At 36.7% G+C, this 63457-nt stretch overlaps 3 pseudogenes; all 3 read left to right on the plus strand.

Moving 5' to 3' along the window:
• The first annotated feature begins 28122 nt into the window (after window positions 1-28122).
• LOC128589611 (ubiquitin-like protein 5) lies at window positions 28123-28342 on the plus strand (annotated as a pseudogene).
• A 98-nt stretch (window positions 28343-28440) lies between these two features.
• LOC128590797 (U1 small nuclear ribonucleoprotein C-like) lies at window positions 28441-28908 on the plus strand (annotated as a pseudogene).
• A 5692-nt stretch (window positions 28909-34600) lies between these two features.
• On the plus strand, window positions 34601-36054 carry LOC128589730 (transcription initiation factor TFIID subunit 13-like; annotated as a pseudogene).
• Window positions 36055-63457: the final 27403 nt, after the last annotated feature.

Here is a 63457-nt window from a genome sequence, read left to right on the forward strand (position 1 = left end):
GAAGGTCAAGTTAATCTATATATGTTAAAAATCAATCAAATATGTTTTAATAATTTATATATGAACTTCAACTTTGGTACACCCATTTCATGGAAGCAAGAAGCTTTAATGAAAACTTAGAAAATCTAAGATTCTAGGCCTGCACTGTCCAATGTGGTAGCCACTAGCCATATGCGGATACTTATACTTAAGATTCAATTACTTAACATTAATTTAGTTTAAAATTTAGTCCTTCTATTACACTAGCCACTTTTCTAGTATTCAAAATCCTCATTTTGCTGTGGTCTATTGAATTTTACAGTGTGGATACAGAATATACCTGTCCAATTCTATTGAACAGCCCTATTCTGGACTTCTGAAGCATTGACCCTGCTCCTTTCTCTTTTAAAAAGTTAAAGATAAATTTGACCTTGTCTCAAGCATCAGCAGTATGAAATTGGACAGATATTATATAAGACATCAAGTTAGACATTCTTAATTTACTGAGCTGGGAATTTCAGTCTGCTTCACATTTATCTGTAAGTATCTAGACTATTCTCTACACATTCTTCATATTAAAATGCATGGAATGTGCTTCATTCATTCTTAGTATTTCTTAAAATCGTTATGATCTTGAGTAAGAATCATTTCTAATATATTTACATAATACATTAATATAACAATCAATATATAATAAAAATTTGGACTAAGAGACATGCACAGAAAATAAATGTGAGATTGTCGATTCAAAATTCACACTTGTGGGCCAGGCACAATAGCTCACGCCTACAATCTTAGCACGCCAGGAGGCCAAGGTAGGTGGATTGCTTTAGCTCAGGAGTTCCACACTAGCCTGACTAAGAGTAAGACCCATCTCTACTAAAAATAGAAAAACTAGGTGGGCATGGTGCTGGGTACCTATAGCTACTCTGGAGGCTGAAGCATGAGGATCGCTTGAGCCCAAGAGTTTGAGGTTGCTGTGGACTATAAGGCCATGGCACTCTACTGAGAGTGACAAAGTAAGACTGTCTCAAAAAAAAAAAAAAAAACAGGCCTGGGAATGGTGGCTCACACCTGTAATCCTAGCATTCCAGGAGGCCAAGGTGGGTGAATTGCCTGAGCTCATGAGTTCAAGTCCAGCCTGAGTAAGAGCAAGACCCATCTCTAAAACAGGCCAGGCATTATGGTGGGTTCCTGTAGTCCAGGTACTCAGCAGGCTGAGGCAAGAGGATTACTTGAGCCCAAGAGCTTGAGGTTGCTCTGAGCTGCAATGACACAGCCTTCTACCAAGGGTGACAAAGTGAAGTTCTATCAAAAAAAAAGCAAAAAAATAAAAGAAAAAGTTCACAATTGTCACCAAAGCCCAATAAAAATCAGAATATAGGTAACTATTTTATGATGCATTTTTTTCCAGGATGCAAAAATTCTTTAATATATCTATAATTTCTATTTCTTGAACCAAATTCAGTAGTTCTTATTCATGTAATGATTAAACATACCATCCCTGAGAATCTAACTCGGCAAGAATGAAATTTTAAATCAGTAACTGTTCCACTCATAGACAGGTGGGTCATACTGATAGTGAAAAAAAAATTGGCTTTAAAATAATTTAAATAACTCCTGATTTAAAGTAAAAGTAAAATAGGATATCTGTTATTTCCTACCTAGAGATTTTATGTGATTATTTTATTTTATTTTATTTTATTTTATGTAATGTTTTTATTCAACTTAATGGAAAGAATGTGGAAACTCTGCAGAATTCCTGAAGAAAACTTCCTGTGGTATAAATTTATACACTTCTTATCTAGAGTTTTAATAATAGGGATTTGCATTAAGTCAATATAATTTGATAAACTCTGGGAAACTATTTGTTTTTAGTTTTCAAGCAGTCAAGGAAAAACCTCAGTGCCATTTGAGAAAAACATGGAAAGAAAGTCTACCCTTCCCAGGAAATAGGTCACTCAACATTATATTGGAAGATGGGGTCTTGGTGTGCCATGCACCTTTGGGGGGAAAGACATAATTGTAGAGGGACTTTGTCTAACAAATGCAATCAGTGTAACCTGGTTTCTTGTACCCTCAATAAATCCCCAACAATAAAAAAAAAATCACTATATTGAACATTATATTAAACATTAATTTGAGCTAGAGATTCTGATTATTTATATGTTATTTCAGGAAATAAGACACATGGCAAAATAACAATAAATCACATTTAAATATTTCATAAAATATCTCAGATATATGTGTGCTTAATGTAATGTCTTAGATAAACAAGCCTAAATGAATAATTTGAAAGTCAAGTATTAGCAATAAGGAGCAAATTAATCTAAACCAAAATTAATATATATGTTTTTATTAAATTATGTTGATTTTTTTTAAACTGCTTTGCATTCCAATTACTAATGTAATAGTGAAAGTTTCATAATCTTATCTAATTATATCAATCAAATAGTGAAGTTCTAAGTTGAGAAAATGATTATATCTCTTGTAGAATACCTCAAATGCATATATCAAGTTAAAAACACTCTCATTTTTAACTGTATGTTTAAAATGAAATAAAGCAAAATACATAAACTGAAAACGTTTAATGCTAGCATAAAAGAATGGTTAACTATTAGAAGATTTATAGAAGTAATGCCAACAGTAACAAACTGAGGGAGAAAAATCATGTTATCATTTCATAAGATATAGAAAAAGCATTTGACGGGTGGTGCCTGTGGCTCAAAGGAGTAGGGCGCTGGCCCCACATACAGGAGGTGGTGGGTTCAAACCCAGCCCCAACCAAAAACTGCAAAAAAAAAAAGGAAAGAAAGAAAAAGCATTTGACATTATAGATACTCAACTATGGTCTTAAAAATAAAATCTTAATAAACAAGGAATAGAAGCATGTTGCTATAAACTTATAGAGCATATTTAGCAAAAAACCTACAGTAAATATCATAGTAAATGATGAAATTTTAGAAGCTATGCTGTCTATCAAGAGAAGGATAATTATGACTGTTCAGTCCCAGTACAATTCAATGTTGTACTAAAAGTCTCTGCAATAAGACAAAACAAGGTAAATGTGTCAGAGTCAGAATAAAAGAGGTAAAATTTGTTTTCCTGCAATTGTGACTAGATTTAGGGAAAAATAAAAAGAAGTTAATCAATAAGTTTTAATTAATAACAGTAAGTTTCTACAAGGAAGACTTTTCAAGTGTTTCGCATCCCTTCAATAAATCTCACTTGGTTATAGTGTATAATTCAAAAGAATTATAAGGTGGCTCTGAAACCCATTTGCTAATATCTTGTTAAGGGTTTTTTCATCTATATTCATGAGGGATATTAGCCTACAGTTGTTTTTTGTTTGTTTTTGTACTCTGTTCTTAGTATCAGAGTAAAACCAGCTTCATAAAATGAAGCAGGAAATTTTTTTTTCTTCTATTTTCTGAAAGAGATTGTGTAGAATTGGTGCTCTTTTTAAAAAAAGTACCCAATGTACACAGCCCTACTATGAAACTAATTTGGGACTCTCACATGAAAGCTATAACCCAGCTACAACTTAACAATAAGGGGAAGTGGGAAGGGGGGGTGGGTAGAGGGAGGGGGATCGGTGGGATCACACCTGTGGTGCATCTTACAGGGGTATTTGCAAAACTTGGTAAATGTAGAATGTAAATGTTTTGGCACAGTAACTGAGATAACGCCAGAAAGGCTATGTTAACCACTGTGATAAAAATGTGTCAAATGGTTTATGAAGCGAGTGTATGATGCCCCATGATCATATCAATGTATACAGTTATGATTTAATAAAAAAAAAAGAAAAAAAAAGAGATCATGTAGCATTGATGTTCTTTTTTTAAACAAAATCTCTTAGAAATAAAAAAAAGAATTAAATTCACAGATTTAATTATAACAAGGTAAATAAAAAGTATAAAAACTGAAATAAATAACTATCATAAAAAACACCTCTTAGAAAAACTCTCTCAGCTTGCTAAACAATATCTGTAAAAATATGTTTTTATTGTTTTATAATATAACAATTATAAATACATAAAATTAACAAAAATATTAAAAGAGTAAAAATAAGACTATATTTAATAGTAAAATACTCATGCTTCCCCTTAATGTCAGGAATAAGGTAAGTATTCCATTCTCACTACTCATATTCAACATACTTTTGAAATTTCAAGCCAATGCATTGTGACAAGGAAAAGAAATAAAAAGCATATGGATCAGAAGGGAAGAAATAAAACTGTTTATATTTGCAGACACATTGATTATTTACATAGAAAATTTTAAAGAATTTGTAAAAACTCTGCACACTAATAAATGAGTTCATCAAGGTTGCAGAGTACAAGATAAACGTACAAAACGGCATGAAGCTTTTGGACTTATATAAGAAAAAAAGAATAGTCTCAACCTAATTCTCATACCTTGTACAAAACTAAATTGAAAATGGATCTCAGACTTATTTGTAAACTTAAAATTATAAAACATTTAGGAAATAAAAGGAGAGATCCTGATTCTTCAGGATCTAAGACCAAGTAAAGTGTGCTTACACTTAACACCAAAAGTACCATCCATGAAAAGAAAAATGGATGCATTAGACGCCATAGAAGTTTCAAACTTCCACTCTGCAAAATGCCTTATGATGATGATGAAAAGACAAGCTACACACTGGGAGAAAACATTTCTAGACCACATATCTGAGAAAGGACTAGAATGTATAAATAAATCTCACTACTGAACAGTAAGAAAGAAAAATCCAATTAGAACATGAGCAAAAAGACATAAATAAACATTTATTAAAGACCATATTCAAATATGAAAAATATCCAACATGATTAGCCACCAATGACATACAAATCAAAGCCCCAATGAGCTATCCCTATAAATCTAACAGAATGACTGAAATAAAATATGATGAAAACACCAAATGCTGATTAAAATGCAGAATAACCAGGTAACACATAAATAGAAGCAGGAATGTGAAATGGTACTGCCATTCGAGAAAACAGTTGAACAATCTCTTAAAAATCTACTCATTCAATTACCACACAGACTGGCAATTGTAATCCTGGGCATTTATTTCAGAGAAATATTTATGTTCACACAAAAACCTATACACAAATGTTTATAACACTGCATTCACAATAGTCTAACTAGAAATTACCTGGATGCCCTTAAGTGGGTAAATTGTTGAACACATCATGGTACATTTATACCATGGATCACCACTCAGCAAGACATTATTCTTAGTAAAGCATCACAAGAATGGAGAAGCATGAATCCTATGTACTCAATTTTGATATGAGGACAATTAATGACAATTAAGATTATGGGGGGGGAAGCAGAAAGAGGGACGGAGGGAGGGGGGGTGGGGCCTTGGTGTGTGTCACACTTTATGGGGGCAAGACATGATTGCAAGAGGGACTTTACCTAACAATTGCAATCAGTGTAACCTGGCTTATTGTACCCTCAATGAATCCCCAACAATAAAAAAAAATTATAATAATGAAAAAAAAAGAAAAAAAAAAAAAAAAAAGGAACAAGCTACTGATATATGCACCAACATAGGAGAATCCCTAGAGAATTGTAATGAGTGAAAAACGTCAATCCCCAAAGTTTACATATTATATGAATCCATTTATATAATACTTTTGAAATGACAGAACTGTAGAAATGGAGGACAGATTAGTACTTGCCACAGGTTAAGCAAGAGGTTGGGTGTTGGAGAGGAAAGGTTATTTCTGTAATAAACCAACGTGAGGGCTCCTTGTGGTGACAGAGATGTTCTGTGGCTGAGCTGTATCCAGGTTGGCATACTGCTGGTGATGGTGCAGTATAGTTTGGCAAGATGTAACCACGAGGAGAACATAGGAAGCTACGATTATCTCAGACTAAAAAGTTAAACTGAAAACAAAAAAATTCTTATCCATGGAAAGAGTTAAAATAACGTTCACAAGTTGTGTGACATATAGCAAGTAAGACAGTAAAGTCTACAGCTGAAAATATAGCCCACTTACAAATCCAGCCATCTTTTGCCTTATATACCTAGTTTTAATCAATTGTTTTCACTACATGAAAGTTTATTGGAAGAACTTAAATGATCATTAAGGAGGCAAGTGCTGACTATCATAGCTAAATTGATATATATTATTCCCAGGAGTCATAATGTTTTTATCATTGAGCAAGGTAATGAATAAGAAAATACTAAAGGCGAGTGACATAGACCCTTCCTTACCTTATATGGTTCACATAGTATTTCCCTCCACTCACCCCACTCACCAATCAGCAAACTGAAGTATCTCTTCCTTTGGACACTGGTAAATCATAGTGCCATCGAATTTCAGAGATGAAGACTAAGAAATCATCTAAGCATCTTCTTCTTATTTAACATGCAAGGAAACTAATCTCAGAAGAATTAACTGACAGTCTGTTCAAATTAGCAAACGGCAGAGCTTCATTTTTCATCTATTGAACTTTCAAAAAATGTTAACTAAACTAAATATCTGTGTATTTATTTATACTATGGTCACCTTTTGTTTCAAATATCCCCAGAAGGACTAGTTGAGGAGGGAGGGATTTGACAAATAGTTAAGAAATTAACATGATAATATTCATATCTATGTGTATTACCAAATGCAACGAGTGGTTTCTGTCCTCACTATACAAGCGCTCTCAGTAGAGTTTGGAACTTCTGGAGAACACTCCTTCAGAAACTGTCTTTTGCCTTTTGGTGATGCTAAAACCTCTTCCCACTTTAATAGCCTTCTTTATATCGTCCACTAGGCCCTTCTTAAGTTCTGTTGTTGGTTGGGGTATGCTTTTGTCTTGACATAGATTCTGTACTACTGACTCACTCAAATCCATGGCTTCATTGGCCATTCAATAACTTTAAACCTGATTCTCAGCTTTGGAACGTTCTGCTGAGCTCCAGGGGCACAAGGCCAACCCCCAAACATTTTAAGCTCATCTGTCTAACACTGAACTTATCACCTTCTCATCTCCTCTGTCTCCTACATCTTCAAACGACAACAATCATTCCATTTTCTGGGGAGAAAAGTAAATTACCCTAGCCCACTTCGCTCTTTCTCGCTACCTACTCTATAATTCCTTCTTCTTTCTGGCCCCATCTACTTCTTATTTCCGAGGGACAGCACAGCTGATCTCCCCGTCCTCTTACCCACCACCTGTGCTGGCCCCCTTCCCACATGCACCGAGCTCTGGCTTGCCTTCAGTGGACTCCCCCACACTGGGCCAGAATCATCTTTCTGAAATGCCAATCAAATCACGTGACTCCCTGGCTTGAGTAATTTAACAGTCTCACAAGCCTTTCATGGCAGAATTCATGCTCCTTAGCTAAACATACAGAGCCCTTGTGAACTGATCCCTACCCATCCCTCAAGCCTCAACTCCTGATACTATTTTTAATGTTTTCTTTGCCATAGAATATTGATGGTTTCCAGCCCTCCTAGTGCTGTTCAAACCCTGTTGACATGACACATGCTCTTTGCTCATCTGCCTTCTCACTTGCTCAGATTCCAGCCAAGCAAGCCTCTGTGCTGCTCCCTGGAATTGCCAACTAGGATCCTGTTCCAGAAGGCAGGGAGTTTCCAGACTAGACTGTCTCTTGCTTTTTCAGATTGCTTTAATTGTTCACGGTTTTGCCCTTGTATATGATATCTCTCTATTTAGCCTAATTCTGGCTATTTTAATCTATATGTCACAAGTCTGTTCCAAATTACTTTCTGAAGCTCTTGGTGGTCACCTCCTCCGACCCAAGAATAATGTAGCTTCCCCCTGCATAGTGTTCCCAGACATTGTATCAGTGATAGTTTACGAGCAGGTAACCAGCCCTTATAGCTACTAAAGACACAAGAACAATAAATGGTGAATTCTGTGGAGAGGGGATTTTGTTTTCAGTATTATTTAAGTAAATATTAATAAACCCTAGAATGCATTAGTGAAAGGAATTATGGTCTCTGCTATTTTGTCCATTTTTTTTTTTTTATTGTTGGGGATTCATTGAGGGTACAATAAGTCAGTTACACTGATTGCAATTGTTAGGTAAAGTCCCTCTTGCAATCATGTCTTGCCCCCATAAAGTGTGACACACACTAAGGCCCCACCCTCCTCCCTCCATCCCTCTTTCTGCTTCCCCCCCCATAAACTTAATTGTCATTAATTGTCCTCATATCAAGATTGAGTACATAGGATTCATGCTTCTCCATTCTTGTGATGCTTTACTAAGAATAATGTCTTCCACTTCCATCCAGGTTAATACGAAGGATGTAAAGTCTCCATTTTTTTTAATAGCTGAATAGTATTCCATGGTATACATATACCGCAGCTTGTTAATCCATTCCTGGGTTGGTGGGCATTTAGGCTGTTTCCACATTTTGGCAATGGTAAATTGAGCTGCCATAAAGTTTTGTCCATCAAGCTGACTACAGAATATATTAGACTCTTAATTCTCCTCATCTCTTTCTTGTCTTTTTTTCTTAATTTTCTTTTTTAATTTTGGAGACAGAGTCTCACTATGTCCCCCTCAGCAGAGGGCCATGGCATCACAGCTCACAGCAACCTCAAACTTTTGGGCTCAAGTGATTCTCTTGCCTCAGCCTCCCAAGTAGCTGGGACTACAGGTGCCTGCTACGATGTGCAGCTATTTTTTTTTTTCTATTGTAATCGTCATTGTTGTTTAGTAGGCCCAGGCCAGCCCCAGTATATGAGCTATGGGCAACGAGCCTTTTCTTAATTTTCTACTCTGTCTCTTTTTATCACCTTACCTTTTATTTTACTTTTCACATCTTCCTTCTTTTTCCATTTATTTTTTCTCCATCTTTCCCTTCTTTCTTTTTTTTTTTGTCTTGAATCTTCATTGATTTCTTGAGTGCCTACCTAGGTGCCCTATTATCATCATTAATAAAATATTAATTGACACAAAATCACATTCAAATGTAGAGAGCTTAGAAAAATGGGAAAAGAGAGTATCTTTTTGTTAGGATATATTAAGTTAAAACTAATAGAAAAGTCATTCTCAAACTAGCTAGAGAAATAAAATGATTATCTCAGATACAAGAGGTCTAGAGGTAGGGTGGCTCTAAGTTTGGTTAATTCAACAGCATTATTAAGAAACTAGGTTCTTTCCTTTTTTCCCCATTTCTGTCCTTGGTGTGCCTGCTTTGTCTCAGACTAGTTCCCATCTTAGATACAGAATGTCACAGCACTTGTATAATTTATGTCCAGACAGAATCATTCAGGCCCTGAGTGTCTCTTCTTGAGTATGCTCCACACAATCTAGAAAAATGATTTGAGAAGCACCCCCAGCCAAATGTCTGCCACTTCTCATTAATCAGTATTGAATCAAAACCTCTTATTGAGGCACTCAGTAAATTATTATTAAATATATTCATGGAAATTCTAATAGTGCTAAAATTGAGGTTTAAAAAATGATCTGCTGGATCCCAGGAATAATATTCTATTACCAAAATGTGTTTGAACTAAGAGCAGGTCAAGAAAAGTAAATAATAAGAAGAGATTTCCATTGTTCTCACTGCACATGGAGACTTAGCTGTGCAGGAACTTGTAAGCCATTTTTATCACCATATTGTCTCCTTTCCCCACTTAGTATCTCTTTTTTCTAAATCCTATTAAGTACTAATTACACATCTAAGTATGCAATATGATTTCAGGAAAACCAGAAAATTGGCAGAGGAGAGGAATAGAATAAAAGCAAGTTAAATTTGTCCTCCTTATGGTGTGGATTAGAAATATTTTTTTTAATTATTAAAGTTAAAACTATATATTTGAATATATTTTTAAAATCAAAATAGTAATTATAATAGGGAAACTAAAGATAACAACACTTTGGAAAACATTAGAGAACAAAAAATAAATAAATAAATAAGAAAAAAGGAAAGAAAGAAAATGTAACATAGGTAGCAAATGATCAAAAAATTAACAGAAACCATTTTAAAAGAAAACAGATAATAAAACTAGAAAACAGTAGTCAGAAGTAAAACCAAATAGATGAACTAGACAAAAAAATAAATGTAAATGGCTAAACATTATTAATGGACAGACTCTCAGATTAGAAAAGAAAAGTCAACTCTGTGTGCCTTATGAGTAGGGTGATCATATTGTTTATTTCAAAACAAGGATGCTTTGAAAATAAAAGATGGTCACTATCAATAGTGGTGCCTGGAGGAGAGATATAAACCAGACACCAGACTTCCCCAAGTGGGGATATTTCATTACCCTATTTTAATTAAACATGAAAAAGTTGAACATTAAGTAATTGTTAAATATTTATCAGAGATATGTCAAAACAAACTAATACATTAAAATTAAACAAAGTAAGGTTTTGAGGCAAAAGCCTTGATATCATTCAAGTGACAAATATTTATCAAGCTCCCTTTATGTGCTAGGCAAGATATATATATTCTAGGAACCAGAATAATATCAATAAATAAGGCAAACAGTCACTATCCTCAAAGAGTTTATGTTTCAGGGGGAGGAGACAAGATGGCTGACTGAAGCCGGCTTTCCACAGAGGCTCCCATCCAGTAGGAGAGTTAAGGGACAAAAATTCGGCAAGTAACCTGGTAGATTTGAGCTGCACTAAGAGAGAAGGTTGAAGAACACACGTCAACCCCGCTGAGGTGAGCTGCGACCACAAGGATACAAACAAAAGGTACAAAATCAATCACCAAGTGGACAGGAGTCCCCTCCCCCATGAGAACGGCTCAGAGTGCCCCACAAATCATCAGGCAGAGTTCAAAGGTCCTCCCACTACACTCCACGGGACAGACCCTCTAAAAACTGAACCTATCTCCCCTACTAGGGTGCCACGGCATCCTCCTGCCAGGCATAAAACTGTATAAACTGTATATAGTCTCTATCTGGAATTCTGAGCTCCCAGTGCTCCCCTTTACACACACTGAGGTCTGGAGGCCAGTCCCGGTCGGCAGAGAGGGGACCGCACCAGAGTGGCAGTTCCCTAAGGCACAGTGTGACAGCCATCTTTTGATGACAATATGGCCAGGCATGAAACTGTGTAAAGCTGTGTGTGTTCTCTGCCCGCAACCCCAGGCACCCAGCACTCCCTGCGCTCCCCTCTGCTCTCGCTCCAAGGTCTGGAGGCCTGTCCCCCAGGGGTCCAGACTCTTGGGCGATTGCTCGAGGGGTGTAGACAGTGCTGGGCTGCAGCTGGTTGGTGCAGACTCTGGGGTACGGGACCGGAGAGAGGACAGTTAGCCGGAGGGGAGCTACACCTGAGCAGCTGTTGCCTGAGCCATAAAACAGCAGCCTTCTTTTGCTAGCAATATGGCTTACTGCCGAATATTCTGAAGCCACACCCCCTATCTCCCTGGGCAACCAGAGTCTCTGAGTATAGGATTTGCCTGAGGCTATAACAACTTGCAAACCGGGGAAACTCCCAGGGCAGGGGTGACCCAAAGGTCTGCTTTACTAAACCTAGACACACTTGGCCCTCAGGGGATCGTCAGCCTATAGACAATACAAGAGCAAAGACAAGCTGATTTGGAATTCAATTCAGCTTCTCCTCTGCAGGGGAACTGCAGAGTTGTTCTGTTCTGTTCTGTTAGTAACATTAATCAGGGGCGAGACTGGACCTGAGTGAAAACTCCCCAACGTTCATCAAGCACCCAAGGTTGTCAGGTCTCAACTCCTCCTGCTGGAGAGAGGCAGAGCGCAGTGGCCTGGCAGACTTCCTTGTGATTCAGGCAGGTGCAAACTCCTGGAGTACCGATTCATTACAGGCAATTGGGTCAGCCAACTGCAGGGCTATAAGTGACTGTGTGTGACAGAGGTGCAAGGTGGGGAAGGAGGTCTCTCAACCTTCCCAGACTAATCTATTGGCTGGGTGGCTCCTCCTTACTCCACACAGCACTGGAGCAAGACACACCAGAGTAGTCACCAGACCTGTGATCCAGTTCCCAGAGACCTCTTAAACTCTCTCACCCAAGACAGGTGCAGACTGAGACACTTGATTTGGACTTTTTGCATGGAACCAATCGCCTGAGGACAAATCGGGTGGTGCCCTGGGTGCACGGTGGTAGGAAGGTTTGATTTTTCTTTTCCAATTGTTTGCTGGTGGGGGGTGGGGTGACTTAACTGCTGATATTTCTCCACAACTGAGACTTCAATCCAGAGTATCTGTTTCACTAGGGTGGAACAGAAACCAGCTGAAAAAAAGACAAAACCACTTAGCCCCACCACACCAGACAGGGTCCCAGTTTCTCAGGCCACAACACTGTACAGGCCCTTGACAAAGCCCCAGGGGAAAAATTCAGAGGGAATAAAACAACCATGGAGCAGAATCAGTGGAAAAACTCTGGTAACATGAATAACCAGAATAGATCAACCCTCCCCCCCAAGGAAAGATATGGCAGATGCAATTGAAGATCCCATTCATAAACAACTGGCTGAGATGTCAGAAATCGAATTCAGAATTTGGATTGCAGACAAGATTAACAAAGTGGAATTAGGAATTCGAGGAGAAATTCAAAAGTTGTCTCAAGAATTTAACAAATTTAAAGACAAAACCACCAAAGACTTAGACACACTGAAGCGAGAATTTGCAGCCCTCAAAGATATGAAAAATACAGTAGAATCCCTCAGTAACAGAATGCAGCAAGCAGAAGAAAGGATTTCTGACATCGAAGATAAAGCCTTTGAACGCTCCCAAACTCTCAAAGAGGAAGGGAAATGGAGAGCAAAAACAGATCATTCTCTCAGAGAGCTCTGGGATAATTCGAAGAAGGCAAATATCCGAATCATAGGAGTTCCAGAAAAAGATGAAGTGGCCTCGCTAGGCACAGAGGCCTTTCCGCATGAAATTATGAAAGAGAATTTTCCAGACATGCCTAGAGATTCTGAAATTCAGATAGAAGACAGCTTCAGAACCCCAGCACGACTCAATCCCAATAAGACATCCCCCAGGCATATCATAATTAACTTCACTAAAGTTAATACGAAAGAGAAAATCCTCAAAGCTGCCAGGAGAAAGAAAACCATTACCTTCAAAGGGAAGAATATTAGAATGACTGCAGATCTCTCTGCTGAAACTTTTCAAGCCAGAAGAGAGTGGTCACCGACTTTTAATCTCCTAAAACAAATAACTTTCAACCCCGGATCTTGTATTCAGCTAAACTTAGTTTCATTGATGATGGAGAAATTAAATACTTTAATGACATTCATATGTTGAAGAAATTTGCCATAACAAAACCAGCTCTTCAGGATATTCTCAGACCTGTACTCCATATGGACCAACCCAATCCTATACCACAGAAGTAAACTCACTCAGAAACTTCGGATCAAACTCCAATTTCCACACTGGAGAAAGGATTAAAAATACCCACTGGACTTTTGAAAAACTCGATACCCAGAACTTCACCAGACTTATCAATATTCTCCATTAATGTGAATAGCTTAAACTGTCCTCTAAAGAGGCGTAGGTTAGCTGACTGGATACAAAAACTCAGGCCAGATATCTACTGCATACAAGAGTCACATCTTAACTTAAAAGACAAATACAGACTCAGGGTGAAAGGATGGTCATCCATATTTCAGACAAATGGTAATCAGAAAAAAGCAGGTGTTGCAATTTTATTTGCAGATACAATAGGCTTTAAACCAACAAAAGTAAGGAAGGACAAGAATGGTCACTTCATATTTGTTAAGGGTAATACTCAATATGATGAGATCTCAATTATGAATATCTATGCACCCAACCAGAATGCACCTCAATTTATAAGAGAAACTCTAACAGACATGAGCAACTTGATTTCCTCCAGCTCCATAATAGTCGGAGATTTCAACACTCCTTTGGCAGTGTTGGATCGATCCTCCAACAAGAAGCTGAGCAAAGAAATCTTAGATTTAAACCAAACCATCAACATTTGGATTTAACAGACATTTACAGAACATTTCATCCCAACAAAACTGAATACACATACTTCTCATCAGCCCATGGAACTTACTCCAAAATCGATCACATCTTAGGTCACAAGTCTAACCTCAGTAAATTTAAAGGAATAGAAATTATTCCATGCATCTTCTCGGACCACCATGGAATAAAACATGAGCTGAGTAACAACAGGAATCTGCATACTTATACAAAAACATGGAAGTTAAATAACCTTATGCTGAATGATAGCTGGGTCAGAGATGAGATTAAGAAAGAAATCACCAACTTTTTGGAACAAAACAATGAAGACACGAACTATCAGAACCTATGGGACACCACAAAGGCAGTTCTAAGAGGGAAATTTATAGCACTGCAAGCCTTCCTCAAGAGAATGGAAAGAGAGGAAGTTAACAACTTAATGGGACATCTCAAGCAACTGGAAAATGAAGCACTTTCCAACCCCAAACCCAGTAGAAGAAAAGAAATAACCAAACTTAGAGCAGAATTAAATGAAATTGAAAACAAAAGAATAATACAACAGATCAATAAATCAAAAAGCTAGTTTTTCGAAAAGGTCAATAAAATAGATAAACCTTTGGCCAACCTAATCAGGAAAAAAAGAGTAAAATCTCTAATCTCATCAATCAGAAACAACAAAGATGAAATAACAACAGACTCCTCAGAAATCAAAAAAATCCTTAACGAATATTACAAGAAACTTTATTCTCAGAAATATGAAAATCTGAAGGAAATTGACCAATACTTGGAAGCACGTCACCTTCCAAGACTTAGCCAGAATCAAGTGGAAATGTTGAACAGGCCCATATCAAGTTCGGAAATAACATCAACCATACAGAACCTCTCTAAAAAGAAGAGCCCAAGACCAGATGGTTTCAAGTCAGAATTAAACCAAACTTTTAAAAAGGAATTAGTACCTATATTACTCAACCTGTTCCAAAAGGTAGAAAAAGAAGGAAGACTACCTAACACGTTCTATGAAGCAAACATCACCCTGATCCCCAAACCAGGAAAAGACCCAACAAGAAAAGAAAATTATAGACCAATATCACTAATGAATATAGATGCAAAAATATTCAACAAGATCCTAACAAACAGAATCCAGCAACACATCAAACAAATTATACATCATGACCAAGTCGGTTTTATCCCAGGGTCTCAAGGCTGGTTCAATATACGTAAATCCATAAATGTAATCCAGCACATAAACAAATTAAAAAACAAAGACCATATGATTCTCTCAATCGATGCAGAAAAAGCTTTTGATAATATCCAGCATCCCTTCATGATCAGAACACTTAAGAAAATCGGTATACAAGGGACATTTCTTAAACTGATAGAGACCGTCGACAGCAAACCCACAACCAATATCATATTGAATGGAGTTAAATTGGAATCATTTCCACTCAGATCAGGAACCAGACATGGCTGCCCATTGTCTCCATTGATTTTTAACATTGTAATGGAAGTTTTAGCCACCACAATTAGGGAAGTAAAGGCGATCAAGGGTATCCATATAGGGTCAGAAGAGATCAAACTTTCGCTCTTCGCAGATGATATGATTGTATATCTGGAAAATACTAGGGACTCTACTACAAAACTCTTAGAAGTGATCAAGGAATACAGCAGTGTCTCAGGTTACAAAATCAACATTCATAAATCAGTAGCCTTTATATACACCAACAATATTCAAGTTGAAAAAACAGTTAAGGACTCTATCCCATTCACAGTAGTGCCAAAGAAGATGAAATATTTGGGAATTTATCTAACAAAGGATGTGAAAGATCTCTATAAAGAGAACTATGAAACTCTAAGAAAAGAAATAGCTGAAAATATTAACAAATGGAAAAATATACCATGCTCATGGCTGGGAAGAATCAACATTCTTAAAATGTCCATACTACACAAAGCAATATATAATTTCAATGCAATCCCTATTAAAGCTCCACTGTCATACTTTAAAGATCTTGAAAAAACAATATTTTGTTTTATATGGAATTAGAAAAAACCTCGAATAGCCAAGACATTACTCAGAAATAAAAACAAAGCAGGAGGAATTATGCTACCAGACCTCAGACTATACTACAAATCGATAGTGATCAAAACAGCATGGTAGTGGCACAAAAACAGAGAAGTAGATGTCTGGAACAGAATAGAGAACCAAGAGATGAACCCAGCTACTTACTGTTATTTAATCTTTGACAAGCCAATTAAAAACATTCAGTGAGGAAAAGATTCCCTATTTAACAAATGGTGCTGGGTGAACTGGCTGGCAACCTGTAGAAGACTGAAACTGGACCCACAACTTTCACCATTAACTAAGATAGACTCTTACTGGATCAAAGATTTAAACTTAAGACATAAAGATACCAGAGGAGAGTGCAGGGAAAACCCTTGAAGAAATAGGGCTGGGCGAGTATTTTATGAGGAGGACCCCCCGGGGCAATTGAAGCAGCTTCAAAAATACATTACTGGGACTTGATCAAACTAAAAAGAACTGTTCTGCACAGCCAAGAACACAGTAAGTAAAGCAAGCAAACAGCCCTCAGAATGGGAGAAAATATTTGCAGGTTACATCTCTGACCAAGGTTTAATAACCAGCATTCACAGAGAACTCAAATGTATTAGCAAGAATAGAACAAGGGATCCCATCGCAGGCTGAGCAAGGGATTTGAAGAGAAATTTCTCTGAAGAAGACAGCGCGCGGCCTTCAGACATATGAAAAAATGCTCATCATCTTTAATCATCAGAGAAATGCAAATCAAAACTACTTTGAGATAACATCTGACTCCAGTGAGACTAGCCTATATCACAAAATCCCAAGACCAGAGATGTTGGTGCAGATGTGGAGAAAAGGGAACACTTTTGCACTGCTGGTGGGAATGCAAATTAATACATTCCTTTTGGAAAGAGATATGGAGAACACTTAGAGATCTAAAAATAGACCTGCCATTCAATCCTGTAATCCCTATACTGGGCATATACCCAGAAGACCAAAAAGCACATCATAACAAAGATATTTGTACCAGAATGTTTATTGCAGCCCACTTCATAATTGCTAAGTCACGGAAGAAGCCCAAGTGCCCATCGATCCACGAATGGATTAATAAATTGTAGTATATGTACACCATGGAATATTATGCAGCCTTAAAGAAATATAGAGACCTTACCTCTTTCATGTTTACATGGATGGAGCTGGAACATCTTCTTCTTAGTAAAGTATCTCAAGAATGGAAGAAAAAGTACCCAATGTACTCAGCCCTACTATGAAACTAATTTAGGGTTTTCACATGAAAGCTATAACCCAGTTACAACCTAATAATAGGGGGAAGGGGGAAAGGGAGGGGAGCAGAGAGAAGGGGATTGGTGGGATTACACCAGTGGTGCATCTTACAAAGATATATGTGAAACTTGGTAAACGGTCTGTGAAGCTAGTGAATGATGCCCCATGAATATATCAATGTACACAGCTATGATTTAATAAAAAAAAAAAAGAGTTCATATTTCAACACTTAATCATTCGATGGCGATGAAAGAAATTTAGAGTTCTGTCTTCTGTGTTCTTTTGTTCATAATTCATTTTTACTTTTTTTTTGGTCACCCTCAGTAGAGTACAATGGCATCTTAGCTCACAGCAATCTCAAACTCTTGGGCTCAAGCCATCCTCTTGCCTCAGCCTCCCAACCAGCTGGGACTACAGGTGCCTACCACAACCCCAGGCTATTTTTGGAGACAGAGTATCACCCTACTCAGGCTGGTCTCAAATTTGTGAGCTCAGATGATCCAATCACCTCAGCCTCCCATGGGATTACAAGTACATTTTTACAATACTACCCTGTTTCCCCGAAAATAAGACAGTGTCTTATTTTAAGGTGTGCTTCCAAAGATGCGCTAGGTCTTATTTTCAGGGGACATCTTATCTTTCCTGTAAGTAGGTTTTTTTTTTGGAGGATGTCTGATTTTCGGGGAAACAGGGTAACAAAAGGTTTAGGCTGAAAGCAGATAAAGCAAACAAGCAAACTAACAAAAAGGAACCCCAGGATAAAAGGAGTAGGACACAAGAGAAGGGAGAATAAATTCCAAGGCTTCTAAATAAAATACTATTACATTAAATAGAGCTGAAAATTTAAAAATAATATGTCATGGTTCAGTATGATTTATGCTAGTAGTATCAAGATGGTTCAATATCAAGAAATCTGTTTTGTGCATTAACACCATTTCACAATAGTTGCTGAAAACAATGTTGATCAAACAAGATTGAGAAACAGAACTGTTCTAGCACATTTGTTGGACATCTAAATTGGTTAAGTCCACAATCATTTATTTGAAGTTCTAAGTATTATTTTTCGTTTTCCGTTTGCTTTTGTTTTTCGGTACTTTATTCGGTGACAAAACTGTGCTGACTTAAACCCATAAACAAACAGCAGAATGAAGAAAGGAAGTTAAAAACTAACATGAATAATATCACATCTTTATAAAATGTTGTATGTGTGTTTTTGTCAGGAGTGAGGGAGTTGGTGGACATCTAAAATTCAACTCTAAATGGAAAATTAATAACAATTTTGCTTTATTTGTCTTGAATGCTTTAACTTTCTTTCTTTTTAAAAACTGATCAATGCCTCACTGTGAAATAGGGAAAATTAGCTCACTTACAGTTGCCTCTTCTTCAGCTCCCTTCACCTTCCAATATTTCTAAGTTGTATTGTTTTGACACTAATAATATATATATATATATATATATATATATATATATATATAAAACAAGTGACTGTGTAGATAGATCCTCAACTCTACTGAAGTCTTCCCTCTTTACCCAAGGCCATGTCACTGCACAATTGTCCCACAGAAGCATCAGGTTGGAGTGATTTTGACCCCTACCCTATACCTGGACCATAATTTCTGGGCTTGGGGCTATGATATGACCAAACTCCAGAAATAATAAGTGCAAAATAATAACACTTTAAGGATCAATCTCCTCAAATGTTTTCCATGAACATTAGTGTGAGGACCACGGATCTATAGTTTGGATTCAAAAATAAAAAAACCTAACAAAGAACAACTCAAAATGATGGTGGGTGACTATAACTTACTCTAAAATTAAGTAATATATCCAAACTGATTGATAGACTCATTCTTACTCTTTATCTTGGGAGTAAAAGTATTTCAGTGATTTATAGCACCTATTTTCCTTGACAATTTCTATTCTTTATGGAGTTGATTCTGAATTTAAAGTTTCCTCCAAAGCTCACTGGAAAACAACTAGGCTTAAAAGTTGAACTATTGTTTCTTTTCTGCTCTTGGCTGTCCATTGGATTAATCTCTGAGTTATATTTCCCCATAATTCCTGGTGACATTTCTCTTGGATTTTAATGAATTCTATTATTTTAAGAAAGTAGATATTTCCTGTCACTAAGTGGGAATTAGGAGAAAGTTAAACATATATTTAGGAGCCATTGAGCTGAAACTTTCTGTATCTAAATGCATTATCATTGTGAACATAATTTTTAAAAAACCTTTTAACTTTGACTATAACATATCTGATGCATTTGTGATTTAAAATAAGTATGAAAAGCCTGGGAGTAGTATGATATTAAAGTAATAAAGAATATCAACCTTAAATCAACAAAAGTATAACTCTTAATACTGAAACACTGCAGGCTCAATATCAATCAAAGTCAGAAAAACAATAAATATAACTTTTATCATCACTATGATTTCATGAAGTCTCAGAAGTTCTATCCAAATCAATGAAAAGAAAAAAGAGCAAATAAGAACATTATTATTTTCAGATATTAACCAGCCAACAAGTCCTGGAAAATCAACTGAAATGACATTATAATTAAAAAGAGAAAATAATAAGTTAAACAGGTAAAAATAAATGTGGAAAGCCTTTTTATATAGCAGCAATAATCAGGAAAATGGTAAAACTCCTATTCACAATAGCAAAATGATAAAATCCTTTGATTCCAAACTTATCAAGAAGTAGATAACACCCATTAAGTCTCTCGGTATGACCACGCATATCCATTGCTTAGCTCCTGCTTACGCGTGAGAACACACAGTATTTGGTTTTTGTTTCTGGGTTACTTCACTTAGGATAATGGCCTCCAGTTCCATTGAAGGTGCTGCAAAAGACCTTTCTTTTTAATGGCTGATTAACATTTCTTGGTATATATATGCCATAATTTCTTTATGCACCCGTCAGTTGGTGGGCACTTAGTTGTTTCCTCATCTTTGCAATTGCGCATTGTACTATGGTACTGTGATAGATACACAGGTGCAGGTGTCTTTTTTGTAGAATGACTTTCCTCCCTTTGAGTGGATCCCCAACAGCAGGATTGCTGGATCAAATGGTAGCTCTATTTTTTGCCCTTTGAGGAATTTTCAGACTGTTCTCCATAGAGGTTGTACTAGTTTGCAGTCCTACCTACAGTGTATAAACCTATCATTCTCTCTGCATTTACATCACATTTACTGGGTTTTTGTTTTTTGTTTTTACTTTTTAGTAATGACCACTCTAACAGGAGTAAGATGGCATCCCATTATAGTTTAATTTTCATTTCCCTGATGATTAATGATGGTGAGCATTTTTTAATACATTTGTTGGTCATTTGTATATCTTCTTTTGAAAAAAATCTGCTCCTGTCCTTTGTTCACTTTTTAATGGGATTATTGTCTTTTTTTTTATTTTTTTTTGAGACAGAGTCTCACTCTGACACCCTGGGTAGAGTATCATGGTGTCATAGCTCACAGCAACCTCAAACTCCTTGCTTCAAGCAATCTTCTTGCCTCAGCCTCCCAAGTAGCTGGGACTACAGGCCCCTGCCACAATACCCAGCTCATTTTTCTATTTTTAGTAGAGATGGGGTCTCACTCTTGCTCAGGCTGGTCACAAACTCCTGAGCTCAGGTGATCCTATCCACCTCAGTCTTCCAGAGTGCTAGGATTACAAAAGTGAGCCATTACACCTGGTCCTTATTTGTATTTTTCTTGCTGATTTGTTTGAATTCTATGTGAATTCTGGATATTATCTTTTGTCAGATGTATAGTTTGCGAATATTTTCTCTCATTCAGTAGGATGACTATATATACTCAGTTGATTATTTCTTTTACTATACAGAAACTTTTTAGTTTAATTAAGTTCCATGTATTTATTTTTGTTTTTATTGTATTTGCATTTAGGGTCTTAGTCATAAATTCTTTGCCTAGGCCAATGTCAACAAGAGTTTTTCCCTCGTCTTCTTCTAGAATTATTATAGTCTGAGATCTTACATTGAAGTCTTTAATCCACCTTGAGTTAATTTTTGTGTGTAGTGACAGGCATCCAGTTTCATTGTTCTGTATGGGGCTTTCCAATTTCCCAAAGCAGTTATTGAATCCTTCCTGCAGTGTATGTTTTTGTCTGTCTTGTTGAAGGTCAGTGGGTTAGAAGTATATAATTTTATTTGTGGGTTCTCCATCGTGTTCCATTGATCTATCTATTTCCACACAGTGCCATGCTGTTTTGGTTATTTTTTTCTTGTATAATTTGGAGTCAGGTAATGTGATGCCTCCAAAGTTTTTTCTTTTTGCTTAGCTTGCTTTTGCTATGTAGGCCTTTTTTTATTTCATAGGAAATTAGAATTGTTTTTCCTAATTCAGTGAAAAATGACATGGTATTTTGATGGGCTTGCATTGAATCTGTAAATCACTTTAGGCAGTAGGATAACTACTGCTACTTTTCAACTTTCTTCTCGTACTTATCTACGGTTCCCAAATTTCTACAATATTCACTTTGGTAAGCTTAAATAATAATAATTATTATTATAAAGAAAAATAAATAAATATGGCATTCAATTTAAAATACCCAGATTCATTCATTATAATATCCATTTTTTACACATCAACCATTATCATTAATCTTTTATCTAAGTGTTAATCCTCTCGTTTATTACCTACAGAAGATATATTAAAGAAACTCCTGATTACAAAAATATATTGAATATCATGTAGTGATCATTTTGAAAAAGGACTAATATGTTAACTTCATTTGTTTTCATTTGTACTCACTATGAATGGTGTGTCTACAGGATATAAAATGTTATATGAGAGACACAAATTTTCAAAATGACAAATCAGTCACAACAGTTTCAATCAAAATTTTACATTAAAATGTACTAAAATATTTAAGCATAAAATAAACATTCAAGTATATATTAAAGTACATTGAATTCAAGTATATATTGAAGCATAGCACCTGTTCCTTGCTTACTGTACAAATGCATACACTTCAAGCTGGTCATGAAACCTGCCTTAGCTCCCACCACATTACAAAGCATATAGCCTTTAGGATCTAGTCCAGCTGCACTACTGAGGACCTCACAGTTCCTGCCTCTATGCTTTTCCCAGTGGAAATTCCTCCACATCCTGCTTTCCCCACCTGTCAAATCTTGTTCTCTCTTCAGTGGCTCACTCATCTACTCTTTTCTCCCTGATATATATTTCTCTTCTTATAATTACCTCTTTCTCTGAATATGCTTCTCTGTAACTAGACCTCTAAAGTGAAACCAAGACATAAGACACTCCATCATATATGTGTGTGTGGGCGGGGGTGCGTGTGGGTATGGGTGTCCTGAGTATGTAGCTGAATTTTGCCTATTTTTCATACCATAGCAGATTTCCTAGCATAATGTGAATATACAATATATATTTATTTAATTAAATAGCAATTTTAAAACGCTGTTTAAGGCATGACATTTTTTCTGAATCATAGCTTCCTACACAGCAGCAACGATTTTTCGGACTTTTTAAGGGGACTTACATTGCATTACAAATAGTATGGAAATACTGCAGTATAAAAATAGTAGCCCATTCATTATGACAGCAATGAACAGAGTGAAAGAAGGTTGCACAGATTTATCATTGTTTGTCAAATGATATATTTTCATAAAATTAAAAAAATTAAGAAATTCTTTTTTAGAATATTTATGCTAAGCAATGTTAGATATAACTTTTCTTGTGTAGTATACAAGAAACTACAAATAAAATAGTTTGCTGTGACTACTAACAAAGAATGATTTCATGCATTATGTAAAATGGAGCAAAATCGGCATATCTGCTCTCTGCCTTATCTCTGTGCAGCTGTCATCATTCATATGGTTCTTTGCATTGTTTATTTTGCTTTCTGTAAAGTAGATCGGTTAAGTCTTTGTCATTCTGTTGGAACAAGGTATTGTGCGATTGGTGCTTTATGCATAAAATAGCACAGGGTTAATTTGTATTTTCTCCTAATGTGTTATAGCAATATTTAGGTATAATTTAATAGAATGTTGTTGATAAGAAGATAATTAATACTTTCAGTAATAACATGCTTCCATCTGACTATAAGTCTATAAGAAAGGTTATAGTCTTATTAAGTTTCTCATTAGTACTTAACTTGGTATAAATATTATAATAGTGTGGACTTCTTTGGCCAGGAATATTACAATACTCTATTTTAGGAGCAGAGTTCTTCCGGCTATATGGAAGGGTCCAGAAGTGTAACCATTTGTACTGTTGCTAAAAATACATCCTCATCTCCACAAGTTAAATGCTTACCAAACACAATATGCCCTTAGTTGCTGAGATAATTGGCTTCCCTTTAGTGTGTCCTACATGTCTTAGTTATTTTCAGTGGTCTAACTTAAATCCTTGTTAATTTTTTAAAAAACTGACACTGAATACAGCCAACATAACTTGAAGTTCTTCTGCCTTATTAACTTCAGCAATATGTTTCTCAGAATAATACTACCACTGAACAACCTAACTTACTTGGCTTGACTCTTTCTTCTATCCAAATGCTTTCATTCATTTATTCTTTCATCCATATAACAGGTATTTATTCGTGTCTACTGTTTTCTATGCACTATGCTAAAAAAGAACAGAAATGTCCTGATCATCAAGAAATTAAATCTAGTGGGGGGAAATACATTAACAGAAAGTTATAATAATAATGTGGTATGTGTAATTCATTAAACCATTCAAAAAATTATATTGAACATTAGGTGTACCTGGTATTGTAATACAAACTAGAACTAAGATTGTAAACAAACAGGCACTTCTGGAGTTTATGGTCTAAAGAACTATTTAAGAAATAAGCAGATGATAAAATTGGTAGTCACTGGTAGTTATCAATAGCTGGGTGATACCAGGGGTGGTTTGGAAGTTCAAGAACACACAAGCAATTGTGTTCAAGGTTCTAGCATGAGTTTGATTATATGCTTCTATATTTAACAGACACATAGAACTTACTATGTACTAGGCTTTGTTCTAAGCAGTTTTAAATTCATCTAATTTCCTATAACAACCCATAACAACCTTACTCTTGCTTATCCTTGTCATGCTAATGAAAGACCAAGTAACCTTCCCAAGGTCACATAACTGTTAAGTGGTAGCTCTGAAGCTCCAACCTAGGCAATATGGCTCAAGAATTGTATTTCTAAACATTACTCTAGGTTGCCTCTCACATGTGACTTGGAGGGCCTATTGCTCCTATATTTATTGAAAATGTAAAGAAATTGATAATTCTGGTAAGGAAGATGTCATTCTGAAATACGCAATATCCTTTTGGTAGATCTTCTGTTGGATATGAGTTTTAAGAAAGAGTGCTGGGCTAAAGATGGAAATTTAGGAGTTTTTTAACAAGTAGATGAGGTCACTTAGTGGGTCCCAAACACTATTCCACAGACCACTACAGATCCATGTTCAAGCTTATAGTAGGTTTTTGCAAAAGAGAACAATAAAGATTGTCTGGAGGTTACTGTGCCAATTCAATCTTTCCCCTTACTTAATTATAGTGCATGGAGAATACACACAAAGAACAGTCATTCAAACCTAGCTAGCTAAAACCAAAAGTCAAATGGACCGTATTGTTCACTCTACACATATGAAACTTGGGATCTGCTAGAGGAAATAACTGCCTACATGGGAAAACCTCTCCTACCTACTAAGTTATAAGCTAAGAACCTGGGGAAAATGGCCACCCAAATTGTTTAACACACGAGAAAAGAAATGCAGCAGCCTAAGGAATAGTCTATTCAGAAAAGGCTTAAGATGATAATATTAATAAAGTATCTAATATGTAAATATACTGAGTGATATTTACATCCCTGGCAATAACTTGAATCTAAATTGGTGACAAGACATAGAATGTTAAGCAAATAAAATAAACACAAGTATTAACCTACTAGAAAATAGAGTTGCCATATACCAAAAGCAATCAGGGTGTATTATGTGGCCTAGTTTTTTCACATAAAATAATGTAAACAACACATGTTTTATAACCAAGCTTATCATATACCCATATTGCTCAGATGAAAATGAAAAATTGGGAGGGGCCCAAGGCTATTGGGTGAAAGAGTAAAAATGAGATAAATTTTTATTTTCCAAAACTACCAAGTCAATAGACAATGATTAAAACTAAAAGAAAAAAAAAAAAGAACTGTTGGGCGGCCGCCTGTGGCTCAGTGAGTAGGGCCCCGGCCCCATATGCCCAGGGTGGCGGGTTCAAACCCAGCCCCCGCCAAACTGCAACAAAAAAATAGCCGGGCGTTGTGGTGGGCACCTGTAGTCCCAGCTGCTTGGGAGGCTGAGGCAAGAGAATCACGTAAGCCCAAGAGTTAAGAGTCAGAGGTTGCTGTGAGCCATGTGACACCACAGCACTCTACCCGAGGGCGGTACAGTGAGACTTTGTCTCTACAAAGAAAAAAAAAAAGAAAGTGAGACCCCCATCGCTACTAAAAATAGAAAAAAAACTGAGGCAAGAGGATTGCTTGAACCCGAGTTGGAAGTTGCTGTGAGTTATGACATCATGGCACTCTACCCAGGGCAACAGCTTGAGACTCTGTCTCAAAAAAAAATAAATAAATAAAATAAAAAGAATTAAAAAAAAAAAGAACTGTTACATTTATTTAGAGATCAAGAGATGCTGGTTTCCAATAAGAGAGGAGGAGGATGGGAGGACCCTTACTTTTCATAACACAATCCGTGGCCCTATCAAACTCTACTTAACTATGTGCATATGTAATTTTTATTTGAAAACTAAATGGCAGGTAAGTTCAGGTGGGGGGGGGGAGAATGAAAGTTGTAAATAGCAGCATATTGGTTGCTGCCTAACAAGTTCATCTGCCCATTGCCCAAGAGGAAGCCGATACCCAGAGACATCAGGTTTATAGCAGAAAAAGAGTTTATTACACATAGCACTAAGCTATGGAGGAATTCCTTAAATCCACCTCCCTGAGAATTTGGGAGATAGGTTTTTTTAAGGATAGTTTGGCGAGCAGGGGATTAAGTAATTAGCTTTGTTAATTGGTTAAGTTTGGGGCAAAATTACGGGAGTGAGTGTGGAAATCAACTTCTTGTGTTGCTTCACCTACTGAGATCACAATCCCACTGAGTCAGTTTCTTTTCTTTTCTTTCTTTTTTTTTTTTAGAGTCAGTTTCTTGATATCGGCCCCTGGTCTGGGCAGGTTCTCCACTCCACTGGCATGTGGGGCATGGAAAATATCTTAGAAACTATTTTGGGGGTTCCAAAAGGTGATATAGAAAAGTTAAGAACCTTTACAACTACCAGCTGTGCACTCCAGAGTAGCAATTATAGAGACACAAACAAGGGGACAGTGACTATTACCAAGCAGATGAGGGGACAGTGGCAGATTATTATTTTTTTAGCTCAGCTTGTTCCTTCATAGAGTTTGAGGGCCATTACTCTAGTAATCACTTTGTACCTCTTCATCAGTTTCTGAAGACAGTTTCATTTGTATTGGCAAAGATTGAAAGAGTGAGCTCATGAAAAATAGAGTTGAAATATTTTATTAAATACAAGAAATTCTAGTAACCATAAAACAAGAGTTTCAGGAGAAAAAAAAAAACAAGGAAAAAATAATGAACAAGAAAAGGATTCTTTTTGTGTGTGTGCCTTTTTTAAATTCAGAATACTAGGGGGTACACGTGTTTTGTTTATATACCTTGTTTTTTGTACAAATTAAGTCAAAAGTGTAAGTGTGCCCTTCACTCAGATAGTGTGCACTGTACTTGATAGGTGTAAATTTACCCTCCTCCCCCCAGTTTGATTTACATTGAAATTGATCTTCATGTGTGGATTCATGTGTGCATTAAGTTTTGATCAATTAGTTTCAACTTGGTATTGAGTATATGTGTCTGTTTCTCCACTTTTAGGATGTTTCATTTAGAAGAATGATTTCCATGCAAATTGTCACTAAAGATACTAAATTAGATTTCTATTTTTTTCTCATGGCTGAGTGGTACTCCACAGTAGTACTCCACAGTATAAAAAAGCATATAGCACATGTTATTACTCCATTCATGTATTGGTGGGACGTGGTTTGTTTCTATGTCCTTACAACTGGGAATTGTGCTGCCGTAAACATTTAAGTGCAGGGGTCCTTTTTATAAGATGACCTTTTTTTCCCCCTTTGTGTATATTTCCAGCAGTGATATTGTTGGGTCAAATGATAAGTCTACTTTAAGTTATTTGAGGTATAGCCATACATTTTTCCATAGAGGAGAAGCTATACTAGTTTGCAGTCCCACCAACAATGTATAAAAGTTCCTTTCTCTGCATCCATGCCAGCATTGTTGTTTTAGGACTTTTTAATATGAGTCATTCTCACTGGAGTTAGGCGATATCTCATTGTGGATTCTTAGCATAGCTATGAATTCCATACCCCAGCTCATTACAGTAAAATTTAAGATTATCAAAGACAAAGAAAGCCTCCAAAGAAAAAGAACAGACTTTTCCAAAAAATAATAATAAAGAAAAGAAATGATAATCACAAAATCCCTAGAAATAAAAAACAATGGAGAAATATTTTCAAAATATGCAAAGAAAAGTACTCTGATATTAGAATATTATATCTTCCTAGAATGTCATTTAAATGTAAGAGTGAAATTAAGACATTTTTATTCATTGAAAGCCTCAGAAGTTTAATGTGATAATGGTCCTCTGAAAACATTTTTTTAGGAAATATTATAATTAAAAGTAGAATAATTAGGTGTTGCTTTGAAAGGCTGAAGTAGAGATTGGACAGGCCTCCCAGTGGTTTGCAAATGTGTGGAGATTGCAAAAGAATCTCTCATGGTTTTTAAAATCTCATCCATCAGAGCGCTTGAAGCTGGAGGTTGTGGCATCTGCAGGTTAGAAGTTTGAGTCTGGAGCTCCAGCCTGGATGATTGAGGTTGTTTGCAATGACCGTCTGGGGAAGAAGGTCCATGTTAAATTAAACACCCATGACACCATTGGGGAACTTAAGAAGCTGATTGCAGCCCAAACTGGCACTTGTTGGAATAAGATTGTCCTTAAGAAGTGGTACATGATTTTTAAGGATCACGTCTCTGGGGGACTACGAAATCCATGAGGGGATGAACCTGGAGCTTTATTACCAATAGAGCAGACTTTCTTCCCCCGCTCTACCTTCCACACTGGTATGGAGGCTTATTTTTAAAAACTCAAATTAGAAAGGAGTCGCCAACGGCCAGGTGGGAATATGCCCAAGTTCTATTGTGACTACTGTGATACATATCTCACCCATGACTCTCCATCTGTGAGAAAGACACACTGCAGGGGGAGGAAGCACAAGGAGAATGTGAAGGAACTATTCAGAAGTGGATGGAAGGGCAGGCCCAGAGCCTGCCTGACAAAACAACAGCTGCATTTCAACAAGGAAAAATACCTCCTACTCCATTCTCTGCTCTTCCTCCTGCAGGGGCGATGATTCCACCTCTCCCCAATCTTCTGGGTACTCCTCATCCTGGGATGATGCCAGTACCCCATATGTGGTGACCTCCCATAATGCTGATGATGGGTTCCCCTCCTCCTGGGATGATGCCAATGGGGACTCACTCCTGGAATGAGGCCACCCATGGGAGTTCACATTCCAATGATGCCTGGGCCCCCAGTGCTGAGACCTCCTGCTGGTCCCATGTTGGTGCCCACTGGTCCTGGAATAACTTGATGAGACAGATAGGGTAGAGGGAAGTTTTCTTTTCTTTTTTTTTTTTTTAAGGTATAAAGAACAATTTAATGGACATCCAGGTACCTACAACCTAACTGATTTTAGGTTCTGTCGGAATAGCTTTTTTCTTTTCCTCCCGTCAACATCTTAAATAGTGATTGTATCCTTGTCTAATTCAGGTAATTAGTATTTTTTTTTTATTGTTAAATCACAACTGTGTACATTAGTGCAATCGCCTGTACCCATTCTAAGATGCACCATAGATGTGGCCCCACCCATTACCCTCCCTCCACCCAAACCTCCTCCCTCCCTTCCCCTTCCTTGGCCCTTTCCCCATAGTCTTGTGCTATAGTTGGGTTATAGCCTCATGTGAAAGCTATAATTTAGCTTCATAGTAGGGCTGAGTACATTGGATACTTTTTCTTCCATTCCTGAGATACTTTGCTAAGAAGAATATGTTCCAGCTCCATCCATGTAAACATGAAAGAGGTAAAGTCTCCATCTTTCTTTAAGACTGCATAGTATTCCATGGTATACATGTACCACAATTTGCTAGTCCATTCGTGGGTCGATGGGCACTTGGGCTTCTTCCATGACTTAGCAATTATGAATTGGGCTGCAATAAACATTCTGGTACAGATGTCTTTGTTATATTGTGACTTTTGGTGTTCTGGGTATAAACCTAGTAAAGGAATTATAGGATCGAATGGCAGGTCTATTTTTAGATCTCTAAGTATTCTCCAAACATCCTTCCAGAAGGAATGTATTAGTGGGCATTCCCACCAGCAGTGTAGAAGTGTGCCCTTTCCTTTACATCCACACCAACATTTATGGTTTGGGGATTGTGTTATGTGGGCTACTCTTACTGGGGATAGGTGATATCTCAGAGTAGTTTTGGTTTGCATTTCTCTGATGATTAAAGATGATGAGCTTTTTTTAATGTGTTTGTAGATTTTGCGTTGGTCTTCTTTAGAGAAGTTTCTCTTCAAGTCCCTTTCCCACCCTGAGATGGGGTCACGTATTCTTTTCTTGTTAATACGTTTGAGTTCTCTGTGGATTCTGGTTATTAGACCTTTATAGGAGGTATAACCTGCAAATATTTTCTCCCATTCTGAGGGCTGTCTGCTTGCTTTACTCACTATGTTCTTGGCTGTGCAGAAGCTTTTAAGTTTGATCAGGTCCCAATAGTGTATTTTTGATACTGCTTCAATTGCCTGGGGAGTCCTCCTCATAAAATATTCACCCAGGCCGATTCCTTCAAGAGTTTTCCCTGCACTTTCTTCAAGTATTTTTATAGTTTCATATCTTAAGTTTAAATCTTTTATCCAGTGAGAGTCTACCTTAGTTAATGGTGAAAGGTGTGGGTCCAGTTTCAATCTTCTACATGTTGCCAGCCAGTTTACCCAGCACCATTTGTTAAATAGGGAATCTTTTCCCCACTGAATGTTTTTAATTGGCTTGTCAAAGAGCAAATAATGGTAAGTAGCTGGATCCATCTCTTGGTTCTCTATTCTGTTCCAGACATCTACTTCTCTGCTTTTGTGCCAGTACCATGCTGTTTTGATCACTATGGATTTATAGTACAGTCTGAGGTCTGGTAGCGTGATTCCTCCTGCTTTGTTTTTATTGCTCAGTAATGTTTTGGCTATTCGAGGTTTTTTCTGATTCCATATAAAACGAAGTATTATTTTTTCAAGATCTTTAAAGTATGACAATGGAGCTTTAATAGGAATTGCATTAAAGTTATATATTGCTTTGGGCAGTATGGACATTTTAACAATGTTGATTCTTCCCAGCCATGAGCATGGTATGTTTTTCCATCTGTTAATATGTTCAGCTATTTCTTTCCTTAGAGTTTCATAGTTCTCTTTGTAGAGATCTTTCACATCCTTTGTTAGGTATACTCCCAAATATTTCATCTTCTTTGGCACTACTGTGAAAGGAATAGAGTCCTTGACTGTTTGTTCGGCTTGGTTATTGTTGGTATATATAAAGGCTACAGATTTATGGGTGTTGATTTTGTAGCCTGAGACATTGCTATATTCCTTGATCACTTCTAAAAGTTTTGTAGTAGAATCCCTAGTGTTTTCCAGATATACGATCATATCATCTGCGAAGAGTGAATATTTGATCTCTTCTGACCCCATGTGGATACCCTTGATCGCCTTTGCTTCCCTAATTGCAATGGCTAAAACTTCCATTACCATGTTAAAGAGCAATGGAGACAATGGGCAACCTTGCCTGGTTCCTGATCTAAGTGAAAATGATTTCAGTTTAACTTCATTCAATACAATATTGGCTGTGGGTTTGCTGTAGATGGCCTCTATTAGTTTAAGAAATGTCCTTCTATACCAATTTTCTTAAGTGTTCTGATCATGAAGGGATGCTGGATATTATCAAAAGCTTTTTCTGCATCAATTGAAAGAATCATATGGTCTTTATTTTTAAGTTTGTTTATGTGTTGAATTACATTTATAGATTTACGTATATTGAACCAGCCTTGAGACCCTGGGATAAATCCGACTTGGTCATGGTGTATAATTTTTTTGATGTGTTGGTGGATTCTGTTTGTTAGGATCTTGAGTATTTTAGCATCTATATTCATTAGTGATATTGGTCTATAATTTTCCTTTCTTGTTGGGTCTTTCCCTGGTTTGGGGATCAAGGTGATGTTTGCTTCGTAGAATGTGCTGGGTAATATTCCTTCTTTTTCTATATTTTGGAAGAGGTTTAGTAATATAGGTACTAGTTCTTCTTTAAATGTTTGGTAGAATTGTGACGTAAAGCCATCTGGTCCTGGGCTTTTCTTTTTAGGGAGATTTTGTATAGTTGATGCTATTTCAGAACTTGACATAGGCCTGTTCAACATTTCCTCTTCATTCTGGCTAAGTCTTGGTAGGTGGCGTGCTTCCAGGTATTGGTCGATTTCTTTCAGATTTTCATATTTGTGAGAGTAGAGTTTCTTGTAGTATTCGGTAAGGATTTTTTGAATTTCTGAGGGATCTGTTGTTATTTCATTGTTACCATTTCTGATTGATGAGAGATTTTACTCTTTTTTTCCTTGTTAGGTTGGCCAAAGGTTTATCTATTTTATTGATCTTTTCAAAAAACAAGCTTTTGGATTTATTGATCTGTTGTATAATTCTTTTGTTTTTAATTTCATTTAATTCTGCTCTGATTTTGGTTATCTCTTTTCTTCTGCTGCGTTTGGGGTTGAAGTGTTCTTCTTTCTCCAGTTGCTTGAGATGTTCCATTAAGTTATTGACTTCCTCTCTTTCCGTTTCCTTGAGGAAGGCTTGCAGTGCTATAAATTTCCCTCTTAGGACTGCCTTTGCAGTATCCCAGAGGTTCTGGTAGTTCATGTCTTGATTGTTGTTTTGTTCCAAAAATATGGTGATTTCCTTCTTAATCTCATCTATAACCCATGTATCCTTCAGCATAAGGTTGTTTAGCTTCCATGTTTTTGTATGGGTATGCAGGTTCCTGTTGTTATTTAGTTCAACTTTTATTGCATGATGGTCTGAGAAGATGCAAGGAATAATTTCTATTTTTTAAAAATTTGCTGAGGTTAGATTTGTGGCCTAGGATGTGGTTGATTTTGGAGTATGTTCTGTGGGCTGATGAGAAGAATGTGTATTCAGTTTTTTGGGATGAAATGTTCTCTAGATGTCTGTTAAGTCCAGATGTTGAATGGTTGAGTTTAAATCTAAAATTTCTTTGCTTAGCTTCTTTTTGGAGGATCTATCCAGGACTGCTAAAGGGGTGTTACAATCTCCAACTACTATGGAAGTAGAGGAAATCGAGTTGCTCATGTCTGTTAGAGTTTCTCTTAAAAATTGAGGTGCGTTGTGGTTGAGTGCATAAATATTAATAATTGAGATCTCATCATATTGAGTATTACCTTTAACAAATATGAAGTGTCCATCCTTATCCTTAATTATTTTGGTTGGTTTAAAGCCTACTGCATCTGTGAACAGGATTGCAATGCCTGCTTTTTTCTGCTTTCCATTTGCCTGGAATGTAGATGACCATCCCTTCACCTTGAGTCTATATCTGTCTTTCAATGTAAGATGCGATTCTTGTATGCAGCAGATATCTGGCTTGAGTTTTTGTATCCAGTCTGCCAACCTATGCCTCTTTAGAGGACAATTTAAACCATTCACATTAATTGAGATTATTGATAAGCCTTTTGAGAGACCGGTGGACATTTTTAATCCTTTTGCAACTGTGGAAGTTGGAATTTGATCAAAAATTTTTTGGGTGGGTTTACTTTTGTGGTGGGGAGAATTATACTTTTGTGGTGGGGAGAATTACACTGGTCTTTATGTAGGATAGGTCTAAGAATGTCCTGGAGAGCTGATTTAGTTGTGGCAAATTTCTTCAACATGCGAATGTCGTTGAAGTATTTAATTTCTCCATCATAAATGAAGCTCAGTTTAGCTGGGTACAGGATCCTGTGTTGAAAGTTATTTTGTTTTAGGAGATTAAAAGTCGATGACCATCGTCTTCTAGCTTGAAAGGTTTCAGCAGAGAGATCTGCAGTTATTCTGATATTCTTCCCCTTGTAGGTAATGGTTTTCTTTCGTCTGGCAGCTTTCAGAATTTTCTCTTTCATATTAACTTTAGCGAAATTGATTATGATGTGTCTGGGGGATGTCTTAGTTGGGTTGAGTTGTGCTGGAGTTCTGAAACTGTCTGCTATCTGAATTTCAGAATCTCTTGGCATGTCTGGAAAGTTCTCCTTCATAATCTCATGGAGAAGAGATTCTGTGCCTTGTGAAGGCACTTCGTCACTTTCGGGGATCCCTATAAGACGAATATTGGTTTTCTTCAAATTATCCGAGAGCTCTCTGAGAGAGCGGTCTGTTTTTGCTCTCCATTTCTCTTCTTCTTTGAGGGTTTGGGAGCATTTGAAAGCTTTGTCTTCAATGTCAGAAATCCTTTCTTCTGCTTGCTCCATTCTGTTACTGAGGGATTCTACTGTGTTTCTCAGATCTTTGAGGGATGCAACTTCTTGTCTCAATGTGTTGAAATCTTTGGTCATTTGGTCTTTGAATCCGTTGAATTCTTGAGATAACTTTTGGAATTCTAATTCGATCTTATTTGCTATCCATATCCTGAATTCAATTTCTGACATCTCAGCTATTTGTTTGTGCATGGGGTCTTGTGCTGTTTCTGCCCCATTGATCCTTGGGGGAGTTGATCTACTCTGATTATTCATATTGCCAGAGTTTTTCTGTTGATTTCGCCTCATGATTGTTTTTCACCATTGCCTCTGTCTGTCCTCAGAGTTGGGGAGGTGTCTCTCCAAGATTAGACCCCAGCGGGATCACTCTATTGTTGCTGGGTCTTTGTAGGGAGTGACCCTGTGTAGTTCCTCTGGGGCTGCTCTAGCTAGGGAGTTCTGGTTGTGGAAGCAGCTCCGGTTTGTGACACACCCAGATCCAACAACAGGGCTGGGGGTGGTGCACATGGTTCTGGGAGTGCCAGGCGCCCAGTGACTTTGGCGCAGAGAGCCCAAGGCTCCAGCAGTCTCTGGCCAGAAGAAGAGCTCTGTGTAGAGGCAGGGAGGGCTCCAAAGGGCACACAGCTACCAGATTCCCTGTCCAGATGAACGGGCTAGTGTGGAAGCTGGGAGGACACAAGAGGGAAGATGCAGGGTTGTGTGGCTCCTGCAGTTCTTGGTCAGAGAATGTGGAGGCCCGGTAGGTGCAGGTCACAGGTAGGGGGTCGCTGCACAGCTCTTATGGAGGACTGGGCGGCGCCAAGCCCAGGAGTTTGAGGTTGCTATGAGCTGTGATGTCACGGCTCTCTACCCAGGGCAACAGCCAAGCCTCCAGTGTGCCAAAACCATCTCCCTCTGCCCCTAAGGATTAAGGCTGTAAGGCAGCTCAGTCCCCTCCTTTAGGCTGTTCAGTCAGTAGGTTACTTTGACCCATCCAATCCTTGCTCTGAGACCCTGAGGGCAGAGCTTGCCAGGGCAGTTCTTTCACAATGGCTTCGTGCGCCCAGCTCAGTGGCTCAGTCTGGGGCCCCAGACAGTGCCCAAAGTTCTCCACACTCCTGCTCAAGCTCTCCCCAAGGCAGTTCAACTGAGTGCCAAGTCCAAGAACACCGAAACAGTTCCCGGGTAAGGCCTTTCTGGTTTGCAGTCTCACTGCTGCTTGTACTTACGGTTGCTGGAGTGATTAGGTCGATCGAACACACGCAACCACTTGCCAGTTTTCCATTGTTTTTGTCCTCCTCTTGGGGTCCAAAAGTCCCTTGCTGGCTCCCTGTATCCTCAAAGGGATGATTATAGGCAGATCCCACCGGCCAGAGATGCCTGGAGTCTTGTCTCCCCATACTTGCTGTTCCCAGTTGCAGGGAAGCTGTTACTCGGCCGCCATCTTTAATCTCCAATCTCTCCGGAAGTTTTCTTTATGTCAGTTTCATATTACTTGTTCGGTTTCACCAGGAGATCATGGTGCTGTGACTCTGGGTGTTTTCTGAATAGCATGATAAGGAAGACTTGCTCCTCCTTCCTATCAAAAGAATACTTTCGAAAGGAAGACATAAACCCCCCAAAGGGGCAGTTTTCATTTGTATTGTGAAATGTGAAAATAAAACTGTTAAGTATTTTAGTTAAAATGTAAAATACAATACAATCAAAACTCACTTTAATGTGGAAGTCACCGGAAGTGAGGCTGTGCAAGTAGTGAAACCTGCTGGGTGGGAGCCTGCTGGGTGCTGTAGGCTGGCGGGCTGATGGGGTGGCAGATGAGGAGGAAGACCCTGCTTTTGAGGAAGAAAATGAAGAAATTAGAGGAGGTGAACAAGGTGGACAGGGCAAAAGACAGACTTTCTTTTATGAAGAATTGAGATGTATGATGTATGACTTTGGAGATGAAAAGAATCCTTATACTAAATCGGTAGATTTTCTTGAAGATCTCCTCTTGAAGACTATCTACTGTGATAGAGTTCATTACTGAAATGACTAACAAGGCCTTTTCTATTGCCAGACAAGGTCGAGTACAAGTTGAAGATATCATCTTCCTGATTCAAAAGGACCTCAGGAAGTTTGCTAGGGTTAAAGACTTGTTTACTATGAATGAAGAATTGAAATGGGATAGAAAAGCATTTGATGAAATAAACTATGGATCTTGACATCTTTTGTAGTTTCTGAAACTCCATTATGTTCTAGGGAAACCATATGTAAGAACTGTTATATTTTCTACAGTAAGGTCCTAATATCTACCTATGTAAATGAAAGGTAGAGAAACCAAGTTTTCTGTTTATTTTTATGGCTTTGATTTTTATAGTGATATTGGATTAATTTGCGTGCCTTTATATGACCATACTTGAATTACTTATTGAGTTTTAATGACCACACATAAGTTAAAGCACCTTTCAAACCACGCAGTTCTTTCTGACTATTAACAAAGGATGAAATATTAATAGTGTTTATGTGTTAGGCATATTTGTGCCATTGTGAGCTGTGCTGTAGCTGTTTAATATGTGAACTCTAAATGGCATCTTTGAAAGCTGAAATATGTGCTTTATGTATTCTGAAGTTTTTATATGAAAGTAGTCTGAGAGATTATTGTAGTGAACGATTTTTATGTTTCATTTGAAGGGATGATATAGGAAAAAACTGTTTTTTTGGTATAGATGTTTATCTGTTTTAAAAGCTGATTTCTTCTTCTTTTTCTTTTTGCAGTTTTTGGCCAGGGTTGGGTTTGAACCTGCCACCTTCAGTATGTGGGGCCAGCCCCACTCCTTGAACCACAGGCACCGCCCATGGCTGATTTCTTTTAATATTCTTTTCTTCCCATAGTAAGAATGATTATATTTTCTTGGAGAAACAAAGTTTCATGTGAATCTTTCATGTTGGAAATCTTTTTTAATTTAAGACTTTTTGGGGATTTGTTAAGTTTTGGGAGAAGCTTCTTAAAAAATGTTTTTAGTAGCAAGAACAGCATTGCCTAGAAATTGAATGGCATTGATGGCAACATAAGCATTTAGGGTAATGTTTTATTTGCATATTTGTAAGTACTTATTCATTGTGGAAACATATACTTGATGAAAACCATGTGTGTCTGTGGAAGCCACTTTTTTTTTTTTAGTTTTCTTATACAATGTTTATTTTTACCTTGTTATATTTTTATGTTGCATTCAGCATAAATCAAAATGAAACAAAAATATGTTTAATTGGCTCAGAAAAGGGCCATGTGAAAAGAAAAATATTGGGTAAAATTTTACCAATAGAGAATGAGGATTTAGAGGGATGATTTGAGTTACAGTCTCATGGAAACTCTTTTGTAATTCAGGATATATGGGTTCTGTATGTATATACTTATCAAATTATTATTGCATTTAGGTTCAAATAAGGATTAAGATTGCATTAAAATAGAAAAAAGTAGAATAATTATGTTGTAATTAAAACTGCTATAAACATGAAAAATATAGATAAACAAGTAACTTAGTAAAAACTATTATGGTATAGAAGAGTAAGAACCTAAATTAAAATTTTTTTAAAAAAAATAAGCAAGAAGGAAAAGAAGTAGAAAAGAAGCTGAGAGAGAGAAAGAGAGAGAGAATGGAAATCAACCTCCAAACAAAGCTAAAATTTTAGAACTTAAATTCTACTAACACAGTGGCAGAACCAAAGATGGAGAGGCAAAAAGGTACAAAATGTTTTTCTCATTTGAGGGAATATATAGATATTGTTAAGTTCGTAAAATTGGCAATAAACCTAACCTTGAATGTGACTTAAAAAGTGACAGTGATAATGAAGGGAGAATAGGGACTGAAGACCCCATTCTTGGCAAGCGAAAGCACTCCCAGAAAAAGAGGAAAATTCGAAAGAAAGCTGAGTGAGTCAGAACAAAGAAAAGTCAGCTAGTTTACATTTATTCCACCCATTGCCAACAAGCTTCCTGCCTTTTCTAGGAAATTCTAGCCTGTTGAGGATACGACTTACAAACACCCTGGTGGTTGGGTGAGCACTCTGGGGGAAAATGGTCATAGAAGAGGCTATGGCAAAGACCTAGAAAGATACACTGAGTTGTCCCCTGACAGTAAACAGGCAAAGCAGATACCCATTGTGGAGTTTGCATGTGCCTGGGGCAGAGATCAAGGGAGTACTTGAGCCCTGAGATATGGGCAGAAAGCTTATATCCCTTATCACAGATGAAGATCCTGTGTGGTGGTGATGGGAGGAAAATTCCTCCCCCCACCCATGCCTCAGAAGAAATTAACACCCTTGGCGTTTTACTCCACAGGAAACTAGCGGAGTTTAACACCTCCCTAGAAATCTGTGTGTGTGATCTCAAGTGGGAGGCTCTTCCAATACAAGACTCACATTTCAGATTTCTCAAGGCTATCTGTAAGGTTAATAATAATAACAATAGGAGCTGATATGATCAATCAGAGAAACTCTGACACCTTTGTTCCCTCTCTCATCTTACTCTCTGGGCACATAGACTTCAATAAAAGCAGAGTGGAGCAATCAGTGCAATCGCCAGAAACCCACACACGGGCAATGGACCCCTGAGCTCCCACTTTTAATTCTACTCTAGGTCTCATGTCTCTTCCTTTACCATCATTTCTAACTCCATTTCTTCAGTCTATCCCTGCCAGCTTCCACAGGTCTTAGCAGACCCTGCTCCCAGGGTGGGACCCTGACAGATAGTAATAGAAAAAGAAAAAATTAATATATAATATTTCAATCAGTAAAAGAAAAATTGTTTTCCTCAATGCAAAACAGGGGGGGTGGGGAATGAAAAAAGTATATGCAAAGAGTATTTTTTAAATAAGGTAAAATTTGTAAAGCTCAAATACAGGAACAAATATAATAGGTATAAATAAATTCAAATCTCCAATAAGAAAGAGATAACTAGATTAGATTCAAAAAGCAGTATCCATCAATACATTGTCAGTGTAGTGCAAAATAAACTTACACATTTTGTACCATATTTTCTTTACAATAATAAAAGATATCACGTTTTCAATGACAGCAAACACTATGAAATGTTTAGGAGCTAACAAAGAACTCTAGGACCTCTTGAAAAATTGAAAATTCTATTGACAGACATAAATAATCTGTATATATAAAAAATAGTCTGTGTCTGTGAAAAAGAATTATTTGATTAAGATGTCTATTCTTTAAAAATTGAGTATAAAACTTCAGCAATTGCATTTAAAATCTAGTTGGAGTTCTTTAGAAGGTTACAAAAGGCTGTTATAAAACTAAAATGACAGATGTAAATGCATGAAGAACTATGTTAACTTTTTAAAAACTGAGTATAATTGGTAACAGGGATTAGCACTGAGGCTACTAGCATTCAGACACACTAAAATTCTTAAACAAGTCAACGAAAGTATAATATTTTTTTTTTACTCTCTTAAATTTATGGCGTTACCAGAACACCCACATTTCTGCAACACTAAAGTTATTATAGATGCTCCTTTGTTGACCAAAGCAAGGAGTTAAGAACCTAATATTAGACTAAGGACAGCCACCTCAAAGGCCCTAGACTCTGTTGCTATGTATAAGAAGTCTGGGGACCTTGAGGCAAAAATGTATCGGTAGAATTTCTAAGACAATTAGCCTGTGGACTAATTTAGGTAGTAGAATCTCTGATTTGGGGATATATTACCATAGCTCAATCTTATTACTAAACAAGGCAGTCGTTTTCTAAGATAAAGTTTTGCTCAAAACTTTGATTCTTACTTCTTTTATGTGATCATCTTTCTGGATTAGTGTAGAACATTGTCAGCACTCTGAATATAATAAATAGCATTCACAGCTATACTTTTATAACAGAGCGGATGCCTTCATGAAGGCATGTTTAGTCTCAGACAGAGCTCATGTGGGGGATTTAAAACAAGGAATAGAGACAGAAGAATTCCAGAAAGCAGTGAAATTTTCTTAAAGCAAGAACAAGCAGACTTAGGTAAACATTTGCCGAAGTGGTAAATGCCATGAGAAGATAGCATGAAGAAATAACAACAACGTAAATAGAAGAGGGAAATGGAAAATTAGTAAAATATTTGCTCAAGTAAATGTACTCAATTCACTTGACAACATTTGATTGCCTGCTCTGTGACTGGCTCCATGGGAACACAGCTGTGAATAAAACATTACCTCCAAACAGTATCATTTGGAAGACAGGTTAAAAAACAATAAAGATTCTATGTGTTTAATGTCATAATATGGGTATATAATAATGCTGTGGGAAGATCAGGGATTACAAAAGGATTTAGAATGGCTTTTGACCCCCAATCCAAAAATGAAGAGCAAAGATTATTTGAGGATAATCACTGAGTAAATAATACATTATTATAATTTATAACTTTTTTCCAATTACTAAAGACTCCTCATTTTAGAATGACCCCTAGCTAGTATACATATTTATTTTTTTAAATTATTGTGGGCTAACTTCATTTTGTCTGAATCTTCTGATGAAAATATAATTTCAAAAGATGACTTTTTCTGTATGTTTTTATTTAGATGTTGACCAGTTTCCCTAAGTTGTCCTAAAATCATTTCTCTTTTACGAATTAGAAAATTTATTCTTATAAAAACTAAGACTAGTTTCCTTAGAATTTAACAACACCTAGGGCATTACTGTAATCAACCCAGCAACTTTAGTATAAAATGCCTAATACCATAATATTAGCTCAATTTGGCTTTGAAGATAATAGAGCAAGTGATAAAAAAACAAAAACATCACACAGTTTAACATACAGCACACAGTTCCTGGCAGGCCATAAATATTTTCTGATTAAATAAATAAATCATAAGATACCAACATGAACAATCTGAGTATTTAAAATGAATTTACTAAATTAATTTAGAATTAGATCAAACTACTTACTGAAATGAATTGACCATTTGTCTGAGTACCCCAAATATCAGATTCTGCAGTCAAAACAATTTTCCATGTAGATGATGTAGTCTTTACTCTTACCATGTAGAAAATAATCACTGATGATAATTAGCATTAATGAGTTGTATTTGAATATACACTAGTTCAGGAAGATAACAGATCAAATCGTTTCTGAATAATGGGAGTCTTTGGTTCTCTGGTCCCATCAGTATCTTACTGGTTTAAAAACTATTGAATGTAGAGGAAAAAAAGAAAAAGAAAGAGAAAAAAAAAAACTATTGAATGTTCATCAGCCAACTTATACGTAAAGAGCTGAACTCTCCCCATGATGAGAGCAAAAGAAGCAAAACATGCAGGAATCCTTGTAAACACAAAGCTAACACTGAACAGAAACTGTAATATATGTGGATAGTGTAAGATGCTGGTGTCTCCCTTTGTATAATTCAGTACCTGCTTTCATTTAAAAAGAAGACATCATGACAAATTCAGAACACTCTTTGAAATCAAAACCTAAACACTTCAACTTGAACTTAAAAATATGTGCTTACACTTTCTTTGAGAACTAGAAAATTGAGTCCTGAGCTGTCATTTGTTTACAAATTGCATTTCAGCTTCCCAGAAGACCTAGCAAAAAGGAAAAAGCCATTTTTCAGAAACCACAATAGTTTGAAGAGTTTTGCTTTGCTGTCGTTTAAAATAAAAGGCAACTTAAAAGATAACACAGGTAACTCTTGTAGGGAGGAAACTGAAGACTCAAAGTCGCCTGTCAAAATATTTGTATTAGCATCCTTACATAAAATAGTTCCTTCAGAAGACAAAAACAGCATAAAAATATACATGTTCGGTGACCAGAACAGCTTTTATTTCTCAGCTTTAGTAATTGAGGATTTTTTCATCAACTTCAAAACTGTCTTAATGTTTTGATATTTTAAAAATATATTTATAACAGATATTTATATATTTATTTTGTTGAATCATTGTGTTGAAGGCTTAGCAAAAGATATGATAGCATTTTATTCTTTATTCTGTCAAAAATCAAATATATGACCTACCCTAAGCAGGTCCACCAAATTTCCATGTTAGCAGGCTTCACACAGGTGCAAGTTAATGATAGTAGAGCTTTTGGTGTAAGGAGCATAACTAACTGGCTGCCACAGTCTAAAAGGAAATTACTGGAAGAATAAAAAGTCTGCAAAATTGGAGGGAGGTAATTATAGAAAAATGTGTGAGGGACTGCGAAAGCTAAGTGGTATGACATTCTCGCCCAGGCTCTAGCATTGCACACAACAGTTGGGCTAACATGGCCACATCACATCACAAAGCCCTGCTGGGATGAGTTCTGTTTGCCAAGGGGTAAGGAGAAAGGAATTTTTCCTTTCAGCTTTCATAACAGAAGCAGGATGATGGAGGATTCCCCACCAATACTATACCCAATATAGTCTTTTCAAAAAGGAAGGCAGATAGGAGATGTTGAACAGCAACAAAAAAAAGAAAGGAAAAGAAAAATCTCTAGGGCATTGTTGTTCCCTCTTATTCTGTAAACAGATTTGAAAATTGAAGACAAGAGTAAAAAACCACAAAAGCCTCCTCTTAGGCTCACTTTATTATATTCCAAAGTCTTCCAACTATGCATTTTGGAGCCTAGTTTGAATGACTGCAATGAATTCGAATCTCTAAGATGGAAGACAGTTTTTAAAACATCATTTCAATCAACTAGAAATGCAACAAACCTTAAACATATTTACTCATATTTTATAAATGATGACATGACACTAACCTGTCAGATAAAATGTGAGAGAAACAGTAAACTAATCAGATATTTTGTTAATATATTATTCATGTTTAGGGGAAAATAGAGAATGGTTTTGTGTATGACACTGTATTTTAGGAAAAAGAGTTGTCATTGAAATAAATCTCTGATTTATAGATCAAAAAAGTGTGAAAATACGAAAAGTTTACAAGTATAGGCTAAATACCTAATAATAAACAACATACTAGTTTAAATTACCTTATGATGGACTAAAGTATCCAATGTACTCAGCCCTACTATGAAGCTAATTTATAGCTTTTATATGAAGGCTATAACCCAACTATAGCACAAGAATATGGGGAAAGGGCCAAGGAGGGGGAAGTCAGGGTGGAGGGAGGGCAATGGGTGGGGCCACAGCTATGGTGCATCTTAGAATGGGTACAGGCGAAACCTACTAAATGCAGAATACAAATGTCTACATACAATAACTAAAAAAATGCCATGAAGGCTACGTTGAACAGTTTGATGAAAATATTTCAGATTGTATATGAAACCAGCACATTGTACCCCTTGATTGCACAAATGTACACAACTATGATTTAACAATAAAAAAAAAAATCTAGTACAACTGGAGTCTTTTAGAATTAATTGTAAAACAAATCCCCCCATAGAAATAATTTTCCTCCAATGGCTTTTTAGACCTACTCCAAATACTAAGTTTGAAAATTCCAGACCAGGCAATCAAGGGTATCCATATAGGGTCAGAGGAGATCAAACTTTCACTCTTCACAGATGATATGATTTTATACCTGGAAAATTTATACCAGGGACTCAAATACAAAACTCTGAGAAGTGGTCAAGAATACAGTAGTGTCTCAGGATACAAAATCAATACTCATAAATCAGTAGCTTTTATTTATACTAATAATAGTTAAGCCAAAATAATAGTCAAGGACTCTATTCCCTTTACAGTTGTGCCAAAGAAGATGAAATATTTGGGACTTTACCTAACAAAGGACGTTAAAGATCTCTATAAAAAGAATTATGAAACTCTGAGAAAAGAAATAGCTGAAGATGTTAACAAATGAAAAAACATACCATGCTCATGGCTGGGAAGAATCCACATTGTTAAAATGTTCATATTACCCAAAGCAATTTACAAATTTAATGGAATCCCTATCAAAGCACCACCATCATACTTCAAAGATCTGGAAAAAATCGTACTTCATTTTATATGGAACCAGAAAAAACCTCAAATAGCCAAGACATTACTCAGAAATAAAAACAAATCAGGAGGAATCACACTACCAGACTTCAAACTATACTATAAATCTATACTGATCAAAACAGCATGGTATTGGCACAAAAATAGACGGGTAGATGTATGGAACAGAATTGAGAACCAAGAGATGAACCCAGATACTTATCATCATTTGATCTTGGATAAGCCCATCAAAAATATAAACGGAGGAAAGATTCCCTATTTAACAAATGGTGCTGGGAGAACTGGCTGGCGACTTGTAGAAGTCTGAAACTGAACACACACCTTTCACCATTAACAAAAATTGACTCTCACTGGATAAAAGATTTAAACTTAAGACATGAAACTATAAAGATCTTGGAGAAAGTACAGGAGAAACACTTGAAGAAATTGGCCTAGGAGAATACTTTATGAGGAGGATGCCTCAGGCAATTCAAGCAACACCAAAAATACATTACTGGGATCTGATCAAACTAAAAAGCTTCTGTACTGTCAAGAATACAGTAAGTAAAGCAAGCAGACAGCCCTCAGAATGGGAGAGGATATTTGCAGATTATGCTTCTGACAAAGGTTTGATAACCAGAATCCACAGAGAACTCAAACTTATTAATATGAAAAGAACAAGTAATCCCATTTCATTGTGTGCAAGAGACTTGAACAGAAGTTACTCTGGAGAAGATAGGCGCATGGCCTACAGACACATGAAAAAATGCTCATTGTCTTTAATCATCAGAAAAATGCAAATCAAAACCACTTTAAGATATCATCTAACTCTAGGAAGAGTGGCTCACATAACAAAATCCCAAAACTACAGATGTTGGCGCAGATGTGGAGAAAACGGAACACTTCTACACTGCTGGTAGGAATGCAAACTAGTAAGTCCCTTTTGGAAAGAAGTATGGAGAATACTCCAGAATCTAAAAGTAGACCTGCCATTTGATCCTGCAATTCCTCTACTAGGTGTATATCCAAAAGACCAAAAATCACTTTATAACAAAGATACTTGAACCAGATTGTTCATTGCAGCTCAATTCATAACCAAGTCATGGAAGAAGCCCAAGTGCCCATCGACCCATGAATGGATTAATAAATTGTGGTAAATGTATCCCATGGAATATTATGTAGCCTTTAAAAAGATGGAGACTTGGGCAGCACCTGTGGCTCAGTGAGTAGGGCGCCGGCCCCATATACCGAGAGTAGTGGGTTCAAACCCGGCCCCAGCCAAACTGCAACAAAAAAAAATAGCTGGGCTTTGTGGCGGGTACCTGTAGTCCCAGCTACTCAGGAGGCTGAAGCAAGAGAATTGCCTAAGCACAGGAGTTGGAGGTTGCTGTGAGCTGTGTGACGCCACGGCACTCTACCGAGGGCAATAAAGTGAGACTCTGTCTCCACAAAAAAAAAAAAAGGATGGAGACTTTACCTCATTTATGTTTACATGGATGGAGCTGGAACATATCCTACTTAGTAAAGTATCTCAAGAATGGAAGAAAAAATATCCAATGTACTCAGTACTATTGTGAAACCAATTTACTCACACTTTCATATGAAGAATAGATCACAACTATGGCTCAGGATGAAGGAGGGAGGAAGGGGAATGGGAGAGGTGGGGAGAGGTCAGATGGAGGGAGGGTGAATGGTGGGATCACACCTATGGTGCATAATGCATGGTACATGTTGGCTCTATTAAGTATAGAGTATAAATGTCTTAACACAATAAGTAAACGGGATAAGGTATACATTAATCAGTGTGATGTAAGCGTCCCTAATTCTATATGAAATTAGCACATTGTACCCCATAAGTGCATTAATGTATGTGTAGTGCAATTAATGATCTATGTGTATATGATTTAATTAAAAAAAAGAAAGAAAATCCCAGACCAGACCCCCAACTTTCTCATTCAAAAAATGGCAAAAATAATCCTTCATCGGGTAGAGATGAAGATTAAATAAGACATCCTAAACAAAATATTTCAAATAATACCTGACATATGGTCAAGCACTCAATATATGTGAATAATTATGATTACCTAAGCAAGAAATCCAAGTTCAGTGGACTTTAGTACATTAAAAATTGCAACATTTTTCATAGTTATTAGACCCTGACCCTTCCTAATTGCTTGTTAAGACACTACAGTGATGAAATCATCTTAGAGTTTATATTGTACTATCTTTCTAACCCCATGCCAAAAAGCTCTCATTATACAAAGCTTCATCTGTGACTTCAAAGTATCTGTCTTAACTAGCTGTTCTGATCTGTTTCCAAGTTTAACATATTTTGGTTATTTGAAATGTTGAATTCAACATTTCAAAAAAGAAATGGGACATGATCTACACCCGTTATTATTTATTATTTCAAATTATTTGACTCTCATCCAATTTCAAACCCCCATCGGTAAAAAGTACTAGCAAGCAGAAAAATACATATATGAAAATATTATTCATTACAATACTAATATGCTCACTCCTTTCCTGTGATATTATAATACATCAATAATAAAAAAAAATAGTAAAAGAAAACAGATTTAAAGATGTACTTTTTATGAAAAATAAAATGCTTCATTACCTGAATCCATGGTAGATGATCCTGTTTATTAAAGTCAAATATGTAATACTGTATAAACATTAATAGCCTCTTGTGATCCTTGCCGGAGGAAGTTCTATAATTATTACACTTTCCTCTTAAATACTCTGAAGTCCACCCCCATCTTATATTCAGTCTAATTCTATGTGCTCAGACTACAAAAAGGTCATCTGTTTCTACAAAAAGCTTATGAAAAATATTGTTTTCTCAAAACACTATTATCAGTGCTGTTGGACTTGAAAAATACCTATAAGTAATTTTTACTTGGGTGTAAGGAAAAAAAAAAACATAGAATGTAGAATAGAATGGGACCTTGAAAATATTATAGCTCAACCTCCTACCCAAACCTGGAAACTTCTGTGCAAAGCACTCATAGCTTACAAACAACTCACCTCATTCCTAAACATCTTTGCTGTTGGGTTTAATCAAGTTCAATCAGCCATCCTGAAACTTCTGAATCTTACCAATAGTGCTTCACAAAACACATCTAATCATTTTCCTGTATGACATTCCATAAAAATGTGAAGACGGTAATTATACCACCCTCCCCCTCCAAAATCTGTTTAAAATACAGGCAAATCTCACTTTACTAGCCTCTGCATTACTACACACATTTCATTTTATTGCATTTTTTCAGATATCTGCATTTTCTACAAATTAAAGGTTTGTGGCCATCCTGTGTCAAGAAAATTTATTGACATCATTTTTCCAAAAGCACATGGTCACTTCACATGTCTGTGTCACATTTTGGTAATTTTCACCATATTTCAAACTTTTCCATTTTTATTATATCTATTATGGTGATCTATGATCAGTTACCTTTGATGTTACTATTATAATTGTCTTGGGATACCATGAACCATGTCCAGGAAACTTAATTGTGTTCTGACTGCTCCACCAACTGCTCTTCTGTCTCTCTCCCTTTCTTCCAGCCTTACCACTCCCTGAGACACAATACTATTGCAATCAGCATAATTAGTAACCTTAAAATGTCCTTAAGTATTCAAGCGAAATGAAAGAGTCACATGTCCCTCATTTTAAATCAAAAGCTAGAAATGACTAAATTTAGCAAGGATGCATATCAAAGCTCACATGGGCTGAAAGGTAGGCCTCTTACACCAAGTTGGTCAGGTTTTGAACACAAAGGAAGAGTTTTCGAAGGAAATGAAAAGTGTTACTTCAGTAAAGACATGAAAAATAAGAATGTTAGACAACCTTACCACTGATACCAAGAAAGTTTGAGTGGTCTGTACAGAGAATATCAAGCCAACCATAGGATTTCCCTAAGACAAACCCTCAACCAGAGCAAGATCCCAACTCCTTTCAATTCGACAAAGGCTGAGAGTGATGAGGAAGCTGTGAAAGGAAAGTTTGAAGTTACCAGAGATTAGTTCAAGTGGGTTAAGAAAAGAAGCCATTTCTACAACATAAAAGTGCAAAGCAGGCGGCACCTGTGGCTCAGTGAGTAGGGCGCCAGCCCCATATGCCCAGGGTGGCAGGTTCTAACCCAGCCCCGGCCAAACTGCTACAAAAAAATAGCTGGGCGTTGTGGCAGGCGCCTGTAGTCCCAGCTGCTCAGGAGGCTGAGGCAAGAGAATCGCGTAAGCCCAAGAGTTAGAGGTTGCTGTGAGTCATGCGACGCCATGGCACTCTACCCAAGGGTGGTACAGTGAGACTCTGTCTCTACATAAAAAACAAAAGTGCAAAGCGCAGCAGCAAGTGCTCACAGAGAAGTTTTAGCAAGAACCAGAAGATCTAGCTAAAATCGATGATGAGGTAGCTACACCAAACAGATTTTCAGTGTAGATGAAACAGCCATCTAGTGAAAGAACATGCTGTCTAGGACTTCCAAAGCTGGAGAAAAGAAGGAACTTCATAGCAAGATGCAAGTCAATGCCTGGCTTCCATGCTTCAAAGGACGGACTAACTCTCCTGGTAAGGGTTAATGCAGCTGGTGACTTTAAGATGAAGCCAGAGTTTATTTAGCCTTCCCAAAATCCTAGATCCCATAAGAATGGGAAAATGCAAAATCTACTCTGCCTGCGCTCTATAAGTGAAACAACAAAGTCCGGAAGACAGCACATGTGTTTATAGCATGATTTACTGAATAGTTTAAACCCACTGTTGAGACCTACTGCTCAAAAACAAATAAACAACAACAACAACAAAAAAAAAAAGGACCCAGTTACCCAAGAGCTCTGACAAATGTCTACAAGGAGACTAATGTTGTTTTTGTGCATGCTAAAATAACATCCATTTTATAGCCCATGGATCAAGGAGCAATTTTGGCTTCCAAGTCTTATTATTTAAGAAATACATTGTGTAAGCCTATCATAAATAGTGAGTCTTTTTGACAATTCTGAGCAAAGTAAATTAAAAAACTTTTGCACAGGATTTACCATTCTAGATGGTATTAAGAACACCTGTGATTCATGAGAGACGGTTGAAATACCAACATTAACAGGAGCTTGAAAGAAGTTGATTCTAACCTCCATGGATCACTGTAAGTGGTTCAAGACCTCAGCAGTGGTAGTTATTACAGATGTGATGGCAATAGGAAGAGAACAAAAATTAGCAGTAGAACCTAAAAATGTGACTGAATTTTTTGCACTTGCATGTTAAAATTTGAATGGGTAAGGATTTGCTTCTTATGGACAAGTGAGGAATATTAGAGTTTAGGGTTTCAAAGATGAAACAGTTCTAGGAAATAAATGTCCAAGGCAGGGCCCCAGGGTCTCATGGACAGTTAACATGGGTAAGTCTGATGCTCACCATCAGGAATAAAATCCCAGAGCTGTGAAGCTGCTGGCACAGATTTCAAGAGGCAGTTTTAACATTTTTATTTCATACATCATGCAGACACAACTCTACCTTATACGCTCTTAAATAACACTTCAAAATTTATGTTCAAAATAGATTAGTTTGATTTTTATTATTTCCTATGCAGTGAAAACATTGGTGAGGACTATTGTGCCTCTCTGATCCTGTTAACTCTAGTGGATCCAGTTATGCTATTTCCCCATGAACAACACACCAACTGAGATCCATTAAGAAACAAGCCAAGAAACACCATTTAATGCAACACCAGCTTTCATTTAAATTGTATCATAAACAATACTCTATTTGGCTAATTTACAAAATCAAAGCACAATAGTCTACCATAGTTTATGTAATAGAGTATTTCAGCACAATAAATGTTTTAAACCAATGTAACTTGATAATAGTGATGTACTTGAGAATAATTACCAGATATATTTAATCAAAGGAAACATGTAAAAATGGGAAATAGTCAATGTTTAAAATGCACTAATATCAATGTGAATAAAATTAACACAGTTCTATGTTTTAGCAATATAATTATTCCAGAAAATACACAGTGACTAATAATTAGAAAAAATAATTAGAACATTTAGAATCTATAAAAACATGACAATGCTCTTGGGTACAATTATAAAAAATCAGGAATTGGCAGGTAAAACTGTAATTTTAAATCTTATAACTCTATGATATCTGTGTAATTTGTTCTAAGTATTGATTAAAATTCTATTCAAAAGGATAATTTGATTTCAATTGTGAATATAATTCAGAGTGTTCCCAAATGTCACTGTACGTAGGAAAATTGTAGCAACAGATGTCCTGGTGCATGATTGCTATGAGTGGGAAAGAAGTTTTTGTGTGTGTGTAGAAAGAGGTGACTAACACATAGGAAATATTTCGTACAATTTTGTAATACATACTTTGTAAATACAGGTAAATTTAGGTAAAATTTCCCAGGTTGCCTATGTATGGTGACTTCTGGAACACCCTGTAAATATGTTTAGTTTTGTTTTGTTTTTGTTTCAATTTGGTCTATTCTACAAAACCCTAAGCATTTAAATATTTTTATGGTTCTGGCTTCAGATTTTATGGATGAACTTTTCTGGTTTTGCATACTGTATTTTTTATTTTTTATTATATATCGTGGTTTCACATTTAACAAAATTGTAGCTGGTGGATTTGGGAATAATTTTTTTACCAGAATTGTTGTTTTTGCAAGCAAAAATAGGAGTCTACTACCATTGTAGATCAGTGGCCAAAATTTTTTCTGAAGTCACAGTGAAGGTGCTGTTCCTATTGAGTAAGCCTGTCAAAAAATTAATATGCTACTCCTCATAAGCACTACATTTTCTTGTCTTGGTTCTTTTCTTATATTTTCCCCTTCAATTTAGGATTTAACAAAGGAAGACCCTATCCTTTAACCTCTTTTATTTTCTCTCCTTTAAAATAAATTACCATGATACAATCAAGGTAATGCATGCTTACTCCAACTAATTGAGATAATTAACTTTATGTGTCAACTTGATTGGGTTAAAGGATGTCCAGATGGCTGATAAAACAAAATTTCTGGGTGTATTTGGATGTTTTCAGTAGAGATTAGAGTTCGTATCAGTAGACTCACCAATGTGGGCTAGCATCATCCAATCCAAATAAGGGTGAGAATCAAATAGAACAATAAGGCAGAGGAAGGGAAAATTCTCTCTTCCTGAACAGGGGCATCCGTCTTCTGCCCTTGCACATTGGAGCAGGGACCAGTGGACCAGCTTTCTTGGTTCTCCAGCTTGAAGACAGTATACGAGGCCTAACAACTAAGTTCATGAACTTGCCAACGTGCCCTTATGTTGGCAGCACTGTATAAACAACTCAGTAAGGTTTTATAACTTTGGTATATTAGTATCTCACAGCTGTCTTCACCTCAACATGTGGCAGTGTCTTGCTGAGTGACATTCATTATTGTTGCATGATTTGTGTGTTATTGCAAGAATGTTGAAGCTTGAATTAAAGCAACACTCTGTATCATGTTAATTGATACATTAATTGAAACATTTATAGATTTATTTTTAAACTTAGCAAGAGTAGACATGAAACCAGGGACATGTTAGTCCAAGTTTATGGGGATAATGCCATAAAGAAAAGGGCAGTGTACAAGTGGATGAAACACTTTTCTGAGGGGAGAGAAAGCATCACTGATAAAGAGAAGTCAGTGCAGCCAGTAATGATCAGAACTCAAGAAAACATTGCAAAAATTCATCAAATTGTGTGTCACAATCAACATCTGACCATGAGAAGCATAGCAGACCAAGTAAACATCAATAGAGAAACAGGAAAATCTCAGCTGAAAATCTTGACCAAAAACTCATGGCTCTTGCGTCATGGCCAGGTACTAGTTCATCTGGCACTGTCTGTGAAGAAGTTGTTAGCCAGTAAATAAATAACTATATTGGCACTGTATTATTCAGAGTTATTAAAACAATGGTTAACAGGTTGTTTCTTGGGAATAGAGAGATAGGCCACCTGATCTGGCCCCCAGTGACTTTTCTCTTTACCGGGAGATAAAGGAAATATTGAAAGGAAGACATTTCGATGACATTCAGGACATCAAAGGTAATACACGTATAATGATTGATAGCTTTGATGGCCATTGCAGAAAAAGAGTTTCAAAATTGCTTCAAAGGGTGGAATAGAGACTGTCCAAGAAGTATACTTCAAAGATGACTGTCGTCACATTTTCAAGGATGAGTTCATGAACTTAATTGTCAGGGTTCATATCATGGGAATTCTCAGCCTACATAATCATGTAAGATAATTCCCATAATAAATCTGCTCTTATATGTCTATGTTCCTGTTTCTATGGGAAACCAAACTAACACTATAATAAACTAATAACGTAAGGCTACAGTATCCTACTTTCCTCCCTATCTCTCTATTCCCCAGAAACAACCTCTCAACCATTGTTTGAATAACTCTGAATAAAACGCCTCTTTGTGTCTTAGTTTATTTATTTTATTTTATTTTTTTTTTGGTTTTTGGTCGGGGCTAGGTTTGAACCTGCCACCTCCGGCATATGGGACCGGCACCCTACTCCTTGAGCCACAGGCGCCGCCCTGTGTCTTAGTTTATTGATTTAATAACTCTTGGCACGATTGATTTGGAACTATGAATTCTGAGATTTAACCCGTTTCTATGTTCTCTCTTTTCAACCTTTGCTTCCTTCTCCCAATATTTCTGTTTAAATCTTTATATTCAGTTCTCCTACTGTTTACATTTGTCACTTAAAATAATATCCTTAAACTTCTATTTCTTGGTCTATAAATTTTAGGTAGGATTCCCTTATCCTGCCACTTTAAAATTTAAGAAATAGAACTCCTCATCTTTCCTTGTGCTTTTCCTTCATCCCAAAGTCCCTTCCACATTCCCTTCTTCTATGGACCTTTTCTTTTTATATTTATTTCCAAGGTTGTTAATATTTGTTTCCTTTCTTGCAACTACAATTTAGGTTTCTATGCTTTTTCATAGACTGATCCTAAATACCATGGACCAGAAACAGTATTTATATCATTATTATGTAAATATTATTCAAAGTTGGACCAAGATTGTATTACTTTTTTCTATGACTCTAGTGTTACAACTCCCAGGGCCACTCAAGGGAGATTGTGGTGGCTTTGTAATGTGTCAATGTGTAATGAGATTGGCTAGGCTGAACTAGGTTTTCCAGAATTCCCTTCCCTGTATGATTCATGTTGGGTTGAGCCACCAGAGACATGTTGTGTGAGATACTAAAGGCAGAAAAAAGTGAGGAAGAGGTTATATTGCTTTTATGCTCAGAAGAGGAAGGTAGGGGCAGACAGAGCTCTGCATTAGCTCTCATGGGTGTTTGCTTATTTACTGGCTCACATTCCTGGTGAGGAGGAGAAGCCCACTCTGCAGCTGCTCCATCTTCCCCTCCTAGACTTTCTTTCAGTTTCTTCTTTCACTTTCTTCCGTGCCAGGTGTGTGTTTATTTCCTCACAGAATGCACACCTCCTGCAAGTGAAAGATGGTGAGAGATTGGCCCCATCCCAGTCTGCCCTAGTAGATGCTGGGGAGTCCACTATGTTTATGCCACCATTTCTCTTATCTTCTTCCCCTTTCCATTGTTTGTCCTGCAGACTTCAAGCGCCAACATCTGATGCCAGACACCTCATGGAAATTAAACAACTTCTATGATTTTGTGTTCATATATAAGTGATAGAAAGATTGCTCCTCACACCAACCTCAAATGGACTTTTTTTTAACATTCTGCAATTGCTTCAAATTGTGTCACATCTTAGTTTGCTTCGTATCGTTCTCCTGACATTTCAAATTGCATGTCTTGGTTTCTTGAATTTCTAACTTACTCACATTCTTCCTCCTTCTTAGTCGTGTTATTTGTAGAGCTAGCTTTCTTTCCCGCCCTCCCGCCCCCCGAGATCCACTTTCTAGCATCTTCTCTCCACCTCAGGACTATACAAAGCTGTGATTCTAGGATTTCTTTGACTTCTTTATCAGTTAGACCCATAATTTCCTGGGTTTCTCTTTGTACATTTTCCTGTTTTACTGGAGTATGTCCCGTTAGTCATAGAGAAAACGTTGAGGAAGAATAAAGGTTTTTAATTTTGCATGTTCAAAACATGTCTTCAATGTCTACAACCATACCACCCTGAACACGTGCAATCTTGTCTAAAAGTGTCTTCAAAATGCCCCCATATTTGGTTGATGAGTTGACTCTAAAATATTTTTCCTCATAAATTTAAAGAACTCTGTTGTAGAAGTTTTTAGTATCTTTTTTCTTTGGTGCTCTGTAAACATGTTTTTGTGGGGGTGGGGGTTGTAGTCCTAGATACTTGGTGAACCCTTTTCATTTGGACTCCTCTCTTTTTTCAGTTTTAAGTAATTTCCTTGTGTTTGTGCTCTTGATAGTACTCCCTCCTTCAAACTACCACCCTACCCTGCCCCTAGACACATTCTTTTTCTGTCCTTTCTAAGACTCAACATTAATCCAAGCTTGAACATTTCATATTTGAACGCTGTGTTCATCTTCTTACCACCATTTCTATTAATTTCTTATTTTGGCCTACTTTCTGGGAGATTATCAATTTTTTTTTTTTTACTTAAATGGTCTCATTTTAACCTATTGAAGCTCTTATTTTCTAACAGTTCCCTTTGCATTACCTTTCTATTCTTGTCAGCCTGAGCAAGAGTGAAACTCCATCTCTACAACAAACACAAAAGTTAGCCAGGGCGGTACACACCTATTGTCCCAGCTACTGTGGAGACTGAGGCAGGAGGGAGGATCACTCCAGCCTGAATTTGAGGTTGCAATGAACTATAATGATGTTACTTCACTCTAGCCTGGGTGACAGAGCAAGCCCCTGTCTCAAAAAAAAGTCATATCTTTTTTAATCTCTCTGAATATATGAAATATTTTAGGTACAATGGGAATGACACGGGGCTTGAGTCAAAGATCTGGACACTGATTGTTTAACTTGCTAAACAACAATAATATTAACTATTCCATAGGATTATTGTCAGTATTAAATGAGATATTACATTTTAAAAGACTTATAAATTGTAAACATATAACATGAGAAAGATATTTAAATTACTATAAACCTTTACATGATCATTTTTCTGAACATGGCAATTGAATGCTTTTGTTATTGATGTAAACGAAATTTACAATCTCACTAAAAGGAGAAATGAAGCCGCTGAGGCAGGCAGGGGCCAGATCACAAAGTGTGTGCAGGTCACAGTGCAGATCTGTGAAAACTATCAGAGGGTTTTAGGAGAGTATGAGCACTAACGGGTCAGGTTTGCTTTAGAAGATTACTCAAGAAATATCACCCCAGCCCAAGCTCTCAACTCCTTTTAGCTGTTAGTTTCAACTCACCCTTTGGATCTCAGTTGAAATGGCATTGCCTCAGAGCTGCTTCCTGATACGCCAGAGCACATACCCTGTGATTCCCTTTCAGAATGTCTCAAATACAATAGAATAGTTAGCAATATAAAAAATACGTTGCATATTAATAGTCTACTTTAAAACAAAATCATTTCACACGTAGTATATTTTCTATCTACATATATTTATCGTTAAGTTTTTGAAACACAATCACCTCTTAATTATACTTTTAGTTGAGCAAGTACAAGTTTTATAAGATTTTGTCCTATTGTAAATCAAATCTTGTGAATTATGTGAACACACAACAGTGTATTAAATAATGGACATAACTTCAAATATAAAAGACCACATGCATTTACATGTATGTTCTAACACATATATTTTTAAGATAATAGATACTATTATTATTTTAAAGTATAATGTGTTCTACTTGGAGCAAGGGACTGAATACAATTAAAAAGCACTTATTTAATGGACTATATTTTAAATACTATCAAATGTAATTAACATTTTTGAGAGTAAAAATAGTTTACTGTTTTTCTCTTAAAACCATGGTAGTAGTACCAAAATCCTTTTGATGGTCTTCTCTTGTTATCAACCCTAGCATTTCTTTCAAGTATTGACGGATCTTTTGTGAACATGTTTTTCCTATATGTAAGACAAATCAATTGATTCTTTTTAGCAAGAAAAGTCAGGTCGTGAGAGAAACTGGAAAAAGGCTGACACATTTATCTTAAAATGGCAAGGCAAGTATAAATGAGAAGTAAAAGGTTATGTAAATGAAGGAGGTTAAGACCTAAAAGGTTGTGACACAGTTGGATCGTTCTCGTAACAGAAACATTAACATAGACGGGTACAATCTGCAGGCCAGCAAAATCTAAATTGCACAACTGCACCCAAGGGAATGGAAAAGATTTCAATAGTTTCCTTAAACATAGAACTAAACAATTTAAGATGGAAAGAGTTGCTTGCTAAGTTATTTAGAAGAACTGTCCAATATTTGACAGTAAAATATTAAACCAAAGAGATTTTTTTGATCTATTACTTATTTCTAGAGAGTAATAAATGTATCATTCACATATTCTGAATGAGCGTGCATCAATCACTATAAGACAGTCAATCAAATTCATGTTGAAAAATGAAATGGCAAATTCACTTAAAGTCAAGAAAGCCAATTTGGGGCAGTTGATTGTAATTAAGAATATTAACTGGTATGAGGTCTACTGGATTCATGAGTATATAAAAGGAGCCTCAAAAACACTAACAGTTAAATACCAGAGTTTGGATGTGAATGACCAATCGGAAAGATAATGATGTGAGAGAGTGAGTGAGTATGGATGAGTGTGTGTAGGTGTGTGTGTGTCTGTGTGTGTGTGGAACCACAATTAGGGTTACCCAAGGAGGAATTATCATTCTTTTTCCTTTGCTGCATCCACTTCTCATGGCCATCAGAAAGTAGTATATTCTCCATATTTACTCCTCCTATAAAGTATTTGGAATCTTGTGAGTTTATTATCCAAATTATGGAAAATTTAGAGGAAAGGCCTTGAATGAAGAAGAATATGCCTGGAAGTATAGTATCATGAAAATTTACTTTCTGAAACCAACCTTGAAGCAGAAGGCTCCCTGCCACCCTCTTGAGTAGAGCAGAACGTCCACAGCGAGCCTTCCTGAAAGCACAAGGCAATCAACCCAGAGCAAACCGTGCTTGCTGGTGAAGCAGCGCTTCCGTGCCATTAGTTTCGCCAAGCTTCAAAAGTTGGAGCTTCGTTAAGAGAAGTTAAATTTGATGCCCTGTGCTTGCTATAGTTCCAGTAACACCTTCAACTGGCTTCTCCCCAAGGAGTATCATATTAATGTTGCTGGCAGGCACTGTTGCCAATTTAATTAATAGTTTTGACTGCACAATCTCCAAAAGAGTAGTTCTAAATTTAACCAAAGCACTCACCATGATTTTAAACATTAACACATTTGGTTGCCTTCACTCTTCCAAGAACTGTAAAAGAATCACTGCTAAGTGCAGAGCACTGAGGTAGGTACCCCAGGAAAGTATAAGCCACATATAAGCACTGGGGGGATAAGTGCAGTCAACTAGAACCCAGAGTAAAGTGTGGTGAATGCAGCGCATTGGAGGGAAAGGCTGTGGGTGCTCAGTGAAGGCGGAGAACATGTTCCCATCTCACTTTCCCTCTACTACCCTGTTCTACTTCCAATGACCTGTCCCCCAGCCCCCTAAACTCCAAAATTCACTTCTTTCCTGCCCACCCAAGAACCTAGCACAGACTCATTTTCTCTGAACCTTCAAATCCCTAACCTTTTTTGTCTAATCTGCAAATTATCTACTCTGCAAATTCCTGAGAGAATGTTCCAAACTTTCAGTGCCTCTATTCCTAAAAATAGGTATTCTTAATGAATAATTTCACACAATTATAGGCAAGGATGCCACCATTACAAATTTGAGGTGTCTGACCTCAAAGAGGACTTCAGAATGACCTGTTAATCCCTTGACTTTCCTCAGCAACTCCATCTCTCTCTCATTCTGCTCAGCAACTATCCAGAAAGTCCAGTATTCTCTGTAAATCCATCATTCGACCCCTGCTTCTCACTCTCAGTTCTCACTCTTAGATGGTTGCCCGAAAGGACAGGTGAACATCAAGGTCATAAGTGTGAACTTCCCTAGAGTCTGTCTGGTTTTCACACTTGCTTCCACGGGCCTCCTACCAAACCAAATATTCCGCCAGTGCTGCACAGCTCAACCTGTCTCCTCCCTTAGCAGTCTAAGGCCTTCCTTAGCAGTCTAAGTCCTTTTAATCTGTAATTTGTTCCTCTCACTGGCTCTTGGCTATTAGGCCCGCAAACTTGTGTAAATCTCTCCCTTCTCAGCAAATAATCTTCATATAACTCTGTGTGCTCCTCTATTTCTTGGCATCATTTCATTGATGTTTCTAATAATTGCTGTTTTTCTGATTATAAGGATTCATTGTAAGATATCTGAAGACTGCAGAAATGAATAATCAAATGAAAATTGTCTCAATCCTGTGATTCAAAAATAATCATCTGTTAACTATTTCACATATTAGTGTATTCCTTCTAATATTGTTTCTATTTATTTATATGTATAGGCTGTTATATTTTATAATAAAATTTTAGCTGAAGTCTGATATAGCTCAAATCCTAATGTTTTCTTTTTATTATATGAATTATGTTTATTACCAAATAGTTCTCAAAAAATACTTTAAATGTCTGCTTATTAGTTCATTACTGCTATAGCATATATTGTCTTTCCCACACTGTGGTCTTAATACTTTATAATATTTTTTAGTTTTATATACAAATAAAAAATTTATTTATTTAAATTTGTATTACTTGATAATTGGAAAGTTGGATATTATTTTATACGTTTATTGGCTGTTTTGTTTATCTCTTTTTATGAAGTGTTTATTTATTTTTCCCTAGCTATTTATGAATCTATCCATATTCGTTATTTCCCTGCTGAGGGAGGACTTGGAGGACACAGGTGAATCTGTAGAGCACTGGAGGGAATACTCGGCTTGGTAGGAGGCCTGTGGAAGCAAGTATGAGAACCAGACAGACCTTGAATTCATTATTTATGAATCTATCCATATTCAAAGTATTATTTCTTTTCCATACATGCACCAATAATTTTCCCACTTTGTTAGATGTCTTTTAAATTTATGTATGTTGTGATTTTATATATAATATTTTCCAACTTAAATTACCAAATTTTTTTTTAGATTTAGTCTGTTGCTTTTTCACACTATAAATATTCCACTTCCAGAAAATCTACATGATTTTCTCTTCCATATAGTCATCAGCTGTTTAGTCAGCAGATGGTTGCCTGAAAGGACATGTGAACGTCAAGGTCCTAAGTGTCTTTATTAGGTCTTTATTCTCGGTCATGGTATAAGGTATAGGCCAGTTAAGCTTAATTATCTTTCATGACAGTTGGTCATGATGTCAGCTGCACTGATTAAATCATTCCTGTCTCCTCCGATTTGTGATGTCATCTTTATCATGTGTCCTACTGTACCGCCCTGGTGGCCTTTTCTTGTTCTTCTGCTGTTCTGCTCACTATCTCAAACAGAGCTACACAGACTGTTTTCCACACTCCAGAACTTCCAGTGGGAGGCACTTCCTCCAGTGGAAGGAAGAACAAAACAAAAGTTATTCTTTCTGCCTCAGGTGGTGTCTTAGCAGAGGGTGCACTTTCCCTCTGACTCTTGTCCCTGTTTAGACAGGCCTACCATGAGTCTACCTTTCATTAGATGACCCAGCCCCTGGGTTCTGAGGACCTAAACCCCTTCATTTTTTTCCAGTCTAGAGGTACAGAAACCACCACCCTGCTGTTCATCTTTGGGTAGCTTCTCAGTCTCTTCTCTCCTGTGTAACCCGTCACATGCATTCCCTTCCCTCCACTTTAAGTATTCAGTTTAATTTCAAGTTTTCTGTTTGGAATATAATCTCCCTATTCATTAATGTATGTATTCTTTTCCATATCAGGGCTACAATTTTAATGATTGTATCTTTTATAAAATACTCTTACCCATATTTTTTAAAATGTTGTTTTCTAATTTTATTTTAGAAAAACATAATTTTTTAAGTTAACCTTAAAATTATTTGTCAGTTATTTTGCATTAATATGTTTATACATACACTTATATGAGTCAACATATTTTGTATATTTATATAATGGGATATTCTAGGTCTTTACAAAAATATTGAACATATACTACTATGAGCATTTACATTGCTGCACTGCAATGATTCTGAAAGCTCTTTGGCAATATCTATTACAACTAAACATATGAATATCCTATCACCTAGAAATTCCACTTCTAGGTATATGACTACCAGAAGCATGTGCATCTGTTCACACAAAGGTGTATACAAAAATGTTCCAGCAGCTCAATTCATGATATTTTCCCTCTGGACACAACCCAAATATCCACTGTAAGAGAAATATATAAATTATATTATATTCATGTAATGTAATAACACAATGAAAAGGAAAGCCAAACTGCTAAATAACTCTCATAAATATAATGTTGAGCAAAAGAGACCAGACATAAAAATAATACTATATGATTTAATTTATACAAAGTTTAAAAAATGAACGATATTAGTCAACATTGGAAAAAAATCACAATAGTAATTATCTCTGGAGGATTATGATTGGAAAAGGGTATAAGAAAGAGGTGATTTATACCCTCCTTTGTATGTATGACAGATTTTTATTTTAGAATTTTAAAAATGAATAAGGTAGATCCATATGTATTGATGCAGAAAGATATCCAAGTTGGGCTGCTAAGTTAAATAAAATAGTTGCTGAAGGGTATGTAAAGAAAGAATCCATATGTGTAAAAAGGCATGTATGTGTGTGTGGGTATAAATATATATTCATGTGTGAATACACACACATATACACACACAAGAAAAAGAGAGAGAGAGATTTCATTTGATTTTTCCCCACAAACATGAGCTACTTTTACAATAAAAAAAAATTGTTACTAAAAATTCCTGTAAAATATATGTGTTAACTTGCATAAATTAATTTAGGAAAATAATTGTACCTTATAATATTGTTTTCCTAGCTAGAAATATGGCATGTCTCACCATTTGTTCAACTCCTGTTTTATACCATCTATAAAACTTTCTTTCCATAAGCCCTGCCTGCTTCTTGAAGGATTATTTCTGTGCGTTATTTATTTATTATGACACTTGTGAATTAAATTGTTTAACATCTACTTTCCTCAAAAGAGAAATCTAACCTTTTCTCTACTTCCTTATTTTCCCTTCATTTCTACCTACTCAACCCTAATGAAGCTGTTCTGGCAGAGATTGCCAATTGCCAAGTGTAACAGATGGCTTCCTTTTTTCAGCATGACACTTTTAGATGGTTCTTAATTCATTAATTCAACAAATATTTGTGAATCACTTGGTATATGCTACACATAGTGCCTTGCACCATAGGTTCAAAAGTGAACACAAGCCCTAGCCTCGAATTGCTTATACTTTAATGGAGCAAACAATAAATGGGAGTGTACAACATACTATGCTATGTGCTGACTTAAGGAAAATGCCAGATTCTATGAACATACATTAGAGAGGTGCCCAATCCAGGCTTAGGTTATTAGGAATCACTTTTCAGAACAGATGCTGTGTAACTGGCACCTAAGTCTTATGAGGCAAAGATGAAAATAAAGAACATTTTGTAAGTGGATAAAATTATCTCATAATCTGAAAAAGGCCAGAATCAAAGGAAAGAACAGCATATTTCAGCAAATTTAAAGGAATGCCAGTGGCTCAGAATGGCTAGATTGTAGAATTTGAGGAAGGTAATTATAGAAAGTTAGACTAAAGTATTGAGTAAAGAGAGACCATAAGGCCTTTCATGTCATCCCAAGGAGACTCGAGGTCAGTGACAAGCCACTGAAAGTATTAAAGATAGAAGCTGATAAGATCAAATTTTCATTTTAGAAAACTAAATTAAGCTTCAGTGAGAAGAATGGACTGAAATGGCAGGGGATGGAAGCCTAAAGACAAGGCAGCTGCTTGTTCATTGTATAGATAGTGAATCTGAAGAAAAGTTCTGAGATTCCAGAAGTCACAAAGAAATCAGAGCAAGAAAACTTGGTAACTAACTGGAAGGAGGGGAAGAGTTGAAGGGAGTCAGGATGACAGCAGTTTTCAGACCTGGCAAACAGTGAATGGTGGCTCCGTTCACTAGAATGGAGCAAATGAGAGAGGGAAGGAAGCAGGTGCCAGAAAGTGATGTGATGGTGAGTTCAGTTTGAGATGTGGGGCTTCAGATGCTTGTATGACACAGTGGGAGGTCCTGGGCTGTAGGAGACATATCTGCAGAGGAGAGCTAGGCTGGAGAACCACAAGCATGTATGATGAAGACATGTGAGTGAATGAATGAGATGACAGACAGTGAGAACACAGACCCAGTGGTTTAGGGACTGACTAGGTGTGGATCTTGCCTTTGCTACTTACCAGCTCTGAGACTCTGCTCAGGCTCTTTAAGTTCTCTGTAAGGTAGGAGGGTAGGAATAATAATAGTATCTACCTTATAGAATTTTGCAAGGACCAAAATATCCTGTATAAAAAGCACTTAAGTGAGAATTCAAGAAATGTTAACTATTATTACTATTGTCATGGTTGCTGTAAATTTCAAGATAGACTTTGACCTGTTACCATTAAAAGGAAAACAGTTCACGGAGTCTGACAAGCAGCAGCCAGGTTAGGAGGAAAAATCAAGCTAAAGTAATGTCACCTAGGCCAAAGGGGTAAGGTGAGGGAGGAGAGGGAGAAGGCTCCTAAGAAGAAAAAGTAGACAATTGTTTACAATGCAATGATGCAGAAGAGTAAGTAGGACTTACTGACTCAATCTATCTTAGTGAGTATAGACTCATTAGTGTCCTAGGAGCAAAATCCAGACTACTTTAGGCTGAGGTATAAGTAAGATGGTGAGAAAAATGAAAATAGTCTTTATAGTCAGTGAGTGTTAAAAGAGGAAGAGATGATCGACAAGTCCAGATGGGAGGCAGGTTGGCTGGTTATTAATAAAATAGGAGAGATATGAGGGCGTAAATGCTGATGCAAAGAAACCTTGAGGTTGGGCCGCTGTAGTGTTGGGGGGGAAAGGTTAGTAAGGGTGCAGAGTTAAGGATGAGGTAAAAACAAGTTGGGACCCAGGACAAAAGAGCAGAAGGGGCCTGGGGAGAAGACGGGACATCCACAGGAAGGATAGGAGTTGGGGAAGGGGCAGAGGGGGGCAGGTTTGTAAAAGTAGGAGGAGGAGTTTGAGGAACAGTCCCTCTGATCATCCATTTTCTTTCTGAGTGAACTGTGAGACAAAGAGGGCAAAGGCTTGAGGAGAAAGAAAATGTGAAAACATTCTGTGGGAATTGAAAGAGGAAACCAATAAGATATTCAGAAAATCTTCCAGACAGCTTTTAGGACTCAATTATTGTTAAAACTGTAAATTTACTGACCATCAGTCTGTTGGCTTATGCTAAGTTTTTCCACCAACACCTTAGCAGTCCAGGAAATGAAATGAAACAAGTGGGCATTGAAATAGGCTTAACTTTTGGTTTTGCCGGTAGGTTCAGGGGAAGGGGAAAATGGCAAAAGTTGAGAGAATTGGCAAAAAAAGGGTTCAAATTTTGGAGCATAGACAAAGAAGAAAGCAAGGAAAAGAGGGGTCATAGATAAAGACAAAAGGGTGAAGAAACTATAGATCCTGATGAGGTTGAAGAAGAGTGATAGTAAAAACTAGGAGGATAAAAGATTGTGATTGAAGAGCAAGTTGCAAATATTTCAGAAA

This window comes from Nycticebus coucang, chromosome 7 (genome assembly GCF_027406575.1).
Source record: "Nycticebus coucang isolate mNycCou1 chromosome 7, mNycCou1.pri, whole genome shotgun sequence".
Lineage (NCBI taxonomy): Eukaryota > Metazoa > Chordata > Mammalia > Primates > Lorisidae > Nycticebus > Nycticebus coucang.